At 37.5% G+C, this 72,089-nt stretch overlaps 1 protein-coding gene across 5 annotated transcripts; it reads right to left on the bottom strand.

The window, feature by feature from the left end:
• Positions 13,281 to 67,103, bottom strand: ANLN (anillin actin binding protein). 5 transcript variants are annotated; one of them, XM_018047150.1, is made up of 25 exons: positions 66,866 to 67,103; positions 60,845 to 60,998; positions 58,331 to 58,660; positions 54,119 to 54,504; positions 52,772 to 53,000; positions 50,825 to 51,015; positions 50,447 to 50,554; positions 45,731 to 45,854; positions 41,919 to 42,029; positions 40,973 to 41,211; positions 39,910 to 40,055; positions 39,490 to 39,637; positions 38,457 to 38,592; positions 37,629 to 37,811; positions 36,542 to 36,668; positions 35,874 to 35,922; positions 35,725 to 35,781; positions 34,903 to 34,941; positions 34,463 to 34,484; positions 33,157 to 33,260; positions 32,360 to 32,413; positions 24,896 to 24,982; positions 21,512 to 21,619; positions 17,214 to 17,386; positions 13,281 to 14,622 (listed from the first exon to the last, which is right to left on the bottom strand). In XM_018047150.1, the coding sequence occupies exons 1-25, from the start codon at positions 66,881 to 66,883 to the stop codon at positions 14,499 to 14,501; spliced, it is 3,447 nt and encodes a 1,148-aa protein (XP_017902639.1). In that variant the 5' UTR covers positions 66,884 to 67,103; the 3' UTR covers positions 13,281 to 14,498. The 5 variants fall into 5 exon arrangements, with proteins under 5 accessions (XP_017902639.1, XP_017902640.1, XP_017902643.1 ...); XM_018047151.1 differs by having other exon boundaries at positions 40,985 to 41,211; XM_018047154.1 differs by lacking the exon at positions 32,360 to 32,413.

Raw genomic sequence — 72,089 nt, 5'->3', positions numbered from 1 at the left:
GAACCCCCCTCCCACCTCCCACCCCACATCATCCCTCCGGATCATCCCCATCCACCAGCCCCAAGCATCCTGTATCCTGCATCAAACATAGACTGGCGATTCGTTTCTTACTTGATAGTATACATGTTTCAATGCCATTCTCGCGAAACATCCCACCCTCTCCCTCTCCCTCAGAGTCCAAAAGTCCACTCTACACATCTGTGTCTCTTTTGCTGTCCTGCATACAGGGTCATCATTACCATCTTTCTAAATTCCATATATATGTGTTAGTATACTGTATTGGTGTTTTTCTTTCTGGCTTACTTCACTCTGTATAATCGGCTCCAGTTTTATCCATCTCATTAGAACTGATTCAAATGTATTCTTTTTAATAGCTGAGTAATACTCCATTGTGTATATGTACCACAGCTTTCTCAGGACATCTAGGTTGTTTCCATGTCCTGGCTATTATAAATAGTGCTGCAATGAACATTGGGGTACATGTGTCTCTTTCTATTCTGGTTTCCTCAGTGTGTATGCCCAGCAGTGGGATTGCTGGGTCATAAGGCAGTTCTATTTCCAGTTTTTTAAGGAATCTACACACTGTTCTCCATAGTGGCTGTACTAGTTTGCATTCCCACCAACAGTGTAAGAGGGTTCCCTTTTCTCCACACCCTCTCCAGCATTTATTGCTTGTAGACTTTTGGATCATAGCCATTCTGACTGGTGTGAAGTGGTACCTCATTGTGGTTTTGATTTGCATTTCTCTAATAATGAGTGATGTTGAGCATCTTTTCATGTGTTTGTTAGCCATCCGTATGTCTTCTTTGGAGAAATGTCTATTTATTTCTTTGGCCCATTTTTTGATTGGGTCGTTTATTTTTCTGGAATTGAGCTGCATAAGTTGCTTGTATATTTTTGAGATTAGTTGTTTGTCAGTTGCTTCATTTGCTATTATTTTCTCCCATTCCGAAAGCTGTCTTTTCACCTTGCTTATATTTTCCTTTGTTGTGCAGAAGCTTTTAATTTTAATTAGATCCCATCTGTTTATTTTTGCTTTTATTTCCAGTATTCTGGGAAGAGGATCATAGAGGATCCTGCTGTGATTTATGTCGGAGAGTGTTTTGCCTATGTTCTCCTCTAGGAGTTTTATAGTTTCTGGTCTTACGTTTAGATCTTTAATCCATTTTGAGTTTATTTTTGTGCGTGGTGTTAGAAAGTGATCTAGTTTCATTCTTTTACAAGTGGTTGACCAGTTTTCCCAGCACCACTTGTTAAAGAGATTGTCTTTACTCCATTGTATATTCTTGCCTCCTTTGTCGAAGATAAGGTGTCCATAGGTGTGTGGATTTATCTCTGGGCTTTCTATTTTGTTCCATTGATCTATATGTCTGTCTTTGTGCCAGTACCATACTGTCTTGATGACTGTGGCTTTGTAGTAGAGCCTGACAAAAGCCATATGATTATCTCAATAGATGCAGAGAAGGCCTTTGACAAAATTCAACATCCATTTATGATAAAATCTCTCCAGAAAGCAGGAATAGAAGGAACATACCTCAACATAATAAAAGCTATATATGACAAACCCACAGCAAACATTATCCTCAATGGTGAAAAATTGAAAGCACTCCCCCTAAAGTCAGGAACAAGACAAGGGTGCCCACTTTCACCACTACTATTCAACATAGTTCTGGAAGTTTTAGCCACAGCAATCAGAGCAGAAAAAGAAATAAAAGGAATCCAAATTGGAAAAGAAGAAGTAAAACTCTCACTGTTTGCAGATGACATGATCCTCTACATAGAAAACCCTAAAGACTCCATCAGAAAATTACTAGAGCTAATCAATGAATATAGTAAAATTGCAGGATATAAAATCAACACACAGAAATCCCTTACATTCCTATACACTAATAATGAGAAAGTAGAAAAAGAAATTAAGGAAACAATTTCATTCACCATTGCAACGAAAAGAATAAAATACTTAGGAATATATCTACCTAAAGAAACTAAAGACCTATACATAGAAAACTATAAAACACTGATGAAAGAAATCAAAGAGGACACTAATAGATGGAGAAATATACCATGTTCATGGATTGGAAGAATCAATATAGTGAAAATGAGTATACTACCCAAAGCAATCTACAGATTCAATGCAATCCCTATCAAGCTACCAGCGGTATTTTTCACAGAACTAGAACAAATAATTTCAAGACTTGTATGGAAATACAAAAAACCTCGAATAGCCAAAGCAATCTTGAGAAAGAAGAATGGAACTGGAGGAACAAACTTGCCTGACTTCAGAAAATTATTTTATGTAGGGTAACTGGCCACCCGGTTTTGTCTGCGACAGAGGGCTCTCCCAGGATTTTTTTTTTTAATTGGAGTATAGTTGCAATATTATGTTAGTTTCTTCCATAGAGCAAAATGAATCAGTTGCACATATACATATATCCCTTTCTTGGATTTTCTTCCTGTTTAGGTCACCACAAAGCTTTCCTAGTATTTTAATGCTAAAACCAAGTAAGTTTTGGACAAACCAAAACAAGTTTGTCACCTGCCTAAACAAAATCTTTCCAGAAATATATGAGTCAACATTAAGGCTCAGATGCTTTTGAACTGATTTGGTTTAGTTTAAGTTTTCATTATTTTAGGAACACAGGAAACATTTCCCTATTTGGGGCCAACAGAATACAGATACCCTTGCAGTTGACTTTGTAACACTGCTTCTTTGTATTCTTTCTTCACCTGACCCACACCAAGGCTGAAGACCCGCCTCCAAGCCACACACTCTTGGGCTAAAAACACTTATGAAATGTGCCTTTGGCCCTCTCATGACCACGTAAAACATAGTTTGGAAATATAGAACATGTAGAGTAAAAAACTGATGTCTGCAAACTCACTCAAATGGTGAGCAAAAACAAAAGAAGATCTAGATCTAGATTTAGCTTTAAATATATATAAGTAGAGATAAACCAAAATGTTAACAACTATTGAACCTCCTTGGTAGGGTTATGAGTAAAATTCATTGTGACATTCTTTCAATTTTTCTGTATTTTTGAAAATTTTAAAAGCTAACTGTTGAAGGCCAGGGGAAGAGTGAATCTGAACAACAGATTGTTTACAGCAAATATCTGAATTTTCACTAATGGTCTATGCCTACATTGACTTTGATAAAATGATTTCAAATCATTTTGATAGTGATTTTCAAAACTTTGTATGTGTGCAAAGATTGTGTGTACATTTTCCAGGAAGGAGACACTTCCACAAGTAAAGAGTGGAGGTAACGAATAATACTTAGATATTGTTGGTAGATGCCGGTGTGTTGGATACCTGAGATTTGGAAGATATGGCCATGGATGTTATCTTAACTTTTAACACAGTTACAATGTGCTTCACTTTTGCTTCAGCCACAGTGGTGGCAACAAGAGCCTAGAAGAGTAATCCAAGTCTTTGGGTTGTCATCTTCAATAAAGGTATTCTTATTCCTCTATTGAGGGAACTCTGCTCAATATTCTGTAATAACCTAAATGGGAAAATAATTTGAAAAAGAACAGATACATGTATGCTGCTGCTGCTGCTGAGTCGCTTCAGTCATGTCTGACTCTGTGCAACCCCATAGACGGCAGCCCACCAGGCTCCCCCGTCCCTGGGATTCTCCAGGCAAGAACACTGGAGTGGGTTGCCATTTCCTTCTCCAATGCATGAACGTGAAAAGTGAAAGTGAAGTCGCTCAGTCATGTCCGACCCTCAGCAACCCCATGGACTGCAGCCTTCCAGGCTCCTCCATCCATGGGATTTTCCAGGCAAGAGTACTGGAGTGGGGTGCCATTACCTTTATACATTACATGTATAATATATACATGTATACATTATATACATGTATACATATATATAATTGAATCATTTTGTTGTATACCTCAAACTCACACAATATTGTTAATCAACTATATACCAATATAAAATAAAAATTAAAAGAAAAGAAAAATGCTCTTCATTTGAAAGACATGAATTCTCACATTACAAAATCTCAGCACAGGGAATGGAAAAAGAGTCCACAAAGGCTCATCACTTTCCTTAAATTTCAGAAAACTGGAAATAGAGAGAAAACCCAACAAAGCTTCCAGAGAGAAAAAACAAGTCACATCAAGGGATTAAAATCAGAATGGTTTTGGACTTCACAGCTAAACTGCTGGAAACTAGAAGCCAATGGACCAAAGTCCTCAAAATCTAAGGAAAAAATATTTTTAGCCTAGAATTCTATAACTAGTCTAATTACCAGTGAAGTATGATGGTAAACCAATGACATCCGACAAGTTACTTCTCATGAATGTACCTTCCAGCATCTTTCACAGATGCTTCACCAAAACCACGATTTAACCCACAGGAGAGGAAGAGATAGGATGTAAGAGCCAGAGGGAGGAGAAGGGGGGAAACAGGATGTGCTGGTCTTATAACAAACTTTGTAGAAATTCCAGGCCCTTAAAATTTGAAAATAAAAATTGAAAACCTGGCATACTGTAACAATATAAAAATAAATAAATGAAGGAAAGATTGAGGAAAACAACCTGGAATAAACTTAGTATATCAAATGCATACTCTCTGACCTCAATTAATTCTAAAAGCTGAACCACAAATTTGGCTCCATTCTTCCAAGGTGCTGAGATACACAATCAGTTACAAGATTTATAGTGTCCATAGGACAAACATACCACAGCTGTTCAACAGAAATGCAGCTTTTCCTAATACCTGAGACAAATTTCTCCTGTGGGCTCTCCTAAAAAGGACACTGCATAATGTTGTAGTATGTATCCTTGAAATATCACAGCAAAGTATACCACAGTAAATTTCCCATTGCATTTTCTCATCATGCCCATTGAAATAGGCAGATGGCAGAAATGGAAACACAATTAGTACAAGTGCTTGAGCCAGAAGCACATGTTCCAAAGGCCGCGTTAAAAATGTCTGTACTTCACTCAGTGCTTGATGAGCATTGCTCCTGACAACCTGGATTACTTTTTTTTGTTCCCTGCATCTCTGTATTTACCCCAGGTTGGGGTTTAGAAACATAAAGCAGATCAGACAAACTCAGACAGACCAATGGTCTGAGATTTTTATTCTACTTGCAATCTAACCAGTTAGCCAGCCACAGATTCATGGGTGCTGACAGAAGACAGCCCTGGGTTATGGATAAAGGCCTGTATTACTTACAGCAATAACAGTAATCAGAGTAATAGCATTTGTGCCAGTTACCTAAGCCCCAGTTCCTGCAGGACAATGCAAAGAGGACCAGATGACACCTGCGCATCCTCCGGGTTGCATTACAGGAGAGGAACCCTGCACTTAAGAAAAGTGCATCTTTTATAATGATCAGTATGTCTGACTTTTGTGCTCAAGAAAGACACTATCTCTATCTTCCAAGATTGTAAACAAACCTGTTCTTTGCTCCAGAGGCAGATACTTTTTCTTCCAAGGATTTCCACTATACAACATCTGAGGGAAGACAGTCTAGAATTAATTTGCAAGGGAAGTACAAGTTGTGCAGAAATGCAAGAGAACCATGGAAAACTGTCTGCCAGGTGGGCAGGAGGAATGACAGAAGGCAGGTTTGAACGGAAAATCTCAAGAGAAGACTGTGGGCAAAAGAGAAAACGTATTCCAAGCCTCAACAAGACGTGAGGTTCAGATCATAACAGTAGTTACCACTGTTACAAATAGATGGAGCACCTTTCTGCTCCCAGGTGGCTCTGCACCCTAGGGTCTGGCTTTATTTCTCAAGCTGTATGATGCTGGCAGCTAGAAGAAGGATGGAACATTGAAGTACAAAGGACACAAGCCAAGTGTCTCCCGAAGAATATTCCCCAAAGCTGCAACAAAAGTTACACTTACATCACATTGGCCAGAACTCAAGTCTCGTGGCCACTATAACCCTCAGGGGCAGCTGGGAAATGTAGTCTTTATTCTGAGCAGCTACATGCCATTCTTTGAGCTCTATCACCACATAAAGAGGGGATCACTACAATCTTTGTCATACCTTTCAAGGCATTTTCCAAAACAAGGACATTTGCTACCCCAAAGAAACTCTGGGCCACTGCTAAAATAGTTTTTTAAACTTTGCATGCTAGAATTCTGTGTGAACACCCTAAGATCTCCTAATGTTACCTGCTAATTTTATAGGAGAATTATATAAGTGTGATTTATGCCAGACCATATATGAATGGATAAAGAGGTTGTGGTAAATATATACAATGGAATATTACTTGGCCATAAAAAGAAACACATTTGAGTCAGTTCTAGTGAGGTGGATGAACCTAGAGCCTATTATACAGAATGAAGTAAGTCAGAAAGAGAAAAACAAATATTGTATATTAATGCATATATATGGAATCTAGAAAGATGGTACTGATGGACCGATTTGCAGGGCAGCAATGGAGACACTGACATAGAACAGACTTGTGGACACAATAGAGGGAGGAGAGGGTGGGATGAACTGAGAGAGTAGCTTTGAAACATAAATATCACCTTATGTAAAATAGACAGCCAGTGGGAATTTGCTGTATGACACAGGGAACTCAAATCTGTTGCTGTGTGACAACCTAAAGGGGTGGCAGGTGGGAGGGAGCTTCTAGAGGAAGGGGATAGACGTATTCCTATGGCTGACTCATATATATGGCAGAAACCAACACAATATTGTAAAGCAAATTATCCTCCAATTAAAAATAAATTTTAAAAATTAGCAATTGATTTTAATTGGTTTAATGCAGTTCATTTGGTAGACATATATCGAGCACCAACTGTGTATCACACACCATGTTCCATGTGATCATCACCTCACTTAAGGATCAGTAAGTTTCCATTAAGGGGCTGAAGCTGCATGCCCCAAGGTCAAGCTTCATAAAGGATTTTTACATCATAAAACCTTCAGAGTTTTGTTTCCGCTTCACAAACCAGGAAGCCAGAGGCTCAGAGCAAAAAAGTAGTTCGAAAAAATTCCCCAGTGGCTCAGTGGTAAAGAGTCTACATGCAATACAGGAGATGAAGGAGACAGTGGGTTTGATCCTGGGGTGGGAAGATCTGCTAAAGGAGGGGATGGGAACCCACTGCAGTATTCTTGCCTGGCGAATCCCATGGACAGAGGAACCTGGTGGGCTACAGTCCATGGGGGTCACAAAGAGTTGGACATGACTAAAGCAACTGCGCAGAGCACGCAAGCATAAAATTAGGCTATAGAAAAGTAGTTTACACTTAAGTTTCTTTCTTTTCTTTCCTAACTTGGTGTTCTGTGCCAAGGTGTTTTCTTCCATTACTCTATTCCTTTCTCAACAGACTAGCCAAAAAGTAGATAAATGATTTGATCAGTTTGTTTTTCCTTTGGTTTTTATTCTCAGAAGATTTCTTATGTAAGATTTCCTACACTTCTAAATGTTTTCATTTCACTGGGACAATTAAAGCTATGGTGACTCTTTCTCATCAGCTTTAACACTGAGCTTTGACTTACACTACAGTGTTAGGGGCTTCATATTATTTTAAGATTACATTACAAATTTCCACAACAATTTGTAACTAGGAGATGGGAAGATGTTCTCTCTACAATGTTATTTTAAATGCACTGTGGGAGGTGGAGTCAAGCAAACTGAAACTTGCCTATCAGTCCCAGGGGGCTCGTAACACTTCCAAGAACTGAGCAAAATAACAGGTAATATGGAGCATCTCAGTAATCCCATAAGATTACTATGCCATCTAAGTTTTCATCTTACCAGTCTGGAGTCTCCTGCTTTGTTAAACCTCATTTACTATACCTAAACCTCTGAATCTTGTGAAGTACATATTTTTTAAATGACTTCACTCACATGAAAATCTAACGTGTGGAAGAAGGCAGATAAGTCCATTTTCCACTTTTATAGAAGTAAAAGTTGTTTTAACTTCTCAAGGAAGTCTTAAAAAAAAAACAAGAAAAAGATGTTATATTGAGTGGAGGCAATTCGAAAACTGTATCATTACCATTATTTTCTCTATGACAAAACTTCAATAAATGCCGTAAAATGTTATTTGTTGCCAAGAGAATTTCTAGACATCTTTAAATTCCCAGCAACTTCTAACTTCTGTTCTGACAAGAACAGAAATCTTGGTGTTGGGAAGGCAGCTAGCCTAGTCAGATTTATATCTGCCTCTGTCTAGACCTTCTTGGGCAGCTAATTCCACAATCAACAATCACTGCCACTTATTAGGAATTTACTTTGCCTACTGGTCTGAGGCCTTAATATCTATTGTCTCATTTAATGCTCCCAATAGATTATGTTGTAGGTACTAGAATATTCAATTTGTAGCTGAAGAATGCTCAGCTAGTAAAGGAGCCGAGTGTAGATGCAGCTACATATGCTGCTGCTAAGTCGCTTCAGTCGTGTCCGACTCTGTGCAACCCCATGGACGGCAGCCCACCAGGCTCCCCCGTCCCTGGGATTCTCCTGGCAAGAAAAATGGAGTGGGTTGCCATTTTCTTCTCCAATGCATGAAAGTGAAAAGTCAAAGTGAAGTTGCTCAGTCGTGTCTGACCCTCAGCAACCGCATGGACTACAGCCTACCAGGAGCCTCCGTCCATGGGATTTTCCAGGCAGGAGTACTGGAGTGGGGTGCCATTACCTTCTCCTGCAGCTACATATAAACAAACATTAATCTCCCTAACATATAAATTTACAAATCAAATAATAAGGATAACTGAAATGTGGGCAAACAGTGTAAATACGGAATTCACAAATGAAGCAATGCACAGGACGAACAAACACATGAAAAGATATTGAAACTCACTTGAATCTATCAAAATTGCCTAAGTGATTTAAAAACTTCATCAGTTTTTTGGGACACTTCTTAATAGAATTAATCAAAGAAAAAAGTTATTCCATAATAGAAAGGATTGTTTAAATTAACATAATTAAAGCCCACTTGAAGTGCCTGAGAACTCTGGAAATTACAGACTGCTAAAACTCTCAGTGGAACCAAGATGGAATAGATACATTTCTTCCTATTCCACCCTGTAAGTACAGTCAAAGCCCTGGGCATTGTATGTAAAACAACCACCAGAAGGCTCTGAGAGGTGAAAAGAAAAGGGAAGTCCATCTGGAGAACTCGAGACCCAAAGAACAACATGATGGTGAGTTCTCTGGACTTTTGTGTGATATATTCTGGACTGGGTGCTGGAGAAGCTGGCAACCCAGAGGGGCCAATGGCAGCAAGAAAAGCCCAAGAAAAACCAGTTCTCTCTCTAGCTGAAGGACCAGAAAAGAGACAGTCTAGCAAGAGAAAACTTTTAGACAACAATTACCCTATCCCAGCCAAACACTACAGAATAAAGCATGGTCCCACCACCACCCATGCAAAGGCCTGCTGGGAGCTGAGACTTCAACGCTTGAACAGCTTTAACAAGACACACTTACTGTATCAGTAGAGTCTATGTCATTTTCCTGGTGTGTAAAAACCTCCCAAAACTAAAAGAAAAGGGACAATTCAAACAGCCGTTTTCCTGGACTCTCAAGGCAAAATAACAAATCCTTTCTGCAGCCATTCTGCAACTCAGGTGGCTCTCCTATCTCTGCTTTCAACAAAAAAGGAGTTATCTCTAAAAAAGCAAAGCTACTAGCAGTTGCTGTAAATGACAGGCAACTGTGAAATATATAATAAAATATATTGTACTGTATTATATTGTATTAATACAATATAAAAGACAATAATAATACAACCCAGGGAGGGACTGAGCCAGTTTACCAGATGAAGGGTGTGTGACCTGAGTCCTCCGATTCTCTGTTAGGGACATTAGTTAAGAATAGTAATCCAAGCACACAGACTCAAACTGAGACTCCCTCTTGGAACAGTCAGGAGCAAGCAATAGAGAAGGAATGTCTTCCTGTTGGCTTCAGCATCACTGACTGCTGCCCTCCTCAGGCCAGTCTCCCGCAGGGCACTTGCTCCACACCTGGAAACCCCAGTGTAACTAATCTGCTCCATCGCCACAGATGAGGTTGCATTCATCCCTATGGCTCCCACATGTATTTTTTATTTTAGTTTTTTGGTTTGATTAACGACACTTGTGACAATCTGAAAACTAAGGGAACTATAAACTGATCGTCCTGGTTTTACTGAGATCTGATTACTGACATTTTCCTAGTTAGTCCTTAGTAACCCATGTCAATCAGTTTTTTCAGTTAACTTTTATTGGAATCTTTGCAGATTCTCCACTTGCAAGATCTTTAAAGTGGATCTACTATATTCTCCCCATTTTTAAAGCAATTAGCCCATTGCCAAAAGGTTTTAGCAATTTAAAGTTGGAACTACCTTTCTGGGATCTAATTCCATGCACCCATGGACACAGCCGAGACGGTGACAGCAGCGCCAGGTGATTCCTCGTGAGGGCAGGACCAGCGCTTCTGGGTTGCTGACTCTATGGGAATAGTTAGTTGGCTTTGGGCACCTTCCACACCAGACTCACTACCATTCAGAACCTGAGTAATGCCTATGCAAAAAGCCGACAGGGATTCCTTCAGGTTTAAGGGCTTAAATCTCAAACTTTGATTCTATGTTTGGAGAAATGAGAGTGAACTGAAAGGGCAAGCAATAAAACAAATGACCATATCAAATAACCACAGACTCCCAATACCACTCCACTCCTGTGGCCAGTGATCAAAAGAGATCAGAGTAACTGGAAGGAGAGGAAGCCTAAGGATCAGGGAATTCCCCAGCATTATGTGAATTCCCCAGCAAGATGTATAAATCACTCGTATTTATGTTGTTTTTATGGAATTAGGGGAATAGAACTGATTATCTGTTTTAGAAATGTAAGCTATTGTTCACCTCTAATTTTTCATCTGACAAAATGAGCAGCTTAAATTCCATGAAACAAACATCTTTGTAAAGCCTATGTAAAAAAAAGAGAAAATGAAGGAGTTAGAAGTAGTGGCAGGGCCTGCTGGTGGTCCCTGAAAATGGGAGAGGGGCATACATGCTTTTAGGGTTCAGACTCTTTTTCTGATATAAACTGTTAGGGTTTAGAGACTCTGTTATAGTTAGTCATGCTCCAGCTTCATGTTGAAACAGTTGTGGAATTTTCCACATTGCAGTTGCCTCAGCCTTCACATGGCTCCCAGTAGCCAGCATATTTCATGAAAGAGGAGTAAAACCTACAGATCACTTCAAAGTCATGTCCAGTCCTACATGACTGCGTAGTTTGGGTGCTCCAATTCTTCATTACTTAGTCACAAAGTTCCCATGAACATGCTGACTGCTGGGATGGGGACTAAACTCCGCTTATCATCTAGGTTCTGTCACCCTTCATCCTGCTTCACAAATTCATCCTCCTCCATCTCTTAAATTCCTTTTTACCACTATCCTCAGGTCTTCCCTCACCTTTGACTCTTCCCCATCAGTGTAGTAACAAATATCCTTCCTCAACATTTCCCCACCAAACTACTGTCTCATTGTGCCTTTCCCTTCTCAATCCAATACCCTGTGGTCTTTACTCAGTCTTCCACTCAAAGTTTCATTCTGAGTTTAAATTTTAAAGCATTTACAAGTGCATGAACATGAACAGAATGAAAATATTTTCACTGTAAATAAATCAAATATTCTAGAAATAGAGTCAAAAGTCAAAGCATTTCTCCATCCTGCACTAACTACTCCCAACCTCTTTCCATTGCACTTTTCCATATAAAATTTGGTGCGGTTCCTTCCCCACTTTCATCTGGGTATTTGTGTATTTGTATGTTACATATACAGTTTCATGTTGCAGGGCATACCCTTTTTCCCCATAAGATGTTCTGAAAAGTTATATCAATATACATATACATGGTTTCCTTTTCTTCTTGTAGAAAGGGTGTGCCATGATTTCCTGCTATTTCCAATTTTCTTCCCTTTTTATCTCTATTTTTCCTCTTTAAAAACAGTATAGTAAGGATCATCCTTTTATGTGTCTGCTCACCTGAAAGTTCATCTGAAGAGATTGGGGAGGAAGGAGTTAAGGTATCTGGGGTTCTGGGAAAGAAAGAAGGCAGGTGACACATAAATTTCTTGCAAATGTGCTGAAAATGACCTCCTGACTGGTAAGACTAATGATATTTGCTAGATCTCTTATCTATGGAATGCTCTTAGTAGGATGTGGCTGGTTAAGAATTGCTTATGGTAAACAGAATTTATGGATTCATGAGGCAAGACTTCTGAGAGTCACACCAGCTATATAACTATATAGGGCACAAAATGGACATGTTGCCTTGCCTCTAGGCTCCCTGCTGTGCTTGATGTCTCACAAATCTCATGAGCGATCTTATCTATTACTTGTTCAAAGCAGGAATGAAAGGTCCAGGAGGTATGCAGGATTTTTCAGATTTCTTGCTTAGCCAGTGTCTTGATCACTCGTGTTCTTGAAATTACGAATAAAGCTCTATGTGGATAAGATCTCTGATGCATGAAGTATGATCTGACATACTGATCCTGTGTGTTAGCATAGAGATTACTGGAGGATGCCAAGCTGTCATCCAAGAAGGTTGTAGCAGTTTCCATTCTCACCAAGAGTACAGGTTTCTTAGCAACACTGACTATTCCAACAATCTGAGGGCCAATAACCCACTGCCATTTAAATTTGTGTTTTTGCTTATTAGTATCATTTTTATATTTTGTTGGTTCTTTGGATTTGTGTGTGTGTGTGTGTGTGTGTGTGTGTGTGTGTGCATTTTCTACTAGTGATATTTGACTCCTTTTTAGGATAAATTTTTTCTTATTAACTTGAGAAACATCACAGTATAATAATAAAGTATGTGGATTCTGGGTTCAAATCCTGGCTTGCCACTTGCTATCAAGCATGTTGCCTTACCTAAGTTCTAGTTTCCTCATTCAATGCCTATTTCATACAGTCACATGAAGATTATACGAGATAATGTATGTGAAACACCAAGAATATCTCCTGGTACACAGTAAATGTTCAAATGATGATAGCCAATCAAAGAAGCTCTTTATATATTTTGTATATTACTTCTTGGATTATCAAATATGTTGTGAATATTTTCATCCTCCATCTCCTCAGATGTGCATCCAAGTACCATATTCTATGAAAACTGACTCAGAAATGGATCCTTCACCCACCTCCTCACTCAACAGGGACTCTAAGAACACACAATGAGCTAAGCACTGGGCTAGAGGTTAAAAAGATGGTGAAATATCCTCACGAAGTCAGTACAATTCCGAGGGAGCCTACAGCCTAGAATGCAGAGTAGTTGTACAGCACAATTCAATAGTATTTCTTAAATAGCTAATTCCTTAAGTCATTTGCAAGTATTTATTTAGGTAGGAGATCATAAAATATAGTTTTATAATACACACAAGAAAAAACACATTTGAATGAATACAAAATAAAATGACAGGAAGTGACAGAATTTAGTGTTTATAAATGAAGCCATCAATAACCAACAATTCAAAGAAGAAATTGAAAGTGTACTTAAAGTTGAGCTTGTGGTTTACATTTATAATCTTTTATAATTGAAAAAAAAAGGCATTAGGCTTTTAAAGGTAACACATGACTTAACAGTTTTTCAAGTGATTTTCATAATGGGTTGCTAGACACCGTCATATATGGATATGAAAAAAAAAGACAAGAATTTAGGCAAGCAAAGTATTAGTCCATAGCAGCTTGGTGAGGTTTACTTTTCTTACATAAGGAGTCTTCAAATTTACATTTATTCTTATTACAGGAGCAGAAAGAAGTAATTTGCCAGGTATATTTGAGGAGCCTGTAAGCTATATAGCAAAAATAGTTATTTTTAAAAGCCTGTATTCCATGGAAATGTGCATCACACAGCATCTATAGTAACTGAGTAAACCATGTGATTAAGTCTTCTAAATAAAACATTTAACCCCCAAATCTCACACAATATCCCCCATGTCCACATGTCTTATTTGACAGCAGCCATAAGCTTCAAACTAATATGCATTTGCTATTTTTAAAAGGTTCTTACCTCCATTACTAAAAATGTTTCTGCAAAGTCCCTTAGAATTTTTTTCAGTGCTCTAGAAACAAGACATATCATGATCAGTAAATGACCGCAATCTCCAGAAAAAAGGTACTCAGGCTAGAGAAAGAATGGTCAAGTTGGAGGTTTCTGTCTCCAATTGTGGAACATCTTTCTACTTTGAGACCCACAGCTCTAAGGAGACAATTCAAAATTCCTTACTTTAAAACAAATGTTTTATCATGAATAATTGAATAATTAGTTATCTAGGAAAATGAGGCTTTTAAATTAAAATTTAGCAAAATTGACTATAATAAATTTTTTTCTACTAATCATTTATGAATAACACAAGTGAAATCCGGTGAAGTTTTACATACAAAAGATATAAATACTGCATAATATGTAGTGAATGAATATTGGCACATACCCTTTTGTATTTAAAGCCTAAAAAGCAACCAGCAAATCTGATGCTCTTAAGATACACTTATGGCATAGGTCAGAAAACCTCTATCTGACATGGAAATGTCCCACAGTTTAAGGCTTTCCAATAGGTTTATAGCAAGCATCAGGTTGCCAGAGGCGAATATCAACGAGAACTTGATTGAGTTTTTGCATCCAGAGATCCCGTTCTTCCTTGGTATCTGCAGATAGCCAGTTCCTACAGGAACAAACAAAAAGATCAGGATCCTTCCCCCTATTCCATACCTCCAAGTACTCTTACTGTGGGGTGAAGTGAGGGGAGCCTGAACAGTAAAAGGAGTAACTCTTCGCCCTGTTTTAATGGATGCCAAATCAGGAATCCATAGTAAAGTGCTTCTCCAATTACAATAAAAGAAAATCATCTTGCAGATTGGTTAGCTGAGCCATAACTCACACCAATCACATTTAGAAAATGATGGAACTTCACATCAAAGACAGTAACTAATCTTGCACAGGTGATATGATTGGACAATTTGCTGGTGCCAAGACAGTCACTGAGGGTGGGTGGGTCACCTCTTAGAAGAACAAGCACACCAGACTTGAACATGGGGACCAACCCTCTAGATCCCTCCAGGAGCGCCATAGACTCATGGACTTTCACCTGGCCTTACAGATAATACTATTTTATACTGTCTCCTTTTTTTTTTCCCCCCATTGTGTTAGTAGAGCATAGTATTTACAATAAGTGATCTAAAGATCCTAAGATTTTGTCTATCCTAATCTCTCTGTTCACACCAGGAATCTCTTCTTTACATCCATATTCAGTTAAAAGTTGAACAGTTGATGGGGCAGGCAAAGGTGGGGGAAAGGGAAATTTCCTAAGTCACAAGCCAGACCATTCTTCAAGACTACAACCAAGTGTTAGAAGGTTGTTGTATTATACTTCTACATCTTTATAATTTCTCCACATTGGTACTAGTAATGGTATAAGCATGAATAAGCCGTGAGTTGATCATCTATTAGTAAATGGAGGGAACACATTTACAATAAAGATAGAAACCATTTGTTGAGCTCATTCTGTGTGTATGACAACATGCTAAGTAGATCTACTCATTAATCTTTACTGTCACTCTGTGGAGTTTATTCTTCTCTTATGACACAGGAGATTTCAGAGAGCCAGCAAAGTTAAATACCTTGCCATAGTCACATTTGGTAAGTCACTGAGTCGAGATTTAAACCTATATCAGTCAGTCACTGAGTCGGGATTTAAACCTAGGTCTATTGACCTCTCAGTGTTCAACTGCACAATACTGCTTTCCCATGTGATGAAGCATTTCTAATTCAAATGTTTAATCTATATTTCAAAGTAGGCACTACTGATCAGATGATAAATACTATGCATTGAAGAAGGGAAATATAACAAGGTTGGTTTGTAGAAATAAAAATGTGATACATTAAATTTAGATAAAAGGCATAGGTCAGAAAGGCCCTGGGGAGAAACAGATAAATAAGGCAAAGGAGAATGTATAACTGTAAATATATATACTCTGCAAAAGGTATGATCAAAAAGTGAAATAAGTTTTTAAGAAGCCACCAAGCAAAGCTAAAAGACTCAGTCAGTCAAGACTGAATTGAGAATGGGCCTCTCTCAAATGCTTGGTCCACTCAAATTATGATAATGTTATAATGAGAAAAATTACATGCAAGTGAAATACAGCATAATTAGAGCAATATGTGATATAACTATTTCCACCACAGGAGAAGGTAGAAGGAGAAATCTGGGAAGGTTTATGTAACAAGTAAAAGAAGATTTTATGAAAAATGTGAGTAATGTTTAAAAGGGCCATGGTGGTCAGGAAGTACTTGGGGACTGAATTTTGTTTGGTTACCTCACTGACTATGGCCACAGACAGGGTAGCTACTAAAGAAAGTGAGTATAAATCCAATTTGCCTCTCCTATCTGAGGTCACTGCTGCACAGAAGACCCCCAGAGGAAAGGAGTGGATGAGCTGAATGAACTAAATTATCCTAAAAGCAATCTAGACATCAAGAATTCCCATAGAACGGGTCCCCTTTCTCTCTGTTTTAAAACAAAATGGTGGTATTGGGGCAACTTTGTTCTATTTTAATAGAGTGTCTCTTGGCTAAGCTATCTGACATTTCCACAACAGAAACTCACGGAGCCAGTTCTACCCATCTCCCTGTCTGCATTATTCAGCTACAATCCGATTAACAGAGATTTTGTCAAATTCTAACTTTTGTCCCTAATCACAATTTTTTACATTGAAGCTGGTCTGCAAGCTTCTCTTGGGCATTCAAGCAAAAGAATCTTAGGCTCTTAGCAATAAGTTCTTGCATCTTACACTTGACTTTAGGGTTAACAATAACTGACACTCCCAGTAGTTTATTCTATCCATCACCAACCAGAAATTTTCAGAGTAGAGTGAAGTACTTTGGGAAGGTACTTTGGTACTTTGGGAAGGGACAAGCAGCAATGTGTCAAATCTCTTTAAATAATACTTGACTTATCAATTACACATGAAATCTTCAAACTTAACACAAAGAATATTAGCTAAACGCCCTGAAAATGGCTGAACTGTTAATTATGCTGGAAAACATGATAAACTAAGACATAAGTTGAATGCTGTGTTTTTCTTAGCTATATTAATTTTGTTATTATATTCCTCTCTTACTGATGTTTTGTCTTCTCATTCTTAAATCGCACCCTCTTCAAAGACAAAGACCATCTCTGATATTTCTCACAGTGGTAAAGACATAGTGGGCAATCAATTACTTAGTTGATAGAAACATTTATAGCCCAATACATACTTGGTTACACAGAGTGTGTCCCTGCATTGGCTGACCAGAGTCTCTCGGTCATCTTCTCTTTGTGGTCGAACAGTAATTAATTCTAAAGTGTTGCGTCTTGCACAAAATTCTCTGTTGACTGGTTCTATCTGCCGACTGGTACAATTGGCCAAATTTAATCTTCCTATGGGATTCTTTAAAACAAATTTTTAAAAAATATGATTAGTAGAAATAAATGAGACCATTTAAGTCAGTAAGCACTGAGCAGTATTCAACTTGATACCAACTTACAATAAGAAAACCATTAATTTAAAAGTTAAAACTTAATTACACTGTATTTAGAGAAACATATTTAATATTTATGATTATTTCTTGCTGGATAGAAAAATAGAAACCAACAATGTCAAATGGTCATCTTAGCCAGCTTAAAAAACAAACCATTTGTTATGGAAAATTTAAAATAGATACAAAATAAAAAGAACAGCATAATAAGCTTCCATGTACCCATTAATCAGTTCTAACAAATAGAAACAAACATTCAACCCTTTTTGTCTGAACCCTCTTACTTCTTCCCTTCCTACAAATAGAAACCGAGACATAGAATTTCATCTATAAATACTTTTTATGTATCTCTAAAAGATCAGGCCAAACTGCTGCCTTGGATTTTTAGAAGCCATGTCATTCCTACAGTATGAGAGTCCAAAAAAAAAAAACACTGCGAGACTAAATGGTGCTGAAAAATGGGAAAAGGGACAAGTATGGGCCCAAACAATATATTTATTTATTTAAATTTATTTTTGGCTGTACTGGGTTTTGGTTCCTATGCACGGGCTTTCTCTAGTTGTAGCAAGCAAGGGCTACTCTCTCATTGTGGTGCATGAGCTTCTCATTGCAGTGGTTTCTCTTGCTGTAGAGCACAAGCTCTAGGTGCAGGGGCTTCAGTAGTTGCAACATGTAGGCTCAGTAACTGAGGCACATGGGCTTAGTTACCTGCAGCATATGCAGTCATCCCGGACCAGGGATTGAGCCCATGTCCCCTACATTGGCAGGCAGATTCTTAACCAGGGAAGTCCTGGGTCCAAACAATTTAGAAACTGCCAATAAAAGTGTCAAATGTATTAGTAATTTTAAAAAGAAATTAGAATGAAATATACCATTTTAAAACATTAGATTCACCAAGTCTGAAAAGAATAGCAATAACCAATGTTGATTGGTTGGGGGTAACAAATTCTTATACATTGCTAGTGAAAGCATAAAATGGTCTATTACTGGTAGACAATTTAATAACAGTGATCAAAAAACATTCTAAATGAACATACAACTTCACCTAAAAGAAATTTATCCTAAGTAAATATATAGGTACACGAAGATGTTTATATAGGTACTGCTGTTGTTTAGTCGCTAAGTCATGTCTGACTCTTGTGACCCCATGGACTATAGCCTGCCAGGCTCCTCTGTCCATGGGATTTCCTAGGCAAGAATACTGGAGTTGCCGTTTCCTTCTCCAAGGGATCTTCCTGTCTCCTGCACTGGCAGGCAAATTCTTTACCACTGAGCCACCGGGGAGCTCTTATATAGATGTAATTGCTGTTTTTACATAATGCAGAAAAGATGGAAACAAACAAAACGACAGTAAAAGGGGACTATTTAAAACAAATAATAACATTATGTTTTCAGCAAGTATGGGAAACTAAGTAGTCTGAGAGTCCTTCCATAACCCCCCAAATGCTAGATAGCTGAACCTGCAAGGCAGCAAAAGAAACCTTCATAGGCCAAAATTAATGAGGAAGACAGTGCAAAACGGTAGGCTAGCCTGAAACCTGGCTTCCTTGGGCTCCTAGCAAATTTACCAATGTTAGGAACTGGCAACCTTGACTCACAGATTATATGATATAATATGAAATGTGACATTTGCTTTAAAATACCTTAGCAAACCAATGAGAACAAATGTGTGCTGTGGAGGATAAATGAAACAAGGAACTTAATAAGGAATTTCTCTCTTACTAATTTCTCTTTTTCGGGGTACATTTCAATTATAAAAAGTTAAATATATAGGTACATCTATTTGTGTGTGTGTGTGTGTGTGTGTGTGTGTGTAAGTAAAAGAATAAATACACTATTGAATAAAAACACAACTTAGAAGAGTTATCTTACCAGGCATAAAGATTTATTTTAAAGCTATGGTAATTGAGAATGAGAGATACAGACCAAAGAAAACAGAATAGAAAGCCTAAATATAGACCCACATATAAACCTATACCTGGATACATGCCAGAAACAGCATGGATGAGTGGGGAAAGAATGGATCATCCCACGATGCTGGCACAATGGGGTCTCCAGGTTGGGGGGTGGGAGGGATCAATTCCAGGTAAATTAAATGTTACACATAAATCTTTATAATTTTTAGAAGTCATAAGGAAGTATATTCTTTATGACTATAGAGTAGAGATGGTTTTCTTAACTAAGACACAAAAAAGCAAACAGTACAATAATAAACTGACAGATATATCTTAGCATTAAAAATTCTGCTTACAAAAAGATACTATAAGGGTAAATTAAAGCATATGCCAAGCAAAAAACTAGAAAAACAAGTGGCCAAAACACATAAGAAAAGATGCTTGCTCAATGCTCAGTCAAGGAAAATTAAAATAAAAACACAGTAAAATAACATTTCACACCTATCACATTCAGAGTTTAAAAGGCTGAAACAACAAATGTTGCTGGGATGTGGAACACTGAGAACTCCTGGTGGGAACAGAATGTTATACAACCAATTTCAAGATTCATCGGACAAAATCTAGCTAAACTGAAGACGTGCAAAACCCTACAAACCAGAGTTCTGCTGCTAGATACAAACTCGAGAAAGAGCTCTGATCCAGCTTGGTGCTCTGTGATGACCCAGATGGGTGGGATGGGGGTTAGGGGTGGAAGGGAGGCCCAAGAGGGAGGGGTGATAAGTATACAGGTAGCTGGTGCTCTGTATTGTACAGCAGAGACTAACACAACACTGCAAAGCAATCATATGCCAGTTTAAAGAAAGAAAGAGCACTGATCCATACAGTTAAGTCATAGCAGAGCTGTTTATAACAAAGACAATTTGAAATAATCAAGTGCCCATAAATAAGAGAAGTGTATAAATTGATTGAGATGCATTCTTACAATGGAGCATTTCAAGAGAAAGATGGGTAAAGCTCTGCAAACTAGAGCTACATACATGCTACACACACCAGCCAACACTAATTTCACAAATCATGTTGATTCAAACATGCAAGTTGCAAAACACTATATACAGTGTGATACTATTTGTAAAAGGTTTCAAAATATGCAACTGCAATAATACACTGCTTATATATATCACATATAAAAAAATTTAAAGAAATACATGGGAACAAAATAATTTTAGGATAGGGGTTATCTCTATGAAGGAGAGAAAATTATATAAGGAGCTTCAACTGGACTGATAATACAGAGGCTGGTGGAAATTATGTTTTTTTTTTAATGTTCCAAATATTTCACAATAAATTTTAAAATAAAATTCTACATGGCTATAATGTAATACATACAGTTATCTAATGCAATATCATAGATGTATTTTTACCTATGTGGAAAGATATCAGGACACTCATTATCAAGTAAAAATCAAATTAAAAAAAGACATGATATTTTCTGTTGAAAAAAGATTCATAAATGGATATATAATTATTATTATTATATATTATACATTTTAAAAATTTAGAAGGATATACAACCAAAAAGTGAACAGTAGTTATCTTTTATAGATGAGTTTACTTTATAATTCTGCTTATTTCTATTTTCCAGTCTTTGGATAATAAATTATCACACTTGGACAATAACATTAAATTTTTAAAAAATAAGATGCAATGTATTACATAAAATTCTATTATCAAATTTTAGAAACAAACTAAAATCACAATATTCCTATGGTGGTTTTCCATTTCTGTTTTATCCCAAATTTAGGTAAATCAATTGTTAATAAAATACAAAAGTGAATTTAACATATTTCTGACTAAAAATCAATTTAAAAATATTATAAAACATTCCAGAAAAAAAATAAAGAAAAATATATGCCTTAAGGTATTTAAAGAATGCTCAAATCACAGGGAATGAACCAGATATAAAGTTCTTACACAAATACACACACACACATACACACACACACACTCACTACATTTTAATGGCTTAGTAAATAAACCTGAGTGCGGAATTTGGGTGGCTTATGGCCACAGGGAACACCTGTATAAAATATTACCTGAAAGTTAGTCAGGGCTTTCACCACTGACCATCAATATTAATATTACCTTTCGTTTCTCATCATCTGGATAAGTCCAATAAGAGATACAGTTTCCAGAAAGAACACACCATCTTCGATGCCAGGCACCAAAACCACTAACATCTTCAAATATGGTCTGAAAAAGTCAATGAAATACTGACTTTAGAAACCTGAGGATCAATTAAATGTTTTCTACACATTAAACTTCAGTATGTTGACATGTGATACTTCAAAATCGACTTGCATGATTTTCTTTTCCTTTTTTTTAAAAAGTACTTAAGTTTATTTTTTTTATTCTACTCTGTATCAAAACCAGAAATCTTGTCATTTCAATCTCAAGAGCAAAGTTAGTACAAATGACTCACCAGCTCCCTTTTGTGTTTACATTCACCTTTTACATTATAAAGGTAATAGAAAAGGAAAATTTTGATAGATAAAAATAACACCAAGTTATCATTACTCCCTACTATAATCAGAGAAAAACAACAAGAGGACAGATTTTTCATTTTTATAGCTAGGGTAACTGAAGGCCAAGGAAATTAAATGACAATATACAATCACAAAGAACTGGAGCCTTCTGGCTAATGCAGAACGTACTTTTCTTGCTGCTCATCAGTACTGGCAGAGCTAGACTAGCACCATTTTAGAATCACTTAGAGTTTCACTGGTATAGTCTCCTTCGATTCAGCTGCCCCTGGCACATCAGGAAAGAAAACTGCACCAAGTAACTTTAATTTCAATTACTACCTCTATTTTTAAAGAGAAGTTAGAAGTAATTAAAGGGCACAGTTTAGACAGGGGACAGAAGTTATCTGTGGGAGTCCTGAGCAATTTTTTTTTACCACATTTCTATAAGTGTGGATGCAATAAGAATGGGCTCTGGGATTCAAGACAGAGTTAACCTGAAAAGATAGAACTCTAAACTACTTAAGAGCCCAGCTCAAAAGTTAAACAGGCCAGACCTTATAGGCCAATGAACCAGTTGGCATAAGAGTCTATCAGGTGCTAAAGGTCTCTAAAGCAAGATGTGGAAATATCATATTTACATTAAAGGAAAAGGTCAGTAAGCGTACACTATGTTCAAGTCTGATATTTACAAAAACACTCTTCCAAGAATATCTAGTGCCATCTGCTGGATTTACATGTGTAAAAGCTACGAAGTCTGATTTACAGTCATCCTGGCAGCTTGGACTTCCTGTCCAGTCTAGCTCTTCTTTCCACACCCTATGTCAGCACTACAAATTGGTTTGTGATATCTGTCATAGAGTTCAAACTCTTGCTTCACAAAGAAAGCCGAAGCTATTACACTTTCTCTACTTCTTGTACCACATCCACAATCTTCTGTATATTCCACACACATACTTTTCTCCTCTGATAATGGAAAAAGTGTAATTCTGTACAAGATCATGAACCGTGGCTTGGATCTTATCTGCTCTCACTCTCATGACTTTGTTCCATGCGTTATTCCTTAACCCTAGTGCAAGTTCCCCACTGCCTCTATCTTCACCCTCCTTGGCCCTATTAGAAGCTACCCATTTGAATTTACAGACACTCGAGTCTCTTTAGTCCTAATAAAATGTGAACAAAATCCTTCTTTCACCCTACATACCTCTGCAAGTACCACATTTTTTTTTACCCCACTGCAGCCAAACTTTGTTTCAAAGAGCTTCTGCACTCTCATTCTTCATCTTCCACACCCTTAATAACACATTTGCAATCTAGCTCCTGCTCTTGGCAAGACTAGAATGACCACCTCATAAATAAGTCCAACAGTCTCCAATAAATCCTTACCTAACTTGATCACTCCTTCTTTCAGACTCTCTTCCCCTGGCAACCATGATACTAAATTATCCCTTGCCCGCCCTGTAGTCTTCTGTTCTTAGGCCTGTGGCTTAAATGTTAGCGTTCTCCTGGTTATTCAAGTCTGCCTGCACTTTGAATACTACCTCTCTGCTGTAGATTTCCAAACCTTCATCTCATCTAAAATGTCTACCTTGAGTATCAAACTCAAACCTCTGAAACATGTCTCTAGGCATTTAAACTTCAAGTCGTTTATAACTTAAACCATTAAAACTTTCTCCCTTGGGTGGGGATTGACTGACAAGGAACAGGAGGGAACTTTCTGGGGCAGTATTCTGTATCTTAATAGAAACTTGGGTTACATAGATGTATGCCTGTATAAAAACTCAGGGGATGGATACTGAGGATTCAGGGGAACATGCTAAGGTCCACGATATATTTTTAAATTCTTCCCCCACATATATATTTTCAGGACTTGCTAGAAGGATAGCTCGGTAGTAGGTACATGATAAAGCAAGAACGGTAAAAAATGTTAAAATGGCAAAACCTAGATGCTGGGTATGTGGGCATTCAAAGTCTACCAACACTGCTGTATGTTTGCAATTTTCCACAATTAAATTTGGAGAAAAAACACTTTCCATCACAAACACAAACACTTGCTCCTTCCCCAGGGTCCCTAATCTCAGTGTAGTCACCCAACAAACTGTGCAAGGCAGGGATCTGGGTCACATTCTTAATTTTGCTTCTCCACCCCTAAAACCAAACCACTAAGGTCTGCCCTTCTTCCTCCTGCATCCCTCCACGATGAGTCCCTCACTCCACCCAGATTGTCAGCCACCATCCCCTCTCTCAAGGAGTAACTCAGTCTCCTCGCTAGTCTTCTTCAGGTCCTCACTCCCCTGTCTACTTCCACACAGCAGTCAGAACGACCTTCCTAAACTCCCAATCTGATGTCAGTCCTCTGCTTAAAGTCCTGTAAGAGCACCCCACTGGCTTCATGCTAAAGTCGTTAAAAGGCTTTCAAACACTTGGTCTCATTTCTCCTAAACACACGTTCCCCGCCCCAATCACTTGCCTCACTGCCCTTCCTCCGCACACACCTTCTGACTCTAAATGCGTCACTCTAAATACCTGCCACTATCTAGATGTTTCCTGTTTTTCTCTGGCAGGGGTGAGAGAGGGAAGGGGCCTCCAGCCCATGGTACGTGCGCTTCCTTCATCTGGAGCACATCTCCCTCCTCTCTTCCCCTGGCTGACTTGTTCAGCTGCCAGTTTACAAGTCACTTCCAATAGCTTCCAGTAAGCCCTCCCACACATGCCTAAGACGTGGTGTCCCGCCAGTTTGCACCCATGCTCTCTATGCTTTCTCCCATTACAGTGCTGCATTGTATTTCTCCCTATTAAACTACACGTTTCTGAGTGGAGGGATTATTTTTTGCGGCCCATTACATTCCAACACCAGCACAGTGACAGGCATATAGCAGTCATGCAACAAATCTTTACTGAACCAGTTAATTGCTTAGTCACACAGACTTTCATTCCTATGGGAAACCAAGTCTATACTTCAAAAGATGAAAAAAAATATATATATAGATCCAGTGATGTTACTTACTAGAAAACCTCTTTCTTCCACACTTGAATTCACCTGACACTTTATTTTTAAATAAATATGACCTTCCAAAGGAGATAAAAAGGGCACCTGTGAGGAAAGAGAGCAAATTATTTGTAAAACTTTTTCTTAATAAAACATGTTTAAATCATGAATAGCATGAATAGAGAATATTATGCTTTGAAAACACGGTATTTTCTAAAGCTGGAGTATAAAGTAGGTGGCCAAAAAGCCACTGGTTCCTTAGCAACAAATGCTTCTGAAGAATAAATTCATTCAACATACAGCCTGATTAAAAACAGAACCCTAAGTCCCAAGTTAATGTGATAAAGAAAACACAGATTTAAGAAGACAATACACATGTTTATCCATTCTCTATCAACAGAACATACTTGATAGAAGATGGGATAAACCAACTGGCATATTTAAACAGTATAATATTATTCAGCAATAAAGAACAGTGAACTACAGAATGGAAAAATTAATCCTCAAATTCATATGGAATTGCAAGAGGCCCCAAATAACCAAAACAGTCTCCAAAACAGTACTTCCCAATTTAAAATCCAAAGCTACAGTAATCAGAACAGTGTGATACTGGAATAAGGACAGACATACAGATCATAGGAATAGAACTGAGAGTCCAGAAATAAACCCACACATTGATAAACCCAGACTGATTTTCAACAAGGGTACCAAAAGCATTCAATGAGGAAAGAGCAGTATTTTCAACAAATGGTGCTGGGGAAACTGGACAGCCACATGCAAAAGAGTGAGGTTGGATCCCTACCTCATGTCACACACAAAAATTAACTCAAAATGGATCAATGACCTAAATATAAGGGCAAAAACCATACAATTCTTAGAAGAAAAACAGATGAGTAAATCTGCAGTGATCGTGGATTTGGCAATGGTTCTCAAATCTAATACCAAAAGCATGACCAACAAAAGAAAAATAGACAAACTTCATCAAAATGAAGATCTTTTCAGTATGAGGGTTCCTCAAAATATTAAAAACAGAACTATCATAAAATAAATCAACCCCACTTCTCAGAATTCATCCAAAAGAATCAAAATACAAATTGCCAACAAACACATGAAAAAATGTTCAACATTAATCGTCATTAGGTAAGAAGGGAGGCTCAAGAGGAAGGGAATATATGCATACTTATAACCGATTCAAGCTGTTGTACAACAGAAACCAACACAATATCGTAAAGCAATTATCCTCCAATTAAAATTTTCTTTAAAATAGTCATTAGGTAATAATGTTAGCTTGATGATGATGCCAACACTAATGATGATGATGAAGATAAGGATGAATATTTTAATGGAAATCTCATGTTGCCACAGAACCATTTAGTGAGGAATGAGTAAAAAGGAATCTGATTCTTTTCATTGGAAGCACATAGCTCTGAACCAAAATAAACATAAGCTAAATTACAAAACCAACAAGTTATTGAAAACAGAATTTTTTATTGCTTATTTTAAAGCTGAATCATTCTGTACCCATAAAGTTTTTTCTTATTCTTTAGAAACAAATATGTTTCCAACATTTATAATCCTAAAATTCATGCTACAGCTTTAACCATGCTGTGGTTGAACTGCATCCCCTCTCCATCCATCCCTTACCAAAATCGCATGTTGAAGTTCTGACTCCCGATACCACAAAATGCGACTATATTTGGAGACAGGGCCTTTAAAGAGGTCACTAAGGTTAAATTAGTTCATTAGGAGGGACTCTAAACCAATACAACTGTGTCCTTATAAAAAGAGGAGGATTTAGACACACAGAGAAAAGACCATGTGAAGACACCTAAGACAGCTATCTACAAGCTAAGGAGAGAGGGTTTCAGAAGAACCTACCCCCTTCAAAGCCTAGATTTTGGACTTCTAGTCTGCAGAACTGTAAAAAATAAACTGCTTCTTAAGCAAAAAAAAAAAAAAGAAGTGTTGACCCCAAGTAACAAAACCCCATCTCAGCTCCACTACTGATTACACTGTCTAAGAGACAAAAGGGTATTATCACCACCTACTTCAGACTCTACTGCTTTTTAATAACATAACATCTAGCCTACAGTTTAAAAGTTTTACAAGTCATGAAAAAGCAGGAAAAGGTGGCCTTTAATCAAAAGAAAACAAATCCTGTCAACAGCAGGTCCACAGATGATCTAGATGTTAGAATTATAAGACAAGGACATTTATATTTTGTTATGGAATTTAGAGGAAAAGAAGGGCAAAAATGGGTGAGAAAAGGGAAAATTTCGACAGAGAAATGGAAACTCTAAAGAATATATTAAAAAAAAAATTCCAGTGGGAATCTTAGAATAAGAAAAAAGTTGAAATTGAATAGGCTTTCATTGCATAGGCTTTACAGGAAACTGGGAACATTAGGAAAAAAGACATGAACTCAAAAACTGGTAAATAGAAATGATCCAAAATGAAACACAAAGGAAAAAAGAATTAAACAAACAAAAAAAGCGGGCTATAGATCTGTAGGAACATAATCAAGAGTCCAACATACAATTCAACTGGAGTCCTAGAAAGAATAAAACACAAGGCAGAAGAGATATTTGATGAGATAATGGCTAAGCATTTGCCAAAACTTATAAAACATGAACTAGATAGCACTCCATAAAGTTCATTAACTTAGTATGAAAAAGAAACGACCCAGCATGACAAGGAAAACCACACCTAGGCAGATTAGGGTCAAACTGTCTCAGATTTTAAAAATTCTAAATATTAACAGTGGAAAAGGGGAATTCCCTAGCAGTCCAGTGGTTAGGACTCGGTGCTTTCACTGCTGGGAGCCCAGGTTTGATCCCTGGTCAGGAAACTAAGATCCCACAGCTGCACTGGCACAGACAAAAAAATAAAAACAGGACTTTCTTAGTTGTCCAGTGGTTAAGAATTTGTCTGCCAATGCCAGGGACAGGGATTCAGTCCCGTTGGGGAAGATTCCACATGTCTCAGAGCAACTAAGCCTGTAAGCTGCAACTATAGAGTCTATGTGCCATTAACTACTAAAGCCCACACAGCTACAGCCCATGCTCCATAACAAGAGAAGCCGCTGCAACGAGAAGCCTACACACTGCAGTGAAGAATACCCCCTACTTGCCGCAACTCGAGAAAGCCTGTGAACAACAGCGGAGACCCACCAGAGCCAAATAAATAAAAATAAAGATAATAAAAATTTTAAAAAACAGAAGAGATAAGACTGATAGCTGACTGCAGATCAGAAACAAAGTCAGAAAACAATAAAATGTCAACTTTAAAGGAATGGGTGAAAGGAAAAAACCTGTCAGTTTAGCAGTCCTTCAGGAATGAAGACAATGTAAAGAAAGGCATTTTTAGATAAACAAAAGTTAGAGAATTCATTTCTAGCAGACTTGTGCTATAATGAAATTAAAAAACAAAAAAACTTCTTCCTAAGAAGGCAACAATCCCACATGGAAGTCTGACTCTACGAAATGAAGAACATAACAACTGATAAATACAAATGACAATACTTTTAAATTTCCTTTAAAAATTGATTGAAAAATAACAGTGCACTGGGGTTTATCACAAGGGTAGAAGTAAAATATAATGGGATGGACAAGGTAGGCCCATAAAGTGTAATTGTATTTCAAGGTAGACTGCAGTGACAGTAATAGGCTAAAGATGCATATTGTAATTCTCAATAATAACTGAAAAACAATACAGGGAGGTACAGCTAAAAAGCCAACAGAAAAGAAAAATGATTACCAAAATACTCAGAAGCAGTCAAGAGAGGAGAAACAAACGAACAAAGAACAGTTGCTACAGAGCAAAAAGCATGATTATGTTTCAATACTTTAATTACAAAAACAGACTGCTGAACTTTAGTTAATAATATATCATTATCAGTTCATTAATTCTGACAAAAGTAACTTTTGTCAAAAATAAAAGGCCAAGAGCCAGATTTAGCCTGTAGTGTAAGTATGCCTGCTTTGTAATAGACTAAACTCAACCCTATCAGTATTGCATTAAATATAAATGTATCAAACATTCTAATGAAAAGACAAAAATTGTTTAACAATAACAAAACATGACCATAAAATATGCTTATGAAACATAAATTTGACATATATGAACACAGATAAGTTAAGAATAAAGAATGGAAAAAGAGGGTATTCCCAAGTGATCCAGGCGTTAGGCTCCACGCTTCTACTGCAGGGGGCACAGGTTTGATCCCTGGTTGGGGAACTAAGACCCCACATGCCACATGACATGGCCAGGAAAAATTAAAACGAATGGAAAAAGACATACCATACAAACATTAATCATAAGAAAGCTGATGTAATTCTATTAAAAACAAACAAAATAGACCTTAAAGATGACTACCTTAAAGATAAAGTGTTAACAATTCATCAAGAAGATATGATAATCTTAAGTATCTATGTATGCAGTAGCATAGCTTTAAAAAACATGGAGCATAAACTGACAAACAAAACTAAGTGCCTAAATTGAAACTCTGTTGCTTTTACTGCTTGGAAGTTCGAGGGATTGATATTTTCTTCCAAATAAAATCACGCTTTCTATCTTGTATGAAAATATTCACATAAATATTTTAAATAAATCATTCTCATCAGTATATTAATATTTAGCAAAGAGACCTCAGGCCAAAAGTATCTTTTAAATAATAAAAGATCTTAAGTATATGTGATAATATACAATAATTTTGAATTTAAATTAAAGATTACAAGAAAAATTCAATTGGAGAAATTGTGCCATTAGAATAAAATGGTAACATTCACATATTTAAAGTGATATTGACTTCTGGGTCAAGATAGAAAGGGGAATGATTAACTCTGTCATTTCTGCTGCCAAGTGAAAAAGAATGACACTCTGGTTGGAATAATCATAGTTCAGTCTAAATTTGAAAGTTTTGACTGGAAGGTTAGTTTACAAAAATTTACTCCTCAACCCTAATAAAGATAAAAGGGAGAATTCTTGACCAAAAAGTATAGATTTCAACTGACTAATTTCATAAAATAAACTTTCAACTTTCTGAACTTCAAAGGCATCTATAATGTAATTCTACAATGCTAATCAGGGCCAAGATGTCATATGCCTCATTAACTGCATTAGTTATAAATTCCCTTACCATTTTCCTTTCCATATTGTCAGTGTTACACTCTTAGCCTCTCAATGCTAATTAATAGAATTCTACCATTTAGCCAAGAGAGTGCGCCTGTATAAAGAATCTCAGAAAGATGAGAAGAAAATGTGAAAAGCTGTGAAAAGTAGACAATATTCTTGGTGAGAAACTTGTCCTGAAGTGAACTGAGAATATTCACAGACGTCAATGTTACTACGCCCTATCAAGTGTGGAGACGTGAAAATGTGTGATCGTATTCTGTTTTCTGTTTAATAAAAAGGGTCTTTTAAAATTATCAACACCTCAAGGATTATTATTAAGAGGTGAAAAATGTACTCTATAATCAGGGTTACTTTGTAATTTTTTATACACTGAGATACTTCTGAGCGAGAATAATTATACCTGCTAATAATCACACCAGGCCAACAAGTATAAACCAGGATAGCTTCGGACACACCAGAATACCTAATCACTCTTCCTACAACTTCAAAATTCTACAATGCTAGTAAGTTGTTCTACTTTACAGTTTTTTGTCCTAATACTATTTAAACTGACATCTCTATTTCCTGGAAGGTACATATATCTATGAGATTTAAGTCAGAAGATGAATTGTGGGATATCCTTCTCCCTTTATCCATAAAAGTACAGTAAAACCTATGACTATTCTGGATTCTCTATTCAAAGAAAGGATCTGAAAGTGTGATTCATTGAGATTCATAATTTAAGTTCCAGAATGCCAGTCTCTACATCAGATATCTATAACCTCAAATAAGAAAAGTGAAGTCCCTCAGTCGTGTCCAACTCTTTGTGACCCCATGGACTGTAGACCACCAGGCGCCTCCATCCGTGGGATTTTCTAGGCAAGAATACTGGAATGGGTTGCCATTTCCTTCTCCAGGGGATCTTCCCCACCCAGGGATCAGACCTGGGTCTCCCACGTTACAGGCAGATGCTTTACCAACTGAGCCACCAGGGAATTCATTATTAGTACTATCCTATATCTGTAGAGTCAACAGTCTGACCAACCTCAAAGGAAACTGCATTCTGAAGGGGATCTCAGAGACAATGTCATTGTCATTACTGGTCAAGACAACAGTAAAATAAGCAAACACTCCCTTGCACTAATGGTCTCTGGGAGCACACAGGAGACTTCTTTACTCTCTCAAATTTAATCAAATAGGTTATTATGTGTATACAAAAGGTTATCCATTTTCCCCACCAATTTAAAGAACATCTAAACTTAACTATCTCATTCTCCTACATCAACTATAAGATATTAGAACAAATATTTCCTCCCCTGCTATTCAAAAAAGCATACTTGTGACAAATTTTACATCTATATTGTATTTGACTCAGGAAGAGACTTTACAGTACTGAACACAAACCAATTAAATTGAGCGATTTTACACTCATGTCATGTGGTAGGATACTTTAGCTATAATTACAAAAAATATTATTAAGAGAATGAACATATCACAATTTATTTTTAGTTTGTGTGACACTAAAATGGCAGTGAAAAAAATTTTTAGAGAGCAGTCTATATTTAACATGTCACTGAAATCTTTTTCATTTTAGAGATTGATGAAACTGTACATACACAGAAATTGGCTAAATGACAACATTGAGTAAGGAATATAGTTCACAGAACTCCAGTTCTTATGTTTCCCTAATTTGCAAATCTTGTTTGAAGAACTTTAAATAAAATAAAAAACACTATCCAGTATTTTGCAAATTAGTATTTCTATATACACCCACAAAATGCTTGTGATCGATCTTCACAGGGATATTAAAAATTCTTAAAAAACCTTCTAAAATATATGATTATATTTAGTATAATTTTAGCATTAAATGAATTTTAATTTTAAAGTTAATAAACAGCATCACCTACATAGCAACATACCTATTAGCCAATTAAGACCATAAAAGTTTTCTACTTTTACTTAAAACATCACCAATAGGTCTTTCAATACATAGAAGTCAACAATATTGAGTAAATTTTAATTTTAGGATAGTTACTAAATTTGGCATTTTGGTACCCAGAAAATCAATGTTGACGTGACCACAGAATCTTAAAGAATCATAACATGAAAATAAAGAATATAGGAGAAAAGCCCAAATACCAAACATGCATGAAAAAAAACTAGAGAACTTTTAAAGAAAGCCTTAAAGAATTATGAGAGTAAAGAAAAAGATGCCCAAGGGTCTAAGTAAAGCATAATTAACATAATGGCCTTAATTATTCAAAATAGCCAAGAAGACATGAGAGTGGTTAGTAAAACAAAAATATAAGGGGCAAAAATTAAGGACCAATTTTTAAGCTTATTAGTTTCAAGCAAAGAAAACGTGGCAACCTTTTCATGGAACATATAGCCCAGTAGCTCTCGCTCTTTTACATCATAATTTATCTAAAACAAACAAAATAAAAGACAAAGAGAAAAAAGACCCAGAATCACTCAATTTGTTAATCTAGCTGAATTACTAAATTAAAAGTTACATGGATTTTTTTCTTAAACATCTCTATATTCTGACCACAGAAAGTTCTTACAGCATTTTTAAATAGTCTGTATTATACAGCAGGAGCCAACCCTAGGACTGAAGTTTGCCTCTGCTTCTCTTGCCACTTAAAATGGTCTTGTTTGCTATTTAAAGTTTAGTCCTTATAGTGTGGTAAAAAGCTCTCAATAGTGATATTACAAAGATTTAAACTATGAAGTCTTAAACTTGGAGAGTAAAGTATGGGAAAGAAACCCCTTAGATTCATGAGTACTCTTCCAAGAAATTAACCTATCTTTCCCTATTTTGTAAAACTAAATCTAAAAAATGTTAATCATGTCAAAATATTGGTTTTAAATGAGCAAGATACTGGTTTAAAACTGTAAGCTTAACATCTATATGCAAGCAGGAATACTTTCTTAGTCAGAATTGACATTTAGAATGAACCAATATATACTGCTTTGAAGACTTAACTATTAAGATAAAGGGAGAAATACTTCCAACATCAAAAAACATATCATGCATATAAACCTATATCCAATTAACATACACAATTCTAAGAGCATATATATTCAGCCAAAGATTTCAAATACTGGAAATGCAGCATTTCCATTGACCTAACTTTTCTGTAAATAAATAAATAAATTTGGATTACCTTGTCCAGAGCAAATTTTGTGTTTCCTACTGAAGATAATGACAGAGTGTAAGATCCAACAAGGGCAAAGTTGCTGGTCCGCACGGCATTAAGACTGGCCATAACTAAAGAAAAACGAAATGAAGTTTAGTTCAGAGTGACTTTGGTACCTATAAAATAACAATCCCTCACTCCACCCTAATAGAATGAAATTAAACTGCCACAGGGGGTGGGGGGGACAAAATTGCTTCATTTTCCTTTATTTCTAATATGGGGGCAAGGCAGGGGGACTAAAACATCAACATGTCTCCTAATGAAAGTAAACTGCTAAGTATTTATATTTAACTTAAATGAGGTACAAGCACTCCTTAACATTTGAGGCAGATGTTTTTAAAGATACAGAACCTAAAAATATGTACATAAAAAGCAACTTTCCTATAAGAGACATGAAAGGACTTTACTGCTATAGTCTAGGATGACATAATGAGCAACAGGACTTTATCTGCGTGGTTCTTCTCAGCTATTCTCTTGTGCCAAGAAGCAGAGATCAAAAGTCCAAAGATGAGGGAAACCAGCTCAACCCTAACCCTCTTTGGAAAATTTTGGCCTAAAGCATTACCCTGGAAAAGTCTTTCCTGGCTTACTGGCACCCCAGTTCTCAGTGAACTAGAAAGATGTTTTTCTGACATGATACGATTGTCATGATCAGTACAGTTAAAAGAGTTAAACTCTACAGTGTGAACAGCATAAGACAAATCTACAGAACAAGAGCAGCTATGGTGAAGAGTAATGCTACTTGCTGCAGTTGTAAAGTGACTAGGTATCCTATGTGCAGTGCCTGCTAGAGTCTGAATAATGTGCAGTTTGGTGGCCTATGGTGGTTTCTGACAGCAGACTATCTTGGCTAGTAATCTTATAGGTTGCTACTGCTAAGTCACTTCAGTCGTGTCCGACTCTGTGCAACCCCATAGACGGCAGCCCACCAGGCTCTGCCATCCCTGGGATTCTCCAGACAAGAACACTGGAATGGGTTGCCATTTCCTTCTCCAATGCATGAAAGTGAAAAGTGAAAGTGAAGTCACGCAGTCATGTCTGACTCTTAGCAACCCCATGGACTACAGCCCATCAGGCTCCTTTGTCCATGGGATTTTCCAGGCAAGAGTACTGGGGTGCCATTGCCTTCTCCGAATCTTATAGGTTAGTAGAAAATATTATTCAAAGGAGACTAAAGTAGATACTTATAAATCAAGAGGGTTACACGAATAGGTATTGAATTGCTTAGTTTTTTTCTTACTCTAGTGTTTCAAATAGTTCAAGATCCACTCACCTGAAGAATGAAGGGTGCTTTTCTGAAAAAAAAAAAAAAAAAAAAAAAAAGGCATGAAGAAGAACATGTTATTTTCTTTATATGATACAAAGATTTAAATAGTAAGTACAAAACTCTTTAACACTGCAAGGAATACATTTCAGAAAACATTATTTTTTCCTTTTAGGATATTTTAAAGATTTCCAAAGCGCTAAGGGTGTAGAAATGGTTAGTTTTAGTTACTCAGTTGTGTCCGACTCTTTGTGACCCCATGGACTATAGCTCACCAGACTTGTCTATCTATGAAATCTCAAGGCAAGAATACTGGTGTGGTAGCCTTTCCCTTCTCCAGGGGATCTTTCTGATCCAGGAATAGAACCCAAGTCTCCCAAATTGAGGACAGTCTATGTGGAAGGTGAAGATTTTTCAAGGAACTTCAGTTTTTTGAAAATTCTACTTACAGTGGTTACTGATGTGAGAAGTCGTTTAGGAGTAATAGCCTGGAAAAAAGATAACTTAGTATAGTTCCTAATAAACATTACGATTCAGAACTTTAACTAAATTTGAGATTCTCCCACACAGAAAATAATTCTTAAATATCAATACATTTTGCCTGAGTCCTTTATTAAGGTTTGCCCCCATACTGTTACTCCTTTTTCATTAAAGCTAAATAAAATTCTTTTAAATGATGATTTAGAAAAAGAACAAAAGAGCAAAGGCTAGGAAGAACAGAAACTAAGTTGTTTCTATTCCATATGCCTACAGCAATCACATCATTCTTAAGTATTGCTTAGAGGAGTTTGTAAGACAAAAGTTCAGAGGAAAAGCTTAAGAAAAGTTTCAAGATTCTCTGATGGCTCAGTCAATAAAGAATCTGCCTGCAATGTGGGAGACTTGGGTTTGATCCCAGGGCTGGGAAGATCCCCTGGAGGAGCACATAGCAACCTACTCTAGTATTCTTGCCTGGAGAATTCTATGGACAGAGGAGCCTGGTGGGCTGCAGTCCATGAAGCTGCAAAGAGTCAGACACAACTGAGCGGCTAGGCATAGCACATTATAAAGTTAGTTATCAAGTAGATATAGAGAAAATAGAATTTCTAACCTGAGTGTATCAGTAGTTTATAATTAGGGTTATGGTCACTCACTGTAAGTTTACTCTCAGTATTCGTATCTAATAAATGCAGTAACTAGAAATCTGTGGCATAAAAATGACCCAAGAGCCTGATAATTCTTTAAAAATATACATAATTTTTAACTGACATTATGGTTTCTTTCATTCTTACCTTTGACTTGTATGCTTTTTTCTTCTTATCAGGGCCTGAGGGATCTTTCCTTTGTACCTACATACAAATTAAGGCAGAATTTAACTTAAAATCTGATAACTTTAAGAAAAACACACCATTAGTAATTTTAGAAAGCTGTAACTGCTTACCAAGCTGTAAACTTCAATATTTATTTCAAAGTCATTGGACACATCTTGCCTGGAAAAATAAAAATATCAAATTATGCCATTAAAAACGATGCCATAAATACTGTTACAAGACTGAGAGTAAAAGAATTCACTATATTTTAAAACCAAAGACAATAGTTATAAATTATTAAAGAATATAAAAATTGGTAAGAACAGTTAATTTTTTCCCTATAATACAAGTCAAACATTTCTCAGTTTTTACAACTCAAGATCTTAAATAATAAAAATAACTTTTTTTTCTAAATTGGATTTTGACTCTACTTTCAAAATAAATACGTAACACTAAATACAATGTCTTACGCAGAGACTGAACGTTAAGTATAGTCATAGATTTAAAGCATATATTAAAAAATCGTGGTCCAGATTGCGTGTGTGTGTGTGTATAGTAAATATGTTAAAACACTTCAAAATATCAAATACTTGTAGACACATAGAAGAAACATGCTACTCAACGGAAGATCAGAAACATAAGAGTTAAATCAACAAATTGAAAAATGAGATATCTGTCCATATAAAAATAACACACAGATTACATTTCAAAGATTATCAATTCTACCTGTATGCTTAGACTATCTTAATTCTATTAAAAGAAAAACATGTTTCAACCACCAAAAGCCTAATTTACTTACAGAGTAAATGTAGTAGTGAATGTTAGGGCATCACCGTTAAGAGAATTTGAAGTACTTGCTAAGGGTGTGGCTACCATATTTTCAGCTCCTGCTTTTAGTATAATTAAGAAATAGTAATTTGCTGCATCTGTAAGAAATAATTACATTATCTAATAAGCACAAGCACAATCAGATTTAGCTAATCAGCATTCTGGGAGATCAAATGACTAATGTAATACTGCAACTGATTTTATTTAAAATTTCCTAAAGTCAACTTTTCAGACACTAAAAGACAAGACATAAACGGACAGACATATACCTGGAATAACATCATCAAGACACCTTCCTATTATGTAAACTGAAAAAACTTCACTACACATTCCTCAATTTCTGCTGACTTTAAATTTTACCTATTGACCCAAAATTCTTCAGCTAATAGTATATATCTCAAAAGTGTATATATATTCTGGCTTGTTATTTCAAAACGGAAATTAAAACACTATATTGCTGTGAAAGTTACCACCTTGTCCTATTTTTCAGATACTGGTGCCGTAATCTCCTTTATCCACCTTGTTTAAATATCATTTTAAGTAGAATACATAGCTTAGAAAAGTTTACTCAATCTAGAGGGTTAAACGAAATAAAATTTCAATAGACTTATCTATACTATCGTGCTCTTAACTCCCACAATCAGTAATTCAGGATTCAAAAAACAGATTTCCATAATGGAGTGAATTTTAAATAGAACAGAGTAAGTAAAATAAGTTATTTTAGATGCCCAATACGTTCTACAAAAAAATTAAGAATGTGAAATGGTCTGTTGTGTCAGAATAACTCACCTTGGTAATTTATGTTCGGTATTATGTTTAACAAGCCCTACTTTCAGTTAGAGCCATTTGTGTTATTCTGTAATCAGTAAGATCATATATGAAATTTGTCCTTGGTTATTTTTAGATACATATTTAAATAAAAGGAAATCAAGGCCTAAGATATACAAGTCTTGCTTCTTTCCGGATGCTCTACTTGTTCCCATTTGCACAATTCCAACCTAGGTGACGTTCATAATTTAACAGATGATCTCGAAGTGACAAAATAAAGATCACCATACCTGGTTTCTGAGCTGTACTGCAGACAAAATCTGCTTTTAGAGGCAAGCGGATTTCTGACAAAGTAATTGATCCTCTGGAAGGGACAAATTCACTTTGGGATATGGGACCAGCCTTATCCTTCCTCTGAGGCCCTTCATTCTTCAATTTATTCAACTCATCAATCAAAAGTGTTCTCTTCTCAGCTGTGTAGAAATATGCAAGTTAATATTTCAAATATTAAAACTGCAAATGTTTCTAAATGAAACCAGTGCAAGAAATGAAATGAAACCACATGCACTCATGTGGCAACTGTACACAACACCAAAGACACTGGTAAGAAATTACACAAGACCAAATCCGTAACTCTTCCTTCATATAAACAGGTGATAGGTAGTTAGGTAAGACCTTGATCACCCGTCTGTTCACAAAATGCTCAATACTCCAACTTTTGGTCAGTTTTCTTGTACGGTTAATTTCTCCATCCTAACGTGCCCTGTCATCCTTCATCATACATACACACACAACAAAATTCATATACTTGGTTTTAGCTACACATACAGAGATAGTGTGTGTGTATAAATATACTCATATATTCATTATCAGCACACTCTACATTTCTTCAGATGCACTCCAGATTCTTTCACCCTTTCATGTAAACTATGCCTTATTTTACATGCAAAGTTTTCACAAACCTCATTAAAAAAAAAAAAAAATTAAAAACAGATCGGCTGAAACAGACTATCAAAAAAAGCCCTTTCTCTAGAATTAGACATTTCTGAATATACTAGACAAAACGAGCTTTTCCTGGTGTGAAACTGTTGGAATTGTTTTGGGTGTATCACACATACTTGCTACTAGAAGAAGTCTTTCTGCCTCAGCTTCTTCCAGTGACCCTTTTCCATGTTCTTCATCAACACAACAGTTAAGAGCCTGGCTAGCCTGATAGATCACTGTCTGCTGCAAATTTATTTCATTATTGAGTTCCTAGTGAAACCAATGAGAGGAGAAAAAAAATTCACATTGAATCACTATTTTTACTTTATTTAAGCTTTATTTATAATTTATCCAATTAGGTAATTTCTAAAATCTCCAGAGAGGAAAGTCAAAATGTTAGTTTCACTGTTCAAGTTTCTAGACTATGCACCAAAAACATTTAACATCTTTTTCATTATGGCTTATCATAGGATATTGACTATAGTTCCCTGTGCTACACAATATATCATATTGAATATAGTTCTCTATGCTATACTACTCAGGGCTTCCCAGGTGATGCCAGTGGTAAAGAACCAGCCTGCCAATGCAGGAGACATAAGAGATGTGGGTTCGATCCCTGGGTCAGGAAGTTCCCCTGGAGGAGGAAATGGCAACCCACTCCAGTATTCTTGCCTAGAGAATCCCAGGGACAGAGCAGTCTGGTGGACTGTGGTCCATGGGGGTCACAAAGAGTTGGACACAACTGAAGCTATTGAGCAAGCATGCATGCTATACAGTAGGACTTGGCTGTTTATCCCTTCTATCTGTAACAGTTTGCATCTGCTAATCAAATTCCCAATCCATTCCTCCCCCTCGGCCCTCCCCCTTGGCAACTACAAGTCTGTTCTCTATATCTTTGAGTCAGTTTCTTCCACAAAGATAGGTTCATTTGTGTATGACAAACATTCTTAGAAGTAAATATTTCAGTAATATCAAACAAGCTTCCAACTTTTCCAGTAAAGAGAACTTTTCTCAGACTGAATTCAGGACTGAGTTCCTGAGGCCCTGCAAGCCAGACACTATCCTAGTCCTGGATACAGAGATGAATAAGACAGGGTCCTTGTCCTCAAGAAGCTCACAGTCTCAAGGTGTTAACATTCCAAATCCCCTTTCCAGTGAAGCACATACCTGCATCTTCTGTTTGATGTTAACCTGACAAGGAAAACCATTCTTTTTTTCTTCCAATTTTGAAGTAACATCTTCCTTCCGAACAATCACTTGCTTTATCGAAGGACGGTCCGTTTCTTTGACTCTTTGGGATCTATATGCATCAATGCTTCAGGAAATAAGTTACACTCTATTAAAAATCCAGCAACACACTAAGCACTATGCTTTGCTGAACGTATCAGCAGAGTCTGATATTGCAAAGTATCAGCAGAACACTTCACTAGAATGGAAAATGCCACTGGGTGAAAGAAGGTGACCAAAGCTATTTCAAAGTTTTATGAAGATTAACACTAATAACATTATCATTATAAATAACAAAACTTCTTATTTTAACCTAAACCATGACGCTTAGTGACTGAATGTCTTCCAAGATAGTCTCACCTATAAGGAAGATCATGATCTTCAGAACCAATGCTATCACCAGACTCAGCTCGAGGGACACGGGTTCTTTGGAATTTTCCTGGCTTTGGACTTTCATCACTGATGCTGGTGTCTTTCACTTCCCATCTAGGTGAAGAAACTAAATTCTGCAGGAAGGCACATCAGATATTAGATTTTATGGATGACATTGATTCTAAATGAGAAATCTGAGGAACTGAATGCCTTCTCTATTACTAGAAAATAAATATCCAAAAAGTCGACTGATTTATCATAAAAACAAGACAAACTATGTTCCTAAAAAGCATATGAATAAAAATTCAAAGACAGCTGAAGCCTACACTTGTAACTCTTTTTAAAAAAATATTTCTAATTGAATCAATTTCCAAAAAAGCTGCAGTTATTCAGTTCAGAGTGATAGCTAATAAATGTTAGTTATCTATCTTTTGCTAAATACTGATATTCTAATACAATTTAATATGCACTTCAACTCCACGATGGAGGTACTGTTTTTAACCTAATTTAACATTTAATTTGGCCACCTCACGCAAAGAGTTGACTCATTGGAAAAGGCTCTGATGCTGGGAGGGATTGGGGGCAGGAGGAGAAGGGGACGACAGAGGATGAGTTGGATGGATGGCATCACTGACTCAATGGACGTGAGTCTGAGTGAACTCCGGGAGTTTGGTGATGGACAGGGAGACCTGGTGTGCTGCAATTCATGGGGTCGCAGAGAGTCGGACACGACTGAGCAACTGAACTGAACTGAACATTAAATTGAGACAAAAAGGTTAAAATAACCTGACCAGTAAACACCAGTACATGCCAGGGTGTGAGCCCAGGTAGCTGGCTTTTTAAGCCATGTTACAGTTTGGATTTCATCTGATGCCAACAGGAAACCAATGAAGAGTTTTAAGATCTCTTCTAAGAGAATTAACATCAAGTTTGCAAAATATCCCTGGCTATAGGGTGCCAAATCCCCAGGTACCAACTAAAACAAAAACAGATCCTAATTCTACTTAGTTTCTTTATGTCCTGGGCCTATTTACGTTTAGTCCTGTCTTACCTCTGGACTTACCACACCAACTGTCTGTGCTAATGGAGCAAGCAAAGACATCGAGGAAATATTCAGTGCATCTTCCTGTTCTTCGCTGCTTTCTGCATCTGCTTGATCCATCTCCTCTTGGATCTTTTCCACATCTAGTCCACCTTCCTCTAGGACATCACTGAAGATGTCATTAATTACTTTTGAACTATTGATATCATCATCATCATCCACGCTCATCTCAATTTCACGTACCGCTTCTGAAAAATATTTCAATAGGTGAATACTGTGATTCAGACCTTTAAGAATTAAAGAGATAACAGAGAAGACTTAATATTCATATGCTTACTCAATAAGTAGGGGGAAAAAAAGGCCCTAAGAAAATGTATCTCCTACACAAACAAAACAAAAAGAAACAGAATACTGCTATAATATTCCAATAACATTTTCTAAGTAATGAAGGTAGGAACGATTAAAAGCTGATTCAGTGCCACAGGTTTGAGATAATTAAGGACTCAGACTGAAAGATAATAGCCAAAAGCTTCAGATTTACAAAATATACTCTTTCAAATAATTGTCTTTCTCTTGCTGAGAACTGTCTTTTCACTCTGTAGTCAATAACAGGACAATAATAACACCACAAATAAGGGCAGGATTCACAAATAAACTTCAAGGGCACTGATTTCTTCCAACTGTACATGCAGAGTGTGGAAGGGTAGCACATTTCCTTTCCCTATGAAAGTAAGTGACAGCCTTAATCACATTTTCACAGGGCATGGGACCTAAAGATAACTGTTAACCGTACCATATTTTGCAAAAGCAAGAATATTTCCTATTTTTTAAAAAAAAGGGGGTATTATAAAATCACAAGACATTTTGAAATATAAAACACTACATATTTGAATATGAGAATACTAATTCTCCTAGCATATCCAGAGTTAATAAGAAACAAAGAATGAAAACCAACCAATCTGCTGTTCAACCTTTGGTTCTGATGTCACTTTTAAGGATTTGTCCTCTTCTAAAAACAGTGTTATTTTCAAAGGGCTAGACTTTGTCATTTCACGTTCAGTAAAATCTAAAAAAATAGGAAAAACAATTTGAATATATATAAAAACTTAGAATTGTTCAGTAAACGACTCTTAATGCAATTCCCATCAGACTCCCAACAGTGCTTTTTGGAGAAATAGAAAATCTGTCCTAATTTTCGTATGGAACTTCAAGAACCTCTGAATATCTAAAATAATTTTGAAAGAGAACAAAGTTAAAAGACTGACATTTCCTCATTTCAAAATATATTATAAAGCTATAATAATCAATACAGTATGGTACCAACATAAAGATAGACATATAGACAAATGGAAAAGAATAGAGAGCCCAAAAAGAAAATTTCAAATATATGGTCAAAGCTGCCATGATAATTCAATGAAGAAAGGACAAATGTTAGAAAAATTGGATAGCTACATGCAAGGAATTAAGTTAGACTTTTATCTGATGCCATACACAAAAGTCAACTCAAAACAGATTAAAGACCTAGTAAGACTCAAAACTACAAAACTCCCAGAAGAAAACAGAGGGAAAGCTTTATGACACTGGATTTGGTGATTTCCTGTGTATAACACAAAAAGCACAGACAACAGAAGCAAAAATAGATAAATGGGACTACAAGCAGGGCACAGTAGGGGTAGGGATAAAGAGGTACAAACAACTATGTATAAAATAAATAAGTTACAAGGATATATTGTCCAACATATGGAACAATATTTTATAATAACTAAAATGGAGTATAATCTATAAATACGTTTAATCATTGTACACCTGAAACTAAGATAATATTGTAAATCAGTTAGTTCAGTTCAGTCGCTCAGTCGTGTCCAACTCTTTGCGACCCCATGAATCACAGCACGCCAGGCCTCCCTGTCCCTCACCAACTCCCGGAGTTCACTCAAACTCATGTCCATCGAGTCGGTGATGCCATCCAACCATCTCATCCTCTCTCGCCCCCTTCTCCTCCTGCCCCCAATCCCTCCCAGCATCAGAGTCTTTTTCAATGAGTCAACTCTTCGCATGAGGCGGCCAAAGTACTGGAGTTTCAGCTTCAGCATCAGTCCTTCCAATGAACACCCAGGACTGATCTCCTTTAGAATGGACTGGTTGGAACTCCTTGCAGTCCAAGGGACTCTCAAGAGTCTTCTCCAACACCACAATTCAAAAGCATCAATTCTTCAGTGCTCAGCTTTCTTCACAGTCCAACTCTCACATCCATACATGACCACTGGAAAAACCATAGCCTTGCCTAGACGGACCTTTGTTGGCAAAGTAATGTCTCTGCTTTTTAATATGTTATCTAGGTTGGTCATAATTTTCCTTCCAAGGAGTAAGCATCTTTTAATTTCATGGCTGCAATCACCATCTGCAGTGATTTTGGAGCCCCAAAAAATAAACTCTGACACTGTTTCCACTGTTTTTCCATCTATATCCCATGAAGTGATGGAACCAGATGCCATGATCTTAGTTTTCTGAATGTTGAGTTTTAAGCCAACTTTTTCACTCTCCTCTTTCACTTTCAACAAGAGGCTTTTTAGTTCCTCTTCACTTTCTGCCATAAAGGTGGTATCATCTGCATATCTGAGGTTATTGATATTTTTCCCAGCAATCTTGATTCCAGCTTTTGTTTCTTCCAGCCCAGCGTTTCTCATGATGTACTCTGCATAGAAGTTAAATAAGCAGGGTGACAATATACAGCCTTGACGGACTCCTTTTCCTATTTGGAACCAGTCTGTTGTTCCATGTCCAGTTCTAACTGTTGCTTCCTGACCTGCATATAGGTTTCTCAAGAGGCAGGTCAGGTGGTCTGGTATTCCCATCTCTTTCAGAATTGTCCACAGTTGATTGTGATCCACACAGTCAAAGGCTTTGGCATAGTCAATAAAGCAGAAATAGATGTTTTTCTGGAACTCTCTTGCTTTTTTGATGATCCAGCGGATGTTGGCAATTTGATCTCTGGTTCCTCTGCCTTTTCTAAAACCAGCTTGAACATCTGGAAGTTCATGGTTCATGTATTGCTGAAGCCTGGCTTGGAGAATTTTGAGCCTTATACTTTACTAGCGTGTGAGATGAGTGCAATTGTGCGGTAGTTTGAGTATTCTTCAGCATTGCCTTTCTTTGGGATTGGAATGAAAACTGACCTTTTCCAGTCCTGTGGCCACTGCTGAGGTTTCCAAACTTGCTGGCATATTGAGTTACAGCACTTTCACAACTATGCATCAATTAAAAAAATGTTTGTATATCAAAGAACACAGTCAACAGAGTGAAAAACCAACCTACTGGATTCAAGGAAATATCTTCAAATCATACATCTAAGAAGTTAGTATTAAGAATATAAAAAGGACTCCTACAACTCAACAACAAAATAATCAACCTGATTAAAAAAAATAGGCAAAGGATATGAACAGACATTTCCCCAAATATGATATACGAACGGGCAACAAGCATATGAAAAGATGCTAACATCACCAATCATAGGACAAAGGTAAATCAAAATCACAATGAGCTAACAAGTCATACCTATTAGGATGGCTACTATCAAGAACACAAAAAAATATCAAGTGTTGATGAGAGTGAGGAGAGATTGGAACCGTCATGCACTGCTGACGACACTGTGGGACCAGTACGTGATAATGTAGACAATACGGAGACCAGAATAATGGGTCCTCAAAAATACTGAAAACAGAACTACTATACGATCAAGCAATTCCACTTCTGGGCATATACCAAAAGAATTAAAAGCAGGGTCTCAAAGAGATATTTGCACACCCATGTTCATAACACCACTACCCACAATACCTAAGAAGTGGAAACAATCCACATGTCCATCAATGGATAACAGATCAACAAAATATGGTATATACACACAAGAAAATATTATTCAGCCTTAAAAAGGAAAGTAATCATGTCACACACTTGACGTATGACGTGTCAACATGGATGAACCCTGGGACATTATGTTAGATTAAATATGCTAGTCACAAAAATACAGATACCATATGACTGCACTTATATGAGCTATCTAAGGTAGTCAAATTGACAGACACAAAAAGTAGAATGCTGGTTATCAAGGGCTGAAGGGGGGAAAGGAGAGTTGTTGTTTAATGGATATAGTTTTAGTTTTGCCTGATGAAAGTTCCTCAACAATGTGAATATACTACTGAACTGCATACTTAAAAGCTGTTAAGATGGTGAATTTTAGTAATATGTTTTTCACAATTTCAAAAAAAATTAATTGTCTATGATATATTAAATGTCACTACATACAAAGCTACCTTATTTTCTTTAAACAGCTACATAATACTCAATTTCATGGATTTAGCACAATTTATTTACAGTCTTCTACTGATGGGCATTTAAGTTATTTAAATCTTACCACTATTACAAATGATGCAATGATTAATAAATTTGTACATACATCCATTGCACACTAGTTCTAGAATTCAACTTACAGAAACACTTGTGAAGAAGTTGAATTAAGGAGTACACACACTTTACAATTCAACAGATATTACTGAGTTTTTCTCCAAAAAATATTTATAGTAAATTTATACTCTCATTAAGAGTATGAGTTCTCACTCTGGAGAGAAAACTAAGGAAGAAGTATATAGCATGGCTAGAAACAAAAAAATTAATTTGTCTTTTTACACTAGAACAGCATTTCTGCTGTTTCCAAAATTATGGTAGACTGAAATCGACATTTTAAGTGAAAAAGAAATAGAAAATGCTTACCTGAAGTTTCTCTACTAGAAGGGTTTGCTGGTGTCTGATTTTCTGTCACCTTTTCTGTTACTGTAAGTGGTGGGGTACTTGAACCAACTTGTTTTTTGAGGGGAGTGCTCTGACAGTGAATTTCCTGCAAAAAGCAAATGTTAAATTTTATTTCTCAAAACTATAAATCTTGTCTTTTTACATGTTATTAAATGAAACAAATAAGAGTCATTGTTAGAAATAAACTTCCTCAGAACAAAACAGAAAATGAATGTTGAAAAGGTCCAGCCATGTTTAGAACACTAGTTCATATTCCTGATAATTCACAGTACATAAAATCTGGTCCCCTTTTTAAAGACCACTAGGCAAGAGAGAATGAAAATTCACATCAGAGTTCAGCTTTAGATAAACCAATTCAAATAAGAGGAAATAAGGCAAATAAGAGGAAAAATAATTAAGTCTCCTCAAGAAGAACAAAAAAATACAAGCTAAAACTATACGCCACTTCCACATCCCTTTTCAGCCACCGTATCTTTGCTCCCTGCCCTTTAGAGCCAAACTTCTGGGACTGCCTACACTAATGGACTCTACTCTTCACCCACTACCTGCCTCCTGCCCTCACCACTTCACCAAAAGGTTCTGCTAAGTCACAATGAGCTCCTTACTGTGATCTCAGTTCAGTCCACATTTACAACAAACATGTGACAATACTGACCACTCCTTCCTTCTGAAAGTCTCCTTCTTCCCTTGACTTTAGTTACATCACACTCAACTGCTTTCTCCTCCCATCACTTAGGCTGCTTTTTCTATGGGTACCACAGATGAATTCTGAAGTGGGAAGACCCTTGAACTCTCCCAATACAGTGTTCAGAATTTTCTTTACATGCATATGTACAACTCTCTAGGGAAGGATTCCACAGGTTTATCAGAAATCATTTAACACACCTAGAGAAAGAGAAGGAAAAGCATGAGACTGTGACATACTGGCAACCAAGTGAAGAAGGTGCTTCAGACAAAAGGGAGTGATTCACAAAATCAACCGCTGCTAACAGGTCAAGTTAAACACTAGAAAAGTGATTCTGAAGATCACTGGTGAATCTGCTAAAGGTAGTGGCGAGAGCATGAGCGGAGAAATCAAGAGAGAAGGAAGAGAAAAGCTGCAAGAAACAAGTAGAGACACTCCTTTGGAAGAGTATGGATGAAAAGGAGGCAAAGAAAGGGAGGGGAATAGGAGATTAAACGAGTTGCTTTTGTTATGATCATGGCATTTGGCCCCATCACTTCATGGGAAATTTAAATGCAGAAGAAAGGGAAATAGTGGCAGATTTTATTTCCGTGGGCTCTAAAATCACTGTGGATGGTGACTGCAGCCATGAAATTAAAAGACGTTTGCTCCTTGGAAGAAAAACTATGACAAACCTAGACAGCATATTAAAAAGCAGAGAAATTACTTTGCCAACAAAGGTCCGTCTAGTCAAAGCAATGGTTTTTCCAGCTTACTCCTTGAAGAAAAACTATGACAAACCTAGACAGCATATTAAAAAGCAGAGACATATCTTTGCCAACAAAGGTCCATATAGTCAAAGCTATGGTTTTTCCAGTAGCCATGTACAGATGTAGGAGCTGGACGATAAAGAAGGCTGAGCGCCAAAGAACCGATGCTTTCGAACTATGGTGCTGTAATAAGACTCTCGAGAGTCCCTTGGATAGCGGGGAGATTAAACCAGTCAATCCTAAGGAAATCAACTCTGAATATTCTTTAGGACTGATGCTGAAGCTCCAATACTATGGCCACCTGATGCAAAGAGCCGATTCATTGGAAAAGACCCTTATACTGGGAAAGACTGAGCACAGGAGAAGGGGGCAACAGAGGATGAGATGATTGGATCACATCACCGACTCAATGGATGACCAAACAACAAATGCTAGTGGGAAGGATTAGCCCATTCATTTCTTCCTCCTAAAGGAAATCAGTCCTGAATATTCATTGGAAGGACTGATGCTGAAGCTGAAACTTTGGCCACCCGATGTGAAGAACTGACTCATTTGAAAAGACCCTGATGCTGGGAAAGATTGAAGGCAGGAGGAGGAGGGGACAACAGAGGATGAGATGGTTGGATAGCATCACCAACTCAATGGACATGAGTTTGAGTAAGCTCCAGGAGTTGCTGATGGACAGGGAAGCCTTGTGTACTGCAATCCATGGGGTCGCAGAGTCAGGCATGACTGACTCCACTGAACTGAACTTCTTCCAAAGACAATTTTACTGAGTTCCTACTATGAGCCAAGCCCTAAGAACATAGATAGAAAAGAATGAGGCTCTCATACAGTGCTGGAAAGCAAAGTTAAAACACTTATAGGAAAATAAATATTCTAGTGAGGTAAAAACAGGATGACATGGACCCAAACAAGGAGGGAAGGGAACTGGGAAAAGGACCAAGTAAAAATTTCCAAAGGTAATTAAAGTTTGACCTATTCTTAATGATGCAGCCCATCACAGAGATACTTCACCCAGAGAGACTAGCAAAGCAAAGACAAACAGATCTGAAAACATGGGTACATTCAAGAAACTGCAAATAGCCTGCATGACAGGACTGAAGCACACGTGCAGAGGAGCAGTGAAGAGAAGTCAGATTTCTGAGTGATTCTAGATATCAAATCAAGCACTTTAGACATTTTTCTGGTGATGGCTATGGGAAGCTCTCCAGGATTTTAAGCACAGGAATACATGCTTATCTGCCTCTTGGAAATATTTTTCTGGCAGCAGTGGGTTAGCAGTAGACTGGAGAGTAGCCAGACTAAAAGCAAGGTGCTCATGCAAGGGTATAGTAATGAGTAAGGCAATGGCAGGGGAAAATACAGAGGACAAGACAGCTTGGCAACATATTTAGAAAACATATCACTGGATGTGTGTGTATTTATGCATAATATGTGCTTGAGGCCAGTGGGAAGAAAGACACTAACAAAAGGAAGGAGCCAAGGAAGAACTACCAGATTGTTTTAGATGAGGAAGTATACAGTAAAGCCCTAAGTGAAGACAGAGACTACCTGGGGAAGATACTCCAGCAAAGAAAGCTCCTCAGTCAACCAAAGCTCGACTAGAGTTCAGGAGAGAGGTGAGGGCTGCACAGCCAAGCATTATCAACATTTCTGTGATTGGCTGAAGCTAGATATGAGGATGGGAAAGAGATGTTCCAGGACAAGTGAGACAAAAAAAAAAGAGAGAGATCAGAACCTTGGGAAGTATGATTTGTTAAGCAAGGGAACTAGTAAAAAATAAAATCAAATAGATCCTTCTCAAAGAATATGGTAAAATGTATTATTCTATTTCTACTGGTACCCATGTTAAATGTAATTCTATTATTTTTAGCTTAAAAATGTAACCTAACACAGGGAAATTAAGATGTACAACTTCCAGTTGCAAAATAAATGGGTCACAGGGATGAAATGTACAGTACGGGGAATACAATCAATAATAAAGTAATAACTTTGTATGGTGACAACGATTAACTAGACTTATCATAATGACCATTTTGTAATCTATAAAAATAACAAATCACTATATTGTGTGGGAACTAGTATAGTACTGTAGGTCAATTATACTTCAAAAACCAAACAAATTCATAGGAAAAAAGATCAGCTTTGTGGTTACCAGAGGAGGTGGGAGGGAGATGTGGAATTAGATGAAGGTAGTCAAAAGGTACAAACTTTCAGTTATAAGACAAATGAGTACTAGAGATATAATGTACAACATGATTAACATAATTAACACTGCTGTTAAACTAAATATGAAAGAGTAAATCCTAAAAGTTCATATCACAAGGAAAATATGTTTTATTCTCCTTCTTTAATTTTCTGTCTATGAGATGATGGAGATTCACTAAATTTATTGGGGTCATCATTTCATAATGTAAGTCATTATGCTATATATCTTAAACTTATACAGTGCTATATGTCAACCATATTTATTGTAACTAATATATGTGCATATTTATCTCCTAACATAGTATTTTTGTACACAATAGGCATCTAGATGAAATAGAAGAGAGTTTAACAGAGTAGGAATTTTGTTGAAGGCTTATCCATGAAATTATACTATGAGAAGTAGTATGGGTAAGAGGCTTCCCAGGTGGCACTGATGGTAAAGAACCTGCCTGCCAATGCAGGAGACATAAGAGACGTGGGTTCAATCCCTGGGTCAGGAAAATCCCCTGGAGGAGGGCATGGCAACCCACTCCAATATTCTTGCCTGGAGAATTCCATGGACAGAGGAGCCTGGTGGGCTATGGTCCACAGGGTCACAAAGAGTTGGATACAACTGAAGCAACTTACCATGTAGAACAACATGAGTAAAAAGAAATCTGGGAGGCATTTGGTGACTAAAAGGATTACGGATAGTATAAATGTAGATATTTGAGGAGAGATATATAATCATTACTGATAAAAGTAGATTCCAAGAAACATTTGAAAATCAACATCTAAATAGAATGTCAAAAGGAATCTGAAATTAGTTGAAGATGAGAATACTTTTTAAATTTGATTTTAGGTAGGTCATTATAAACACGGTTAGAAGTTCCATTAAATGGCAAAATATCACAAGAGAAAAGCCAAGTTGGTATGAACATTTAAAGAGTTTATGAATGGAAAATGGCATAGTTAATCAGAACAAGAAAGTGTATAGAGAACTGTTTTGCAATACAGAACTACAAGTTAAATCCCAGTTCTTGTTTATGTTACCTGTTTGGTTTCTAGTTGTTTGCTTTTTGAGTTTTCGCCTTTTTCTGCACTCCATAAATTGCCCTTGTCAAATCGGCTACGAAGACATGCTAGTTCTTTTTGACGTTCCTAAAACCATCAAAATCTCTGTTTTACACAAGAGTCAAAAGTATGTTTAACAATATCCAAATACTACTAACTTTGCTTCTTTTCATTTTTAAGATTAAAAAATTCATAATATACATGGACTATAAGACAACAACACTTTTAATTTGAAATAAGTGATACAGAGAATCAAGATGCTATTCATCTCAGTCAAAAAGACTGGCGTCAGAATTTGACATCTAGGTCCTATGCTGAGGCTACGTAATGAATAATGTTAAACACAGTAAGATATACCTGCTTGAGTTGCTGTGCTAGGTGAGTAGTAGATGAAGACGCGTTTTGCCTGAATAATCTTTCTTGTATGGCCTTTGTATTTGGAGTGATAATGGGAGTCCTATGGGGTGTACTACGAGCTGGACTTTCTTTGCTATGTTCTTGACAACGCTCTCCAAAACGTTCCAGAAAAGGCTTAATTCCTGATCCTCCTACAGAAAATACACAGATTTTAGAGGCTACTTAGAACAAATGACAATTATGATTTCTACGGGAAATGTTCTAAATCCAGTTCAGCTCCAAAATGCTTTTACTCCACTAGGAATATTCATTCAGAAAGAAAACAGTAGGAAAATAGTTCAAAAAACTTAAAAATACTTTTTTTAACCATATTATTTATTTCTATATCCTAAAATTTGCTTTATAGGATTTAACACTTTAAAAAACAGAAAGAATTTTTAAAAGTTAGAGTGAGAGGACAGAGGGGATTAGAAAACCCTTAAACTACTTAATCAGAACCTAAATAATTGGAAATTGACTGTATGTGCATTAATGATATGCCCTAAACACCAAGTATCCTGGCCATGATAACTACATTTCTAATATCTCTATAGTCCAATATATTTTATCTTTTTAAGGAAGTGTAACATGAAAATCCAGTGATTAAATCCTTTTTCTTTTTAAAAAATGATAATTAAGGATAGTTTAGTTTATCAAAGTATGTCTTGATTTCACCAAGTCTTAGTACTTATTTTAAATAGTATGAAATACATTTAAAATACAAGTAGACTATATATCACTTCCACTATAACAATACTAGGGTTGTACTACATAAAAGGAGGTGGTAAACATTTTCCCATAAGCAGCCAGAGAGTAAATATTTTGGGCTCTGCAGGCCATATGGCCATTGCACATTCCACAACTACTCAGTTCTGCACTGAAGCATAAAAGCAGCCACAGACAGTAAATGGGTGTGGCTATGTTCCAATAAAACTTTATTTGCAAAAACAAGTAAAGGGCAGAATTTGACCCATGATAATAGTGAAAGCAACAAGTCCTAACCAATGAATGCATCACCAGAGACTTCCCAAGAATACTTCTTATTTATGTCATTCTTATCTATGCCATAAGTCTTTAGAATACTGGGAGTCATAGTCCAATTTCACATGGGGATTTTGCTATTGTTTCTCATTTCAGCTCATCTGGAAACTGACTGCTGGGTTCTACTTATCCTGTAACTAATGGATTCCCTACTCTCATCTCTGTATACTTCTCTTTTATGATGAACTATTGTTTCTGGAGATATTGTATTTTTTTAGAAGTTAAAATGGAGAATTAATACAAAGAGCAGTTGTAATGAAAAAGAATATAGCTCAAAGTAAACTATATTACCATATATTTGAGAGATAATTTTTAATCCTGTGTTTCTCAATCAGGTGGGGGTATACCAGAAGTATACACAAGATAAATATGAACTTCCTGGAGCATCAGTTTACTATAGGAAAACTGAATTTTCCTATGTACATATTCACGTACAGTATACACACATATAAACTTAATGAGAGTGGAGTCATCGGTATACATATTCTCTTCCCTTTGCTACTAGGGATGTGTCATAGTGCAGTTTGAGACGCACTGCTCTGCACACTTGGTTGTAAGAATGTTTCTGCATTATATCCTTAAAATGTGATTTTCAGGTATAGAAGAAAGTATCTAGCATGGTCATTCTAGGAAAAAAAAAAATGCTTAAACAAAGTTAAACTTTTTGACCAGTAACTGGGCTAATCTACAATAATGAATATTCATTCACTCAATTAAAGTTGACTTTGAAGAAATCTCACTTGATGCATTCAGGCAATTGCCCTGGCAAACCAACACTATAACATTCACAACTGGATGTTTAAAATGCTAAGAACAGACACCCTGAAAATAGTCAGCAGTACTTTAGATTTTTTCAAAATATATAACCTGGTGTTGCAGATTTGTCCTTAGATTGAGACTGCAGACAAATTTCTCTGCTTAATTCTTCCTTGGGCCAAACTGTACGGGATACAGCTGACTTCTCAACTGGTTTTGATACTTCTGTTTTCAGAGGACTAACAGAGGTTTTTTGAAGTAGTTCAGGATTTTGGACCTTACAATTTTTAGCACTGGTGATGGATGTTGTAGAAGATTTCACTGGAGAAGAAGTAGCTTTCTGAAACATGGTAACACTTTGGGTAAATAACAACACTTACAATAGTTAAAGATATTTCTACAACAAAACAATTCAAATCCTATATGCTTGATAGCCTTTTTGTACACTCATGTAAAAAAATTTCTTCCTCTCTAATAGATCAAATTAATTTGAAAGGTTTGAAAAAAATTAACTTAGAAAATGTGATTACTCAAATTATGTAGTTTAGTCTACATAATATTCTGATGGGTAATTTAGTACAAGGGAGAGGGTTACTCACTATTTTAAAAAACAATTTCTTTTATATCATCATACTAGTACCCTTATGACTATAAACTGTATTAGGCCAAATACATATATATTTGTATTTTAATTAAGTCATGTATCATGTACTTAAAGGTGAATTATAAGTACCACTTACTATGTGCGAAGTACCATACTAAGTGCTTTATGAACATTATCTCATTTAATCCTCCCATAGCCTTTTCTTTCCCATTTTACAAATGGAAAAATAGTTTTGCAAGATAAAGTAACTTCTCCAAAGCCACACTTCTAATTATATGGTAGGGCTGGGATTGAATGCAGGTGTCATTCCAAAACTGAGCTCTACACTTAAAGATAATGCTCAGAAACACAATATTTTTTTTTCATTTTTGTTTTTTTCATATTATTTTTTAAAAACCATTGAGATAACACATGGGCAGGGTAATCTTTCAAATACTTCAAAAGGATATCAGTGAAAGGATCATACCCACCCTTGACAACTGCCTTCTGGAGGTAACTACAGCTATTAGCTTTCAGAGATATTTGATGTCTTTCTTGTATGTATACACATACATACAGCATTTTAATAGAGAAGGTAATTTTCAGGCTCTCATGATAAGTAAGAAGAGGATCCATCATTCAAAAGCACATATTTTGGAAGTACATTGAATTTGTATAATTTAGTTGCTAATTGATAACTTAACGGGTCAGAATATCAAATTTATGATTTTTACTTTCTATGAAATACTGTAAAAATACATAAACATCCTATATATATATGATATAATATACATACCTACAGACATATATATATATAATACACATTATTACTCATAACAAAAAGGTTTCCAAATACCAAAATTATATTTACTTACCCCAGGGCTAGAAATCGCAATGTTAATCAAAGGTGCACCCACAGCACTCGAAGATGAGGCTTTATTCAAAGAGGCATCGCCATCCCTTTGGGAACAGCATGTAGCTTCCTGCTTAACACTGCTGCTATTGATCCTAGCAGATGCTCCACTTGCAGAGGAAAATTTGGATAAACAAGTGGTACCAGGCTGTTCTTGCACACTGTTTTGCTTTGCAGATGAGGTTTTTACATCATCTTCCCAGGAGCAAATAGTTGCAGCAAGGTTGGCCAGTCGGCCCCTTCTCCCAACTGGAGTTGCTGAGGCATCTGAAAGGGATGGTTTGGGAGGGGAGGCAGCCTTTTCCTCTGACAGCATTGCTGAGATTGGTGAGCTTTCAGGTATATCATCTGAAAATGTTTTGAAAGTTAAAGTCCATGAGCTGTATGTGTATGTAATAAAGGGATCACTCCAAAAAAAAAAAAAAAGCTTTTCTAATACACATGAAACTACCAAACTGCTTAAATTTGACAATATATTTTCAAATCAGATACTTAACCCAAATTAAAAAAGAAACACTTTGTTACTTACTTTTTCAATTATTTGATAGATTATGAAATCTATAAAACACCATACATTTAGGTTATATTTTTAGGATTAATTAATGATGTTATAACACTGCACAAATTAAGATTACATATTCAACATACTTGTTTTTAGAATATACTGCTGCTGCCGCTGCTGCTAAGTCACTTCAGTCGTGTCCGACTCTGTGCGACCCCATAGACGGAAGCCCACCAGGCTCCCCCGTCCCTGGGATTCTCCAGGCAAGCGTACTAGGCTAGTGCTACACAATAGAACTTTCTGCAGTGATGGAGATGTTCTATATTCATGCCATCTAATACAGTAACAACTAGCGACTGTGGCTAGAGAGCACTTGAACTGTGGTATGAGCAATAAGAAACTTTATTTCATTTTAATTAATTTAAATTTAAAAAGCGACATATGACTCTTGTTTATGGTATTGAATACCATATCCAATACCACATTGGATATCATACCATATCCAATACCAATAGCACAATATCCATATTCAATACCAATAGCACAGGATTAGACTAATATGTTTTTCTGCATAGTTACTTCATTTGGAAATAAATCTCAAATACACAATACTTAACCACAAAAGGTCTGTATGCTTAAAGAGCATATACGGCAAAGCTCACGGCACTTCCTATTCCACAAATTCCGTCAACAGAACAGATATCCCTCCTACTGTCCAAGGCTTATACATCTGCCTGAATTCTCAATTCTACTCCTCTTAAACTTCCTCAGGGATCTTGCTCCAAATAACCACTTCTTCCTCTCTACAAACTTTGTTTTCTACACATTAATATGCTCAATTCTCTCTCATCTTAAAGCTAAAACCAATCATCCTCTCATCCACACACACCCGCTTTTAGCTACTGTCCCTCTTCCCCTGCACTAAATTCACTCACCACTTAACTCACTTCAGTCTGACTTCTGCATACACAGCTGCACTGTGTATGTGTATTTCCACCCAATGCCTACACACTTGGCAGGCCCTGTTTTCCATATGTGACATCATCCTCTACTAGTTCTGTCTTTGCAGCCTATCCTTCATGGTCTCCTAACTAGCAACTACCGACATTTGGCTATCCCCCATGCACCTCAAATAATATATCTGATGTTGAAACTGCTTCAAACACATTCCTCCTTTTCATGCCTCTTCCTCCCTTTTCCCTTACCATCCACCACCTGGTCATTAGGTCCCACAGATTCTTTCTCCTAAATCTCTCAAATCCAGCCTCTTTACTTTCATGGGCCTTCATCATTATGCCCAAATCACAATATTAATCTTTTAACTGGTCTTCCTGCTTCAAATCTCTGCCCTCTTCAATCTCTCCTCAATTCAGATGCCAGAGTGATATTTCTAAAGCATTTGCCTACCTAAACTCTCAGGACCTGCCCATCACCTTCTGATTAAATTCCAAATGCTACAGACCCTGCTGCTTTCTTTGAATTTATGTCTTGCTTTTATACCACATGAATGGTATACCAGAATGCCGACTCTTTATACACATACTGTGTTCATGATACCTCTGTGCTTTTTATTCATATATATGCTCTGTTGATTCTGCCTAGAATATCTCTACTGTCTGAAGCCAGCTGCCCTTCAAAGTCCAGGTTAATTGCCTTTGTCGCCTCCAGAAAAGCTTCCCTGACCACCACCTTCCCTACAGTACTTTTTTGCATACCTTTATCATTTTCCTTAGACTACACACGGTCTTCTAAACAGATGACAATTTTACTGCCATGCTTTAGAAATGGACTTAACAGACCCCTCGCTCTTCTATTCTCTATCAGAAACAAAGGCTTCAGAGAAATTATACTTTATTATTCCTCAAACCTTTAACTGGCATATAGCCACAGTCTTGAAAAGCACTCACTAAATCATTCATCACAAACACTTTATTAACAAGTTTCAATCCTTAAAATTAGACGAGCTATGATGCCTTAAGGAGATTTATTTTCAAGACTGAGGTAGGCATTTGTTAATACTTGCTTTCAAAATATTCAAGATCACTGTTGCAACAGTTTCTCCTAAGAATGCTTAGGGCCTTGATTGTTCTTCTGATCAAGTATTAGATCACAACTCTTTTTCTTTTTTCTGAAAGGAAAATCTGCACTCTGCTGCCCATAGATATTTCCTACAAAATAGAATGGGACATCTTTCTATTCGGGCACATTAACTGGCTAGCTTCCTCAGACACACTAAAAGCAGCATGGTTAGCCCCACCTGCTACTAAAATCAATAGGTATAACTGACAGTGTAGAGTATCAGTGGAATATGGGTGTGTAACCCATAAACATTAGGCAGGACATAAAAGCTGAGCCCTAAAGTCAAACTACTAGTGTTTGCACTTTAGCGCTGACTGTGGGCAGGTGTCTTTAGCCTCTTTGAACTCAGTCTCCTCTCCTACAATATTTGAAAGCCAAAGCTTCCTTGGATAAGGCTTAGTCACCATGGACTGTCCACTTGCACTGGGCTGGTTCACTTCGGCACTGCTTCTACTGAACTGAGCCAGAAGCCAGCTGTCTGCCTACCCTGAGAAACCTTACACCTTTGCTAGCTCCTACAAAAAATATCTTTAGGACCCAGAGAGGAAAGTTCTCTCAAGTCTTAATGCCAACCATGACTCTGTTTCTTCTGTTTTATAAACTTTATCATGTAACTAATAGTGTTTCACCTCTCTGATCAGCTGCTAGTGAGTTCAGAACCATCTCTAGGAAGTGAAGAGGACCTTAAGGCCTGTATCTAGTAAACTAACTTTACCCTTCACTTCGTTTTTCCTTCTCTTCATATTGATTTTTCTCATTTTTCCAATTTTTAACATAGGTATTTTTGTAAGTCATCCCAAGGCTTTTTTCGTAACAAGGTAAGAGATAAGCTCTCCATCAGATTACGGGCCCATGAAATGCAAAAGTCAGGTTTGCGTTTCCTCCTCCCTGAGTCGGGAAGATCCCCTGGAGGATGGAATGGCAACCCACTTCAGTATTCTTGCCTGAAAGAGCCCATGGACAGAGGAGCCTGGTGGGCTACAGTCGATGGGGTCACAAAGAGTTACACTCTACTGAGCATGCACACTCATTTTGTCAGCCATTCCAAGGCTTTTTTCATAATAAGGTAAGAGATAAGCTCTCCATCAGATTACGGGCCCATGAAATGCAAGATCAGGTCACTTTATCTATAGTCTCCAGCACCTTAGCATGATTACATGCTTTGCAGGTACTCGATAAATATTTTTTGAAATTTTCTTTTTCCCCTTTGAACAGCATTGCATACCTTAGTCACTCAGGTTTATTCAGTCAATCCATGTAACAGGATCTCTTGAATATAGAACTAAAGGTCAGCAAGGCTGATAATGTCAAGAGTAGTTTATCCTTTGGTGTTTTCATTGCAAATTTAAGATAGTTCCTTTATAAGATCAAGGTTTTGTGAACCAGTCTAAGAACCTCATCTCATTTACTTCAATAAGAACACACCCGATAAATATAAATTGATATATAAACCATTAGAAAGCAATGGATACTCAGGACATAGATCAAAAGCATTTACCTTTCATGTGTTAACTGATAAATAAAATTTTAACCTACCAAGTTGAAGTGCACTGAAACAGATTTAAGGACCACACGGTCCACAAGCGTGCATACCTGTCACATCATCACTATCCCAACAACGCCGCTGCTCAGCCAGCTTTTGCATTCGTGTTCTGACTGAGGAGGCTGCAGCTGCTCCCAGTCTTGAGTTCGGCCCGCTCCTCACACCCAGCAGTGGTGCTGAGGCTGGGGCAGCCAAGGAGTCACTGACACCAGCGGGTGCCTGAGACATCTGTGGCTGAGCCTGAGGGGACACAGGCCTCGGAGAACAAGGTTTTGCAGACGTTGACTCAACCGGCTTTTCATTTTCCACATCAGAAACTTCTACTTCAGTGTTGTCAGAACAGCGTTTTTTGGATGGTGATTGTTTTGTGCAAGATTTCTCTAGGTTAAAAAGGACAAAAAATTAAAAGTTCTGTGATTCTGCATGTCATGAAAATCTTTAACGGTAGGTACAAATGAATAAAACACTAGTCTCTCTGTTCCTTTAAATGATTTAACTCACAAGAAGAAATACGTAAAATTCTACATTTTTCAGTAACTTGGAAATCTGACATGAGAGATTTCTGTTTAAGCAAGCATATAATTCAGCAGTTTAAAAAAACCTGAATGAAAAAATCTTCAAATAACATCCTCAAGATGTATAATGTTCTTTGTGGTCTTCAGACACTAGGGAATAAAAAGTACGCACACAGAATAAGCAAAGCAAATGTTCTAAGGGATTTTAAAGATCATACAGTCCAGTTACCACATTTTTAAATAAGAAAAATCAAGTCCAGAGAAATCGAGTTACCTGCTTAACATGACACACCTGAGCTAAGGGTAAAAACAAGCTTTCTGCTTTTAAAAACAATTTTTCATGAACAGCAAACAAGAGTAGAAGGACACCTGGCTTGAGGTTTAGGAGGCAGAGAACCAAAAGACTGACTGAATCATCCGACAGTACCAAGCAAATTCATCAACTCAAGTGTTTCACAACATTTTACATTTTAAACCTCTATGAACACCTATAAAACGAATTAAAAAGTCCTAAAAGAAAAAGGAATGATCCAAACACAAGGAATATAATTTTTACCCATGAATGAGTTCTACTATACCTCCTATAAAACTAATTCTTTAAAAGGTAAAAATGTAAATTCCATTTGAGGTCATTTTCACTGTCTGTCTAACCAAGTGTTCTCGTTCTGGCAGTAACTGAAGTATCATTAGTGGGAAGTCACGATTGCCCTCATAAATATCAATCTAATTAAATAATACATCATGAAACTTTCCAATCTTCTGCAACTCACTTAAGGGTATATTTTAAATGAACTAATCTAATCCTTTTTTGGAAGTGTTCCTATTTAACATGCTTCACTACCTGAAAATACAGAATGCTTTAAGTTTACATTTCTTATATGAAACAGTAAATATTTCCATTTAAGCATCAAAATACAGTTCTAACCACTAGTTTTCAAGTACATAGTACTCAATATCTGAATGCATAAAGCTGTGCCACAGTGAAGAGATCCTAGACTAGAGCTAGATCTCTGTTTTCCCATGTAATATATACGGTATTCCCTCCCTTCAAAATGTATTAACATACAAAAAGAAATTCTCATTTTATGGTTAGCTTACAAAATAGTTGGGAGCCAGCACTACGCCCTCACCTCTTTTGTAATATTGGTTTTGCCCTCTGTAATATTATTTTTCTATGTGCATTTTAAATGTCTACTAAGGAACATTATCATCTCCAGATTATTCCAAAAGATTAAACCAGCTGACTGATACAGGCTGAGGATGCCAGGATTTAGGAAAGAATAGGAAAGTTTCCAGGTACATTTGAGTTTGTTGCAGGAGTTGTTGTTTGTTTTAGTTGCTATATTGTGTCCAACTCTTTGTGACCCCCATAAACTATAGCCTGCAAGCTCCTCTGTCCATGGGATTCTCCAGGCAAGAATACTAGAGTAGGTTGCCATTTCCTTTTCCAAGGGATATTCCCGACCTGGGGATGGAACCCACGTCTACTGCATCGGCAAAAGGATTCTTTACCACTGAGCCACCAAGGAAGCCCCTCTTGGGGTAGATGGGGGTGTTGGTGGTCAATTTTGTTTCTATTTAATTTCAGTAATTCTGTAGATTAACAACCTATACTTTGTGCCCAGCCTGAGGGACGTGGTTCAGCAGAGGATGAAAAGACTCATGATACTTCAAGCATCTGCAGGCAGGCCTGCCTTTTGTTGCCCTGTTCACTTAAGAGGGGTAGAGAAACTCAACACTATGGCCAGTGTAAGTGCTCCACTGCTCCCGTAGCATTCTTCCCTTAGAGCTTTTAATGATACTTTTGGAATGAGGAAAATAAAGTTCAACCAGTTAATCTGAAATATTTGTTAGAAACTCTGCTCTCGCCCGATAGGTTCCAGGCCTAATATAATAGGCCTGGAATACAGTAAAAGGTTGATCTTTCCCCTGGAAGCTATTACATTTGTCTCCCAAAGACCTTGGTCTTCTGCAGGAACAATAAAGTGTTTGGCACTTATTTGCATTTTGAAAACTGCAAATTCTGCTTTTCCCCACAAAGCCTATTACCTTCGCCACCAGATATGGGCTGCTGGTTACTTGCTTCTGAAAGTGGCTCCCTGATCCGCTTGGCGTGAGTCAGAGACCTTGCTGCTGGGATGGGCCGCTCAGCCATTTTCCTCTGAAGATTCTCTCGTCTGGCACGGGTTCGCTCAAGCAGTTTCTACATAAACAAAACACCAGAGCATTACAGCATAAGTTTAGTCAAAGGTTCACAAAACTTCAGATGCCTTCTCAAATCACTAATTGTCTTCAAACATGTATAATAACAGTTAAATACATTTCAAAAGTCAAATTCTCAGTAACTAAGATTCACCAAATGAGTACCGTCATGTCAAAATTTGATTAGATATAATATGACCATTAAAGGGGGAATGAAATGTGTTAAGTTCATTGCATGAGATTTTAAATGGCCACAGACTTTTTTCTGCTTCTCTCAAAAGGTATTTGAATCAGGCTGGCTTTATGATTCACTTTGATTGTTAAAATATGGTTGAAGTGATACTGTGTATGTGACTTCCAATCCCAGGGCTCAAGAGGTCTTGCGGTTTCTGTTCTCACTCTCTTGGAACACTGTCTTCCTGTGAAGAGGCCCAGGTTAAGCCTGCTAGAAACATGGCCCAGCTGACAGCCAGCATCAACCACCAGACTTGGGAGGAAGATGATTTTAGACCAACCAGTCCCAGAAATTTCTATATGACTGCAGACTTCTGCATGATCCCAGGGGACACCAGAAGTCCGGCTCAGCTGAGCCCAAATGCTAAGCCACTGAGTCATGGGAAATAACATGGTGGTTGTTTTAATCACGATGGTAGGCAGAATAACAGTTGCCTAAAGAAAAATCAACCTAAATATTTTTATGTTTTATTTAATTAAATATCCATATATAATAAAACAGTTTTAAGTTGAAATCTTAGTATTCCATAGAATCATGAATATGACTCTTTTCAAACCCCAAAATATGCTCCTATTGGGATCAATGTAGTATAACAAACACAAAACCCTGAAAACAATTCATTCTCTTTGAACACAACCAGAGAAGGCATGCAGATTACTGGCTGGAGTATACACTGTCCTGCAAACACAGATAAAGTAATTATTGCAGACTAAGGAATTTAACTTCATCTGATCTTTTTAATTGCTTAATTAAGACAGAATAATCACTTTTTAAGTCCCTCTGAATATGAAAAACAAGCATGAGCTTATCTTATGCATGATTTCTCATTGAAAGAAATAACACTAAATCTAAATGCTATGTCACTGAAAGAGTAATTTGTGAGCCAAATGCCTTCCAAAACACAAAACCTTTATCCTTTAAGGTCTTCAACAAACTCGAAAGTGGCAGTGTTATACAAATTCATATATGTCTGATAACTTTCCCCACAATAAAATGTATCATTCCTAAGATACAAAACTAGCCTAAATATGTTCATTCATGGACACAGCCACATTCCATTCTGGTCAGTTAGAATACTTATGAGTCAGTATATTTTCAGTTACCATGAGCAATGGGTCAAAAGAATGACGTTTTGCAATTCAAACATACACAAAGTGTTCTATTGTTACATTAGATTCAAAATTTTCAAGATTAAAACAAATTAAAGCAGATAAGCAAAAAAGTTCCCTAATCTGTAATATAAAACTTATAGATACCAAAGATTATTAATGTTAAAGAAGTGATATATCAAAAGTACATAAAGTCAACAGCTACATAAATGTAAGTTACCCTTCCTTATAATAGTGTATCAGGAATTTAAGAGCTTTTTTTATTTATAAGGTACATTCCTTCAAATATCACACCTCCTCCTTCAAATAATAGAGGTATTAAAAGAAATTAAACAGTGCAATTACCAACAATCAGGAAATAAGATACTCCACATGAAGGGATCTAAAATAACTGAAGTATATAGTCCTTAAGCAATTTCTGCCCCACATCCCTCAAACCATTTCTGACAGAATTTTTTTCTGGGAGATATTACTGATTTCCTACCTTCTTAAACAAAGTAGACTCAATAACAACTTATTATTTTCAAAATGTTCTAGAAGCATTTCTTCCTTAGTCATCATAGAGAGTTCACTTAATTCTGGAAAATTAAAGAAACTCTATCCAAAACAGTGATAGCATGTTTGTCAATTTACATCACAAGAAAAAAATGTTTCATATATTTTAGTTGTAGCTTTTTCTCTTTTAAAGTTCCTACATGGAAAGTTCTGACTTGACACAACTAGCTGTGGATTTCCTGTGCTAACCTGGGGTGACCATCACCATCAGCAGATCTGCAGACTAAAATGCTAATATTGACATTATGAGTAATAAATTTATGGCTTTAAATCCACCTAACAACAAACACAAAAAGAACTTCACAGATAGTTCAATGGATAAAGAATCTGCCTGCAATGCAGGAGACACAGGAGACATGGGTTTGATGCCTGGGTCTGGAAGATCCCCTGGAGAATGAAATGGTAGCCCACTCCAGTATTTCTTACCCGAAAAACCCCATGGACTGAGGCGTTGGATGGGCTACAGCCCATGGGGTCACAGAGTCGAATATGGCGAGCGACTAAGCACAGCAAGCAACAAGTACAACAATCACTAGTGCTTAGACAGGACTTAAAGTACTTTCAGTGTCAGCATACACTAACTCATTTCATCTTCAAATATGATTTGTTAAAATTCTGTTTTTACTACTGTTTTAGAGATGAAAAAATTCAGGTAGGGGTTAAATAACAAGCCATAGGTCACACAGCTAACGAGTAGCAAGGCAAAATTAAGAACCAGGCTCCAGAGTCTGGATTCTTAACTGCTTTGCTAAAAACTACAGCTTGACTAAATCTAATTGTTCTTTTAAAAACTTATCGTCAGTAGAACTGATGATAATTCATATGGTCAACACTAACTTTTTAATGCTATTAGCTGATCATAATAATAAACATGTGCCTTAACTGCTAGCTTATCCATAAACCAAGATGGATTCTTTATCTCTGGTTGGTCCACGAAGAACATCAGGAACACATGGTCCTATGAACTCTGTCTAGATGCTGGTTCAGACTGCAAAATCACGAGACATTTAGGAATAGCTGAACACTGACAATGCTTGACGATTTTAAGGAACTGCTGTTTATTTTTTAGGTGTGATAATAGCATTATGATTTTTTTTTAAGTCTTTAGTGTTCAGTGATGAATACCTATGTATTTATGTATAAAATTATATGCCTCCTAGAATTTGCTTCCAAATAATTCAGTGAGAGGGATTAGAGGCAGATACAGTAAAACAACATGGCCACGTGTTGCTGGGCAATGGATGCATTATGCTTGAGATTTCCTACAAGAAAAGAATATTGCTAAAATGTTCTAACAGTTACTGCTTTATTTAATTGTCTGTAAAACAATTTACACTGAACGGCTCTCTTTCACATCAATTCAGCAGACCGTTATTGAATTGTGCTTGATGTTACAGAAACATCTCTCTGAACAATTTCCTACCTTCATGAAGCTTACATTCTAAGAGAAAACATGTTCAACAGGTGCATATAAATGCAAGTGAGATGTGTATTGTGAAAGGTGATGTCCCTCTGAAGAAGGGGAATCAAACTGTGAGCCGGAAGTCAAAACAAAGTTTGCCAGGCAGAACAGGCAGGAAGACCAAGTGAGCCAGACAGCACCAGTGACAACAGGGAGGGGAACACTGCACAACAGTCTTGCCTGAGGAAACAAGAGTTTAGGATGGTTGTAGCTACAGTCCATGGGGTCGCAAAGTCAGACACCACCGAGCATAGCACAGCCTTTCTCAACAAGAGTTACCAGGAGAATTAATCCTTAAGGCCCTGGCATTAATGTAATGAATTAGTATCTCTCCTATGCCTACAGAATGGCATGGTTAAGAATCACTTTTGGGAGAAAAAAAATCTCTTACGGGAAAACTGAGAAAAACAGTTTCTCTCAAATAATTGTCTGTGTTCTACGGTTCTGATAAGGAACTCCAGCTGAGAAAGTCATTTCAACTGACTTTCAATTTTCTTTTCAGAGGAGGAACAGTTAGCTTCACTGTACAAAAATGTTATGAATGCTATAATTAAGCACCTAATCTTTGGAACCATTTCAAATAGCTCACTCACTCCCAATTAAGGAAAAGATGTCAAAGCTGTTGATTCCAACTGCAACCGGTCTAACTTCTCAAAATATAAAAAGACACACACTAAATCACATATATTTCTGAGCTGCACTCTAAAATGAAAAGTTTCTTTTAAATAAAAGTTTCTTTCAACTGAGATTTGTACCAGTTCAGAATAACATTTTTAAGTAAAATGAAGTGCAATTTTCAGCCAACTTTCAAAATGCTTTGCTCTTGTCAGTGACTTAGAAACATAAAACTACTGAGAACAGGAAAGGCTAATATTTTAAGGAATCTTAAGTTGTAACATAATATTTCCTTTTTAATTTCAATGTAAGTGAAAAATACATGGCGAACCACCAGCTCTATTCCCTAAAGCTAATACAAAAATGTGCTCAGGATTTTTCTGTTAGAATATTCAAGGTTAACAAATTGATGTGTATCCCTGAGATGATTGAGAATTTGGAAACAAATACTGTTGTGTTTGAATACAAGTAAACTCTAATTGCTAAAATTTTTAATATCTTAGACTTAACAGAATTGTAACTACATATCAAAAAAAAAAAAGAGTATTAATACTCCACTCAAGCTTTTCAATCTAGTGTAGAGAAATTTTTAGGCCCACTTTGCAACAACTCAAAAAGCAACAGTTTGACACTTGCACAACACCCTAAAAAAAGAGGAACTGTTCTTGAAGAAAAGGTAGTGGACAACTGGCCACATGAAATTCCCGAGTGTGTCAACGTACATTCGCAACCAAAGTCAAAGCTAGACAAATAATCGACACGGTAATGATGTAATTAATTCATATTTAATTTCCAAAGAACAAAAGATGAGTTAAGTCCTGCCTGCTATAATGTTATGCCCCATGAAAGTGAAAGAAAGTGAAGTTGCTCAGTCGTGTCCGACTCTTTGAGACCCCATGGACTGTAGCCTACCAGGCTCCTCTGTCCATGGGATTTTCCAGGCAATAGTCCTAGAGTAGATTGCCATTTCCTACTCCAGGGGCTCTTCCCAACCCAGGGATCGAACCCGGGTCTCCCGCATTGTAGACAGACACTTTACCGTCTGAGCCGCCAGGGAAGTCACTACCCAAAACAGGTTTGTTTTTTTTTTTTTTTTTAATCGTGGGCTGTAACTTTTGACTTGAACATATTCGGCTAGCAATTTTCCTTTCAATTAGTGTCAACCTCAGGTATGACTCTTCTTTGCTAGTTCGGTAAGCAACAGAAACTGAAGAGAACTATTGACTTCATAGGAACGGATGCAATGGTCTCAGGCAGCGGCTTACATTTTGCTGTCATTTCGTCCACTGCATTCTTAAAGGTATGGAGTGGAGAAGGGAATGGCAACCCACTCCGGTATTCTTGCCTGGAAAATTCCATGGACAGAGCACGGGGTCGCAAAGAGTCGGACACAAATGAGAAACTATTAAATGCACGGCTCCTCTGCGAGTCACACGAACCCCGCAAACCGCATTCCATTCCATTTCCAGGCGGCGGCTGCACACACAGCACTGAGTCACTTGGCCACCCGACTCCACCCTGCAATATCCCGGCTTTTACTTCCAAAGGGCTCTGTTTCGTCAGGCCCCCACCGCACCCTTGGAAGACCCAGGGGTCCACTGCAGAGGGATGTGCAATAACCGGGGCTGACAGGAGGTCTTTTCACTACTGCTACTGAGGACAGACTCAAAACATTCCCAGGATAAGACCAAGGCAACCGCGGACGAACTACAGCCACAGAGAAGAGGGAACCCGCCGCACCCTCCCAGTTCCAAGCTGGACCCTCGCGCGCCCACTCTGCGCACGCGCGCGCACGCGCTCTCCGGCCACTGGGCCGGGAGGTTGACAGAGGTAGGAAGGGAGGGTGGGGGGCGGGAGCCGTCATGGCTGGCTCTGCCCGTAAGTTTTCTCACCTCGGTAAACGGGTCCATCGCCCCGGACTTCGCGTGTCGATTACGAGACGGCCAAAACGGTGGTTCAAATTCAGAAAAAGAAAAGTGAGTGCCGGCTCAGTGTGTCACTTGAAGAAAACAAGAAGGTGGTGGGGAACTCTCCCAAGCTCCTCTCCTCTTCCCCACTGCCTCCGAAGTCCGACTCGGCCTGCAGCGGCGGTTCAAATTTGAATTTCAGCGCCCGGACCCGCGCGCATGCGCACGGGCGGGGCGGGGGCAGGGCACGCCTCTCCTGGCCCTGGCGCTAGATCACGTGGCCTCGCCGGGGCTGGGAGGTTCCCAAGGGTACCTTTGCCGGCTTGGTGACAGCCTGGCCCGGGCGGCGGGGATGCAGCGGTAGGTGCGGCTCTCCAGTGCATCAACTGCCTCCTGGCTCAAAGCCCCACCCCCAACGCTCGCAACACCCCACCCTGTTTAAGCAGATCCATTCACACTCCTGTGCCTGGGCGTTCCTGCTTTCCTTCATTCCTAAATCTAGGATTAAGGGCCCTTCTGTTTGGAATCCCACTGGACCTTTGAACTTACATAGCTTTATGTTCATAGGCTCGCCAGCTCCTGCTTCACTCCAAGGTGCACTCAGTCTTGGCCTTCTTGAGGCGCAGGTCTGTTGAGCCCCCAGACACTTGTGGCTAATGACCAGTGAGCCGCCTTGGGCACTGACCTTTATCACTGGGAAAATAAGGTTAACTTTAACAGACCTGTTAATGCTTATACACAAAACTCCTGTCGGCTCTTCTTATTTTAACCCCATCAAACTGCATGCAAAGTTAGAGCTGAGAGGCTACCCACTTTAATCCTTTCTTTTACAGGTAAGAGAAGGGAGACCCTAACACTTTAAGTAACTGGTCCTGGAGAAATGAAAATCCCATTCTGGGCTCAGTCGACTTTCCACCACTGGATCATAGCTAGGTCTCATGACTATTCTTTATTGCGAACTGAAAAATACGTTTTATAGTTACTGTATCAGATTCATACCTTATTTAACAAGTCTGTATTAGGGCTTGTTATAAAGACAACAAACAGGTTGTGACCTGTTCATCTGTAACACTGTGTAGATTTCTGAATGGCTGCCCAGCAGTTGAACAGGCCAAAACCATTACTCCCAAGTAAGAATTTCAGTATATTTAATAAGGTTTCTATCTCAGCAGTCAGTGACCATTACAAAAAGTATTTCACTAGTAATATCTGTAATTTGAATTGTGGTACTGTATGTAGTAATGGGAGAAGGAAATGGCAACCCACTCCAGTACTCTTGCCTGGAGAATGCCATGGACAGAGGAGCCTGGTGGGCTACAATCTATGGGGTCGCAAAGAGTCAGACACAACTGAGCGACTTTATGTAGTAATGGAAAGAATTCTGAGTGTGGGATGAGAATAAATTCCTTGGGGCCTTGACTCCACCAGGACTATGTGACCCTAGGCTTTAGGCAAACCATTTAACTCATTATCTTTTAAACATTTTTGGGGAGGCAAATCATTTAACTCATTATCCTTTAAACCTTTTTGGGAATCATAGACTCCTTTGAAAATACAATTAAAGCTTTAAAATGCCCTTTCAATCATAAGCATTTTAAGATATGATTCCATGAAATTCATGGTCACTGGTTAAGTACCTCCAATTTAGCCTCTTTGGATTTTGGTTTTCTCATCTGTAAAACCGAAATAATCAGCTGCCCTGCCTTTCGCAGAGTTGTTAGGCAGATCAGGTGAAAAACTGAGAGCAATCCAAAAGTATTTTGTAATAAGGTCCTACCCAAGTGTTTTGAATTATTAATATCTCACTCAAAAGTCTTGGCTTCCCTGATAGCTCAGTTGGTAAAGAATCTGCCTGCAATGCAGGAAACCCTGGTTCGATTCCTCGGTCGGGAAGATCCCCTGGAGAAGGGATAGGCTACCCACTCCGGTATTTTGGCTTGAGAATTCCATGGACTAGTCCATGGGGTCGCAAACAGTTGGACCCAACTGAGTGACTGTCACTTGCTTGGAGAATTCCATGGACTGTATAGTCCATGGGGTCGCAAAGAGCTGGACGCAACTGAGTGACTTTAACTTTCTTTTCAACTCAAAAATGTTAATCGTTCACTTGTGTCTGACTCTTTGCGACCGTATGGACGGTAGCCCTCCAGGCTCCTCTGTCCATGGGATTCTCCAGGTAAGAATGCTTAAGTGGGTAGCCACTCCCTTCTCCAGGGGATCTTCCTGACCCAGGGATCGAATGCAGGTCTCCTGCATTGCAGGTGGATTTTTTTTTTCCATCTGAGCCACTACGGAAGCCCATGCTAGCTATGAACCAAAGAGAAAAGATGTTTGAATTTTTTTTCAAATGCTGGACAAGAAAATGGTGGGTATATTAGGGTTGGAGGTTCAGGAGGAACTTTACACAGCGCTGGAAAATGAGTCATTAGAAACTTAGGAAGCCCTGTGCCTTCCAGCTTTGACCTCTATGAGCCTTAGATTCTTTATGCCTGTGTGCCTGCATGCTCAGTCGTGTCCAACTCTGCAAACTCATGAGCCCATGGGGCTCCTTTGTCCATGGAATTTTCCAGGCAACTGGAGTGTGTTGCCATTTTCTTCTCTAGGGGTTCTTGCCAACCCAAGGTTGGAACTCACATCTCCTGCATTGCAGGCAGATTCTTTACCACTGAGCCACCAGGTAAGCCCCTTAGATTCTTTATAACTGGATTCTAATAAAGACTAAATGAGATAAATAGAACATGTAGCACAATATAACTACTCAGAATATTTAGTTTATGTTTATTCACAATCTCTCTGTCTTTACCCTGATAATGACGATAATAGCAACCACTCTATAAAGCTGAAGTTTGTTAAACCCCTACTCTGTGCCAGAAGCTGTGCTAGAGACTGAAGTCTTAGTTCATTTCAGTCACTCAGGCATGTCCCACTCTTTGCGACCCCATGGACTGCAGCACATCAGGCCTCCCTGTCCATCACCAACTCCCGGAGCTTACTCAAACTCATGTCCATCAAATCAGTGATGCTATCCAACCATCTCATTCTCTGTCCTCCCCTTCTCCTCCCACCTTCAATCCTTCCCAGCATCAGGGTCTTTTCCAGTGAGTCAGTTCTTCGCATCAGGTGGCCAAAGTATTGGAGTTTCAGCTTCAGCATGAGTTCTTCCAATGAATATTCAGGATTGAGTTCCTTCAGGATCGACTGGTCAGATCTCCTAACAGGTCTCCCCATTTCCCTTCTTACTCCCTGATAGTTAGAACTACCTTTCTTCTTTAAAAACTGTGCTATAAAATATTTCCAGTGTAACAAAAAATTAGTGAATAGAACAGATAACCATGTACCTACCACCGAGCTTAAAAACCTTTGTAATTAAAGTCTCCTATGTATTCCTCCTTCGTGTCATTTACCTTCCACTCCCCAGGGGTTAAACTATCCTGATTTTCATGTTTATCATTGCTGTGAAATGTATGTACTTTTATTACATTTATATATATATCAATATATAGTGTTTTACATAAATTTTGTTTTTACTGTAAGTAAAAATTTCTGCAATTGGTTTCTTTTCCAAATATTCTCTTTATGAGATACATCCTCACTAACAGATATAGCTGCATTTTATTCATTATCACTGTGATAATTCTATTTTATTAATATACTTGTAATTTATATATCCATTATCCTGTTAGTGGATGTTTAGCTCATTTCCAGTTTTTCATTCCAAAGACCCCATGATGTCATGAATTTTTTTATGTCTCCTTATGTCTCCATGCAAAACTTTCTTTAGAGTAATATACTTAAAAATTAGAGGATCATTTCAAAAAATATATTTCAGTATTCAGTTCAGTTCAGTCACTCAGTCGTGTCAGACTCTTTGCGACCCCATGAATCACAGCACGCCAGGCCTCCCTGTCCATCACCAACTCCCGGAGTTCACTCAGACTCACATCCATCGAGTCAGTGATGCCATCCAGCCATCTTATCCTCTGTCGTCCCCTTCTCCTCCTGCCCCCAACCCCTCCCAGCATCAGAGTCTTTTCCAATGAGTCAACTCTTCGCATGAGGTGGCCAAAGTACTGGAGTTTCAGCTTTAGCATCATTCCCTCCAAAGAAATCCCCGGGCTGATCTCCTTCAGAATGGACTGGTTGGATCTCCTTGCAGTCCAAGGGACTCTCAAGAGTCTTCTCCAACAGCACGGTTCAAACACATCAATTCTTCAGTGCTCAGCCTTCTTCACAGTCCAACTCTCACATCCATACATGACCACTGGAAAAACCATGGCCTTGACTAGACGGACCTTATTCGGCAAAGTAATATCTCTGCTTTTGAATATGCTATCTAGGTTGGTCATAATTTTTCTTCCAAGGAGTAAGCATCTTTTAATTTCATGGCTGCAGTCACCCTCAATTGCCCTTCAAAATGATTGTAACAATTTATATTCTAATCACCTTTCTATGGGTATGTCTGCTACTGTAGTCCCTCCTTAGTACTTGGATGCTTTTTAGCTTCTATCATTCTTATTTGTATACATTCCTCCTATTACTAGTGGAAATGAACATTATTTTGTGTGTTTATTGGCCTTTCAGTTTTCCTTTTCTGTGAATTTCAGATTCATATTCTTTGCTCATTTTTCTGTGTGGTTGCTTTTTCTTATTGATTCAAAGCGTTTTGTTGTTTACTATTTTTATAGGAAAATAACTCTTCCTGGTTTTTTGGCTGGAAAATATCTTTTCCTAGTTTAAGGTTTGTCTTTTCATTTTAGGATGTCTTGGATGTACAGAAATGTTTACTACTAATGTAATTAAATACATGTATATTTTCAAATAGGGTTTGTACTTTTCGTGTCTCAAGAAATCCTTGCCTACCCTGAGGTTGTAAATCTGTCCTCCCATATTTTCTTCTAAAAAGTGTGGGTTTTTTTTAATGGTTCTGTCTTTAAATTATCTGAATTGATCTTGTTTTTTATCTGGAAAACCAAATGTCTTAGCAGCATTTATTTAGTTGTCCATTCTTTCCCCATTGACCTATAATGCCACTTTTGTAGTATACCTGAACGTGTAGGTCTGTTTAGAAGCTCTTTATTCTATTCTACTGGTCTATTTGTCTAGTCCTCTTCCAATATCAAACTGTTTTCATTATGTAATCTTACATACCACATCTTTGTGACATCAAACCATTTTATTAGTGCACATGGATATATCGTCATTAATTTAA

This window comes from Capra hircus, chromosome 4 (genome assembly GCF_001704415.2).
Source record: "Capra hircus breed San Clemente chromosome 4, ASM170441v1, whole genome shotgun sequence".
Classification (NCBI taxonomy): Eukaryota; Metazoa; Chordata; class Mammalia; order Artiodactyla; family Bovidae; genus Capra; species Capra hircus.
This window is presented reverse-complemented; position numbering and strand designations above follow the sequence as displayed.

Bases quoted from the DNA above. Each gene is read 5' to 3' on its own strand.
- ANLN (XM_018047150.1), bottom strand. The intron at 50,555-50,824 runs GTATATCTTACT...TGATGGTTTTAG, and splicing joins TAGCACAGCAACTCAAGCAG to GAACGTCAAAAAGAACTAGC. The intron at 38,593-39,489 runs GTATGTGCTTCA...TGGTTTCACTAG, and splicing joins ACATCAAACAGAAGATGCAG to GAACTCAATAATGAAATAAA.